Consider the following 72089-nt stretch of genomic DNA (forward strand, 5'->3'; position numbering starts at 1 on the left):
CGGACATGCAACTCATCTTTGCGCTATGTTTGGCGAAATTCGGCAACTCATGTGTCGACAGTGACGAAGACATCGTGATTTCTCCGAGGCACTGGATCAACTCCTCTTTCGCTTCTCCTTGGATCGGACGCAATAAAGGTTGTGGCCTCCGGTCGGGTTGGATGAATCTGCACTTCTTCTTTTCCTCATAAATTAAAGTGGGTGGCCTTTCGGTGATGGCGTTTACCTCGATTCGGTGCGAGCGTGGCCTTCGGACCATCTCGATGTAACATCGCCGAGCTGCTAGCTTGGTCTCCTCGTACTTCTCCCACATGATCCTCCACGGGAATTTGATCTTTTGATGAAAGGTTGAGACGACTGCCTGGTGGTAAGTGGGTCGTCCCAAAATGAGCGTTGTAAGGCGAGGGAGAGTCAACCACTGAAGTTTGTTGTTCTCGTCCCTCCACTCTTCTCCAGTAGCCATGTGATCCTGGCCGGTGAACTTAACCGTGAACCCGTAGGCGGAGTTAGTAGTAGTGCTCGGCTCGATCAATTTGCCGGTGATCGAGCGTCCTCTTGAATATGATGTTGGAGCTCCTGTGTCAACAAATCACGCGGTGAATAGTGTAGTTGGCTATTACCGCATTGATGAGCGGAGCGTCGTCGTGAGGCACTTCAACTCCTTCCAAGTCCCCGGCCCAAACTGATTTCAGGTCCGCTTCGCAGCCAACGACATGGATTTGGAGCTGCCGCACGCTCGCCTTCCTAGCTCGATTGGAGTCTCCTCCGGTCGGCCCGCCAGCGATGACATTGATCTCGCCTCGGGAAGTGTTGCTTTATTTTCTTCCGCGGATGGTGGGACCGTTCTCTGGATGCTCGGCGATTCTCTCGCCCAGGGAGAGAGCGTGCGGAGTCTTGTGTCGTGGCCTATCAATTCGGCGTCCGATCGGCTTCACGAATTCTCTGTCGCCGATCGGTGAGGGGATCGGTCCAGCATTCCAGCGGGATGAGCCACGAAGGGAAGACTTCGACAATCCCTTGTGTTGTGCGTATCCGTCCGGTGGAAGGAGCAGAACATCGGGGTCCACCTCTTCTTCGGTTTGGGCCGGGCGGCGGCTACCTCCTGCACATGGGACCGGTCATGGGAAGATCGGATTGCTTCAGCCCTTGGTCCCCTCGGCGGTTGATGAGCGGCGTGTTGTTTCCGTTCGGCCTGAATAGGTGCCCGCTCGGTTGGAGTTTCCTTTTTCCGGGCGGCTTGCGCTTTTTCCACGTTAATGTACTCGTTGGCCTGATGTAGCATGTGATCATAATCCCGGGGCGGCTTTCGGATGAGCGATCGGAAGAAATCTCCATCCAATAGGCCTTGTGTGAAGGCATTCATCATGGTTTCCGAAGTGGCTGTGGGAATATCCATCGCCACTTGGTTGAATCGCTGGATGTAAGCTCGAAGCGATTCTCTCGGCTCTTGCTTGATTGCGAACAAGCTGACACTTGTCTTCTGATAACGCCGACTGCTGGCGAAGTGGTGGAGGAAGGCCGTTCGGAAGTCCTTGAAACTAGTGATAGATCCGTCCGGCAGCCTCCGAAACCACCGTTGAGCCGATCCCGATAGAGTGGTAAGAAAGACTCGACACTTTACTCCATCTGTATATTGATGGAGCGTAGCTGTGTTATCGAACTTACCCAGATGATCATCCGGGTCTGTTGTTCCATTGTACTCGCCGATCGTCGGAGGCACGTAATGCTTGGGCAAAGGGTCTCGTAGAATAGCCTCCGAGAATTGGCGATTGATCCGCTCGGGAGATGAATCCGCTCGGGGAGCTTTCCCCTTTCTGTCTTCTCGCCTAGGCATTTCGTCGGAAGAAGATCCTCTATCTCTCCGAGCTGGTACGGTTTCAGGGGTGCGGAATAAGGCCCGATGGAATGCGACGGTGGCTTGAGGTGCTTCCGCTCGGCCACCCGACGCAGATGTTGCTTGCTGCTTCGGCCGCTCGGCTGATGCTTTTTGTTTTTACTCCACAAGTTTGGCGGCCCTCATCTCGACCAGAGCGTCCAACTCTTCTTGTGAGAGTGTCACGTTATGTATTCTTCCAGCCTCGTCCATGGCCTCTGTTCGGATGCAGGTGCGTTCCCACAGACGGCGCCAAATTGATCCTGTCCGAATCACCGAACCAAAGGACGCTGGGCACGTGGCGCACTCCTAGTCGAGGACGTAGGCCTCTGTCTGGTCGCACGAGTCTCCTGAAACCCGCAATCGTTCGGGAAGGGTTCTGGCGTCGACCCTCCGGCGCCAAGTCGAAACAAATGATGCAAAGGTGGCTCAGAGATGATTTTCCGCACTGGAGTAAGAGGCTCTATATAGGCGAGGAGAGAACTAATGCACGTTCACCGAGGTGACGTGTCAACCACCCATACCTCGGTATGTACTTGTCGAGAGCTTACGACACCATGCTCTTCTGCCAGAGCATGTCTTGATAGGACAACAGACACCCGTGCCAGACTAGGGGTATGGCATACATACGACTGACGACGCCGGAGGGTGTTCCTTCTCTTACCCCGCACCGACGTCCGTCCGGCGAAGAACGTCATCTGACGCCTTAATTCCTTCGTCGCGGGCCGTCCTACGTCTCTCGGTCATTATGTTGTTTCATTGAAGGCGTCGAACCTGTCCCTACAGTGCCTTTTACTACCAGATGTCCCTTCCTTTTAAATCCGGTCGGCTCTTCCTTCTCTGGCGGGCCACTGGGCCCTTTAACCTCCCCGGGGTGTTGATCCCTCGTTATGGGGTTCCGGATTCTTACCACCGGATCACTCTAAAAGTAAAATCCATATATACTGTAAGTTAAAAAAAAAAAAAACATGTGCATCGTGCAATCTTGTATGGTGCGGTGTGTGAAGTAACATTATATATATATATATATATAAAGAGAGAAAGTGTGTGTTTTGATATGCCGCTCACCATGGCGCACACCCTGTGAGTATCTCAAAATAATTTTGTACTTAATACTATAATTCAACTCCTAAATGGCTTAATCACAAACTTAAAAAAATAAAAACAAAAAAAAAAATACTGTGCACTGCACAATCGACCACAGTTGCCCATCATGCAATGTGCAACATAACTTCTTCGTGTGTATGTGTATGGGTGTTATGCTGCACATCCGTCTATGAACACATTTTTTTTTTAAAATTTTCACTTCCTTTAGCCTAAATACTATCCCATAAATTCTAAGAAGAAAAAATATTAGATGCGCATGACTGAATGTGCAACATATCATCCATATATATATATATATATATATATATATATATATATATATATATATATATATATATATATATATATATATATATATATATATACTTTTGTTATCTCACATATCCATCCATGCTCAATTCATGAGCACCTAGTATTTGTTTTTTAAAATGTTCACTTTTTTAACCTAAATACTAAATCCGAAATCTTAAAAAAAAACACTAGTATATATATATATATATATATATATATTCACCAATATATTGCCAACTCATAGACACCTAGTGTTATTTTTTAAAAAAATTCAACTTCCATTAGCCTAAACATTAAACCCTAAAAAAAGTTTTACAAAATAAATTTAACACTAGATGCTCATAGGTTACCCATAGATGAGAGAGCGAGTAACATTTATATATATACACACACAAATATAATAATAATAATAATAATAATAATAATAATAAAAATAAAGGTTTATACCAGGAGAGCTCTCCCTTTCCCCTCTTGCCATTTTGTTGGGACAAATGGTGGCTTTTGGATCGACTCGGCCCCTCTAATACCATCATAACTTGTATAGTTAAAATTTAATCACATACGTCGTACTACAAACTTTTCAAGATATCATAATTAGATTATAAACCCTAATAGGGACCTTTTGATATCCTAATTCACTTACCTTGACTAATTTATCCATGGTGATCACTTCATTTGGTCCGTTTAGCTCATTGAATGCTTTATTTAAGAATGGAAAATTAAAAAGTTAATTATTTTAAAGTAGATTGAGAAATAACTAATTTTTAATAAATTAAAAATATATAATTTCAATGGAATAATAATCTAATATTATTTTAAAATTTAAATATAAAAATATTTTTAATAGAAACTAAGAATAGAAGGAATAATAATTTTTTAACTAACCATTAGCTATTCTTCTTACCAGAATTAAAAATATTATTTCAATATTATTGATAGATTTTTTTTCTATCAAATACCATAAAATATAAACCAAATAATTATAAAATTTCTATTCTATAAACAAACAATTTATTCTCATTTCTCAATCTCATTGATCACTAAGGGTGGCAATTTGGTTCGGGTTCGAATTGACGAGTTCGGATTGGTAGATTGGCGGGTTGGAAAATGACAACCTGAACCCGACCTGATTATGAATTCGGGTCAAACTATTCAACCTGAACCTGATCTGTTTATTTGCACTTGACCCGAACCCGACCCGTTTGACCCATTTAACCCGTTTGACCCGTTGACCCATTTAACCCGTTTGATCCATTTGACCCGTTTGACCCGAACATGACCTGAATTCAATAAAGAATTTTTGTATATTAAATTAAAAATTAAAAATAACATTTATCTACATAAATTGAAAATCCATATCATAAATGATAAACCATAGCAACATTGAAATCAATAGCATATCTCTATGTTTAGGGTTTTTAACTTTTTTAAATTTGTAATTTTAGTTTAAATTTATAATTATAAACGGGTTCGCGGGTTATAATTGGGTCATTTCAGGTTGACCCGAACCCGATCTGTTTATTAATTGGGTTAATTGGGTCGACCCGATTTGGACCCGAATCCGAAACTACCCAACCCTAACATGATTTTTTTGTGTTCGATTCGGATCGTATTTTCGTGTCGAGTCAAAAATTATCACCCCTATTGATCACGTTCCTATTTCTACTCATGATATATATGTTATAAGACGACAAATCCTTTGCTAAATATTATTAATTAACTATAATCATTGTCTACCTCAATGATAGCAAACAATTTTGACAGATTAACAATACTAACTATATGTTTGATTATCTTTGATTCTGCAGTAATTTTTACGTAAGCAAAGGTTGTTAATGGCGGCCGCGTGCCGCCATGCGACGCTTGCTTTGTGCGGGCCGATGGAGCAGCACGTTTTTTTTCTTATCTGCGCCTCTCTCCATCTTGTCGGACTGCATGACACGTATAAATTATTGATTTTTATGTGGAAAGATGCAAAAGTCTGAGTCGCTGAGAAATCGCAATGAAAAAGATAGCATACCAGTTCTGGCCTCCAACAAGCTATCCTCCGGTAATTACTTCTTCAACTGGCGAGTATTAGAAGAAAAGAAGTCAATTTGTTTTGGTTGTTTGCATCTCCAATCCTTCTTTGTCCCCTTTAAGCTTTGCTTGCTCTGTATTGATTCGGTTGTGTTCAGATTCAAGCTTCTTGAGGTCACTGCATTGGTTTGGTCTAGTTTAGTTCAAGCAGGAAAAAAGGGCAAGTTCGGCTCAGCGCAGAGAGTAGGGAAAGTTCTTATTCCTTTCTTCGACATGGTAACTGAACTGGCCAGCTCACATTCAACAAGCTGAGCCTTTCAGAACAGAAAGGGATCTACAAATTGGGAGTCATGTACTTTTTTCTCCTCCCAGGCTTTCATTGTAATTGCCCTTCTTCCTTCTATATTTGCTTCTTCCCTTGAGGTATGCCTTTTCTGATGATCCGAGCAATGGTGTTGGTGTATTCGATGCATTGCTTCTTCTTTCTTTGTTGTACTGAATCATTCCATGGACGAACAAAGAAACGCATGCTTGTGATTTCACTTCAGAGACCACATGTTATACTGTCATCCATTAAAATTTTGGGATCTAGTGATTTTCTTATTTGATCGTTATGAATGTGAATGATCTTTTGAAGTTGTTCATTTTGGCTAATCAGTGAAATATTTATACACTTCTAGATATAGCTTTCTGCTTCTTGACCCATCTTTATCTTCCGTGGCCTGCAAATAGCCTTAGGTTTTTGCAGTTACAAAGTCAAATAGCCTTAAGATCAAAGTGACAGGATGAAAACCAAAGTGGAACAAAGAGGAGAACCATAAGATCAACATCATTACAACTCATGGTAACTTATAAATGATTTTCAGTATATAAAAATGTAAGAAGCATAAACAGTAGTTGGCATAATTGGTCGTAAAGATTTTGTGGAAGAAATTTTCTCTCTAATGAAGATGATGTATAACTTAAGCTTGGAAGGGACATATATAGTAGTTCACCTAACACTAACATAAAGTGAAACTGAACACCAAACTGACAACAACCGCATGATCTATCAGCTTCTAGCATAAATGGTTCCAAAGCAAAATTGCTAATTTAGAGGTACTGCATTAACCTTTTTTTCCTCATCTGCCTCTTTTTTTTATGTCAATCGATTCAATTATTTGCCTATTAACCGAACATGAGAATTTACTGCTAAAAAGATTCCTTAGGGCAATGTGCTTTATGTTACTTTACAGAATTCTTTTTTTTTTCTCTCCCTCTTTCGAAGATCCGACCAATTGCATTGTGTCTAGTTTTTCCTTCGGACCCTTCTCACTTCACTTCTTTCATCTCTGGGATCTAGACTGAGAAAATTTGGGTTACGTTATGGCAAAAAAATCAAAGAGACAACCAGTGCAGCCTCAAAGGGACAATGTTGGATGTATGTGGGGTTTGATGAGCTTGTTTGATTTCCGCCGAGGCCAACCAACTCAGAAATTGCTTTCAGACAAGAGGCATGGAAGCAATAGGCGTACTGGTAATTTTTTTTGTTGTTAGCACAATTTAAATTTTATACTGTAAAGACCATGTATTTTTAAGTTGATATAAATGTATCACATAACTCTCTTTGTGCATAAAACTTGTCCTCTCAAATATTTTATTTCAATTTCATTCGGGACAGTGTATTAGGCCTGAAATTTAACAAATTTTTAATAACTTTCATTCTTCACAGTAGTGACCTAAAGTTGGTCAGGGATACTCAATCTTTAAGTATTCATTCATATTTATCTATTTGTTGATGACATAGAATCATTTGTTCAATTTTCTTTGTGTGTGATGCTTCATACACGATTTAAATAGAAATTTATAGCTGTTGTATCTCATGCAGGTACTGGATATTCTAAAACTAAGCTTGTTTCACTCAGAAATTCAAGTGAAATTGGCACTGTGAGTTTCAAAGTTTTTTCGTTATCCTAAACTTAGGACATCACTTTTAAATTAATAATAAGCATGGTAAGCTCTAATGTCAGTTGTGTATTATTCAGATAATTTAATGCATTTGATAATTACTCAAATTTAATTGCCTCTTATATTAAATTTTTTAAACAGAAACACTCACAATCTTAATGAAACATGGAGGCTTATCGAATAGCTTGGCATAGTAGATTTGACATAAACATTTGGATAATATACTTCATCCTTTTCAATTTTGATGCTTACCTTTGCCACCGAGCCAATTCTTGTATGGGGATAAATTCAGAAACCTTTTGAAATTATACGAACAACTCTACAGGATGCTTTACTACCTACTAGAGGATATTGTCTTATATATTCACATCATGTAAAAGGAACTCACATAAACTTGACAAAAATCAAATCAGTTGTGTGCTAGATGCATTTTGGTGGATTTTGTTAAGAAAGAAGAGATATGAATGTTGTATATTATGCATTTTTCAACCATCGAAGACGACAAGAATAGGCAAAACAACCCAACAACATACTATGATTGACAAATTTAGGACAAAGTCTGCAAAATAAATACGTTCAATTGCCTAGGAGGTTTTTATACTCTTACCATGGTTGCAACAACTGTTGTAATGAAAGTACAACACTTTCTAGTAGCTAAAATACACTTCAGAATTTTAAATGTTTTAGGTGTGATATTTATATGTAAATCCATAGGATGGGAAATAACAATCAATAAATATTATTCTGAAGATAAATGACTTTGATGCAACCTCAGCCAAAATTTGATTTCGCAATGAGTATTAATTGAAAGAACCTCTACAATGTGATTATGTAATTATACCAATACTTGTATGGTTTTTTCCTCTCTCTCAAATGTTTCCTCTGCACAAACTTTCATTGATGTTTTATTTTCTTCAGCTTGTTGATGAAACTAGAGAAGATCAGGCAAGTTTGGGTTCGACTAGCGTAAAAACATTAATAGAAGAAGAGATGTCTCAACTTCTCAAAAAGAACATTTCGAGGGATGAAACTCAGAGAGTAACATCTAGCTTGCAAACTGATGCGCTTGCTAGGTGCACCAATAAGCTGAGATGCAAAAAATTAAAATTAGTTTCTGATAATGTGGGAAACAACTTGACTGCTTCTAGCAGCTTGGCTGGGATTCATTCGGGAAGTATAGATCTAACAGAAATATCTTCTAGTAACTTTGACATTCCTGCATTTCTGTTAGAGTTATACAGTTATACATGCCAACAAGCCAGTGCTGATTCTAACTGTAAGTTTGATTTTCTTCCTTCCTTGGAAAGTATCTGTCTAAGGGGTCATTACCATCTTGGTGAGCTTGACGATAGTCTTGATGAAAAGATCTCTTTATTTCCACACACCATAGCTGATTTTGTTCAGATTATTGTTGGTCAGAAGTCAATTGTTGAAGGACTAAACCATGGACAATTGGCTGTCCAGAGAAAAAAGTTAGTGGATCAATTAGATGCTACAAATTCAGATAACGAGCTATTCATGAAGCTCCTCCAAGGTCCAGATTCATCTTTGCTTAAATATATTCAAAGTCTTTATGATGTTCAGGTTAGGAAAACATCCAAACTAGGATCAGAAAGATCCTCAGAGAACGTCACACTGTTAATAGAGGAGAATGATAATTCAGGTAAGTGCAATGAATCTGACATTAATCAATTACTTCAAAAACAAAAGAGATACAATTTTTTCTTGAGAAAGGACAAGTTAAAGGGGACAAAGCAAACCAAAGAGAACCCAAGTTCCGAAGCTTTGAACAGAATTGTTGTTCTGAGACCAAACCGAAGAACATCAAATTCTTCTACCATTATTAGTCAAACTTCTTCACTGCAGTCCCATGATATACTTAAGCATAATGAAAATAGTGAAAGAATTGCATCCAATTTTTCCATGAAAGAAATTAAGAGGAGAATCCGGCAAATAATCAATGAGAATAGAAAAGCACGACATGTTATTTCCAGGGATGGTATTCTGCACAGAATTCCAGTTACATCCAGTGACTATGGTGATTCATCTGAACTGATAAATGGAGGAAGTGCAGAAACAAGCTCATTAAATCATTGCCGTGTTGTTAAAATTCTTCATGAATCATTTGACCTTGACAGCAAAAGTAAGAAAATTGTTTCAGAAGAAGAATTCAAATCTGATGGCAATAGTCATATTTCTCGCTTCACAGCAAGATCTGAATCTTTGATGTACGAGGAAGCCAAGAAACATCTTGCTGAGATGCTAGACACAAGAGTTGATAGTTTTCTGAGAATCCAAGCTTCAAAACCTTTGGATCCGGTACTTGCTGTTTTAGATTTCAGTGAGCTATCACCTGCACCCAGTCCACAAAGATATGAATTTTTCATGTCATCTAAAGAGACAGGAGATCCCTCATCACAACAGTCAGATCAAGGAGGTGAGACCAATAAATTTAGAAATAAAATTGCGTGAAGTTCCAATTTATGCATGCATTCCAGGTGATGAAAAATTAAATTCTGGTTTTGATTACAGAACTGGCTGAAAGCAGTTCACTGGCAGTAACATCTGTCAGTACAGACTTGAACATGGAAGGTAGCTTCTATAAGCAAAGATCCTCTTAACTTATTATAATCATACTATTAACTATATCCAAACTTTTATCAGGAAATACAGAGATCATTGAATTATTTGATACTAAAAGCATTGTGGAATTTAACGAGTTGGCCTTACCATTGAAGTCAAGTGGAAATGAACTAATCAATGAAACATGTGAAGAGGAATCTATTACATCACCATGCTGGGTAATTTAATGTCAAATTACCTTCTTTTTTAGGTTTATGGTTGTTTTTCTTGTTATTAAGAATACATCACTGGTTGTTCTGGTAGGATTCAGGTCAAGAAAAATCACCGACAGTGGTGCATGCCAAGCCTCGACCAAGTAACTTAATTCGGGAAAACTTAATGGCTCTTGAAAGCATCAATGAAAAGCAAGAGCAACCAAGCCCAGTATCTGTTCTAGGAACATTGACATCAGATGATATTAATAGTCTTGACTCTGCTGAAATTGAAAAATGTATTATCTGGAAAAATAGAATAGCAACAGTTTTTCTATCCATTACTATCTTTTTTGGTTTCTCATTCAGCTGAATCTGTATCCCTTTTGCAGATTATAATCAAGTGGAACATCAACAAGCTTCTCATGAAGAAGGAAACGTCGTGAGAATTCTAGAATCATCAGATTTAAATGACAGTATAAGAGATGATCTCGAAGATTATGAAGCTAGGTTTGACTATGTTAAGGCAGTCTTGGAAGCTTCTGACCTTACCAATGAATTCCCAAGGAAATGGGATATAGAGGACCAGTTAATCAAACCATCTTTGTTCAACGAAATAGGAATCTTTTTTTGCTCCCTGAAAGATGATCCTAAACTTCTCTTTGACTGCATCAATGAAGTCCTTTTAGAGATACATGAAAGGTTCTTGAAATGTTCCCCATGGCTGTTTTTCATCAAGAAAAACATCCTACCAATCCCTGTAGGTGAAAGCTTAATCCATGAAGTTAGTAAGGGTCTTGAGTGGCATCTTCAACTACATTTGCCCAACACATTAGATCAAATAGTGAAAAAGGACTTGGAGGGTCGATGTTGGATAGATCTCCGGTTTGAAGCTGAGAATATCACTGAGAAGATCTGTGATGCCATCTTAGGCGATGTAGTAAAACAAATTGTTTGTGACTCTTGGTGTTAACCCCAAAACTTTGGAAATCATCATTTCCAAGTTCACCCACTAATACAGGACTGAACACTGACAGGGAAAGGTTGAAGAATCCTAGGATCATCGAAGAGGACTCCTATGCTTTTATATTAAAGACTCACATTTATACAGCTAATCTTAATTTTTGGCAATTTTTTTTTTCCTATTGGAAAGTGTTATGAAGCTTGAATGGACTTGGTGCGTATAATGTTAGTTTGATATCTTGTATTGAAGACAATAATCTGAAAGAATGTGTACATGAAGTTGCTGCTGTGGATCTTCCTGGTTTGAAGTGTTTTCAGGATGCCTTTTTGAGTTAAAAGTTCATTTTTGCATATCATCAGTCATGTGCATTTGTTGTTAATTTATGCAAGTGGTTTCAACACATGGGAGGGTTGTTTAAAAGCAACCCTAAGTTACAATGACTCAGTCTGACTCTATTTGATTCAATGTTGATTTAGTTAAAAATCCATAAAATCAGGTCATATCTCAAGTCTAGTTCGAACAAGATGTGAATTCAATTCGATCTCCTCCAAGTCAGTCTAGCTACAAATTGAATCCAAATTAGGCTCAAACAACTCTAACAAAATTCCTAACTAAAGTTTAGCCTAAATTCAAAGCATTTATCTCTGATTTATCTTAATTTTTGCTAATTATCCTAAGAATCTTTCTAGAATAGCATAAAATTAAATTGCTAGCTTAGCTTGCATCTATGATGGTGGGATTCAAAGTTGGCGAGTGACGATAACTCGTTGATGTCATTAACAAGATAAAAAAAATGAATACGTTCGTTCTTAGCGTCCCCGTCAATCCGTCCCAGGGCCAACACTCTGACGGACGGAGAGAGAGAGAGAGAGAGGAAGCAACTTAGTTTTGGTCAGCCCACAACAACTAAATTTTTTTTAATCTTGTTTCTCATCCATCTTAGATTTTATCCTATTAGTTAGAGATTCATTCTTAACAAATTATTGAATTAGATCATTTAACTAGATAAAAATTAATTAGGTTTCTTTCCACTTAATTTTCAATTAAATTAATTTAGAAAATTATAAAAGGTTTTAAAGTTTTAAAATAATTTTACAATTTTTGTAAAGTTATTTCAAATTATATTTCACATTAAATTATTTATAAAATAATTATTTTCAGCCATAAACAATATAAATTGAAATTAATTGCAGTAGATTAATTTTTAATTTAATCATTGTAAATTTATCATTAATTTTATATTTTATATCTTTATTTAATTGACCGATAACTCTTAATTTATCTCAATTAAAGTCTTAATTAGTAAACAAAATTTAAGTTATCTGCAAGAAAAGATCTAATTTGAAAACCATTTTTAATTTGCATCTATTATTTATAAATTTTATACAGTGGTTAGTGGCAAAATCCATAAGATTTAACCTTTGACGTACCAAATAAGTTCCTTAATGATTATTCCCTTTATCTTCGTAAGTCTAATAATTTACCTAATGCATGTGTACTGTTAATGTTGGATACACAATAATTAATCCAGAGTTTTAATATATGATCAGGGACATAGTAGGATTTTAGATTATGAGAGGCGATTTTTAAAATTTTTAAATATGAGTGTAAATCAATTTTCACTATATAAAAATACTTAAATTTTAAATTTAAGAGCTAAAAATGAACTTAAATTTAAAATTTTTAATTTTAATCTTTGATTCTAGTTGAAACAACGATCCGTCAATCTTCAGAACTTATCTATGATTCAAAGTCAAAGCATCACTTATGATTTCATTTCTTCATAATATTTAGCATTCCTACATATGAGACTTTCATTCCGATATAAATAACTATTTTAACTAGCAACCTAATAAAATAAAATTTATAACAATCTCCCTTACATTTACATTATACTCGAGGATGTTCTTTTGTAGCCCAGGATCATGGAGGAGATAGAGGAGGAGGAGGTAGTGGATGGGGAGATACTCTGTTTGAAATAGGTTTATCTCGTATTTCCATAAAATATCTTAACAATGCTATTTTACCTAATTTATCATTAACATAATATTTTAGAAACATAATCTCCTAATTTAATAACTTTTTCCCAATAATTTAAAATAAATAATAAAAAAATTGATAGCTAATAAATAACATACTAGACTAGCAAAGAAAAATATGAATATATGAAAAATTAAAACTATATATTTTCCCAAATACTTAAACATGTAATCGAAATAGATTAAGTAAGAAAATTGCACCTCAATCAAAAGGTGTTTATTGTGAGCTTCAACGAAGCGACGATGACGGTGCTGGCAACAATAACATGTTGCGACAATGATGTGGGCGGTAGTGGCAACAACTTATGGTGGAGAATTTTGAGGGTAAAATTAGTGTCAAAGAAAAATAAGTAGGGGAATATGAGAGAAATAATTATGGATAAAAATAGGGAGAGCGAGGAAAACAGGTGAAAGAGGGGAAACAAAAAGGAAATATGGAGAAAGGAAAAGGAGGGACTTTTTAATTTGACTTTTGTGAAAGAGTCTACCAAGTTTTAAAATATATTATTAGGTTATTTTTTTTTTATATGTATGAATTTTTTTCCCCTCATATTTTAGGGGAAGTCGAATCTCTTGGCCTCAATTAACTATGATTAAGGTTAAAGTTAGGTTAATTATGATATGTGTTAAGTTTGCTGATACAAGATATTTGACAAGTGTTAAAGTTCTAGTGGTGAATCAGACATTGACTAAATCTTAGTGGATCTAGGCATCTAATGTGAAGACGGGTCAAATTCGAGGAGTTGTAACTCTCGAGAAAAGGTAGTAATGGGGTTAGTGGGATCATGGGGATGTGGAGATAATGGGGTTAGTGAGATCATGAAGATGTGGAGATAAGGGGGTTAGCGGGAGATCAAAACTTCACCTCTATAAATAATCATACATTCATCGAAGGGAAATCTTCATGGTAAGAGAAGATAGATTCTCGATAGAATTATTTTGGTAAGGAAGGAGAAGTCATCGCCGTATCCATTTCTAAGGAGTGTGGTAAGTGAGCTTATTATGCAAATTATAAGTTCTGAAAGTGATAGTTTTATTTTTTAAAAATTGTTTTGTTTCACTTCTGTTATTATTGATTGCTGGATTATTACTAATTACTATTATTACTAGATTTTGGGCGCTAAATTGATGATAACTAAATGGTAGAGATATATTTTCTAAATACTACTGATTACTGAATTACTGATTACCGACCTCTCCTTTAGGAGGGATAATTCTAGAGGGTTGATATCAGTTTAAGTTATGAGGAACATGATTTAATTTCAGTGCCCACGTTAACATTAGTGTTGAGATTATTGTTATTTTACGACTGAAAAACTACTACTTTTTAATAACTACAGTATTTGTGTTTTATCCACTGTTTGCTGAGTGATTTCCAAATTACTCATCCCTTAAAACCCATTTCAGTTAGAGATGAAATTGGAACCGAGAATGAGATCGAGGATCAAGAGCAAGTCGAGTTCTGGGGATGGTGAATCTACTCCAATTACTTAATGAACTCTTGATTTAAGTAAATGTAATTTAATTCATTCAAATGATGAAAATAGTCTACCGTTTATTTTGAGAATGAAAAGACCGGTTTTCTTTGAAAATTACTATACTATTGAGTCTGATTATTTTCAAATTTTGGATTTGAAAGTAACATCGATGTCAGTCGCGGGGTGTGACATTGAAACGATATCAAAGCCAAGTTTCTCATAATAAGGCTAGGTAGAGTTTCTACTAAGAAGAAAATAACTAGAAAGAAACTTCATCTTAAAACAACCCAATCCGACTATCTTAAAACGACTCAAGCTAGGTATCATAGCCAAGTTTCCATCGTTTAAGGGTGATGTACCCATCTTTCTAGAATTCCTATTTTAACTTTATGAAATTTTGACTTTCAACCGATATCCATTTTCCTATTTATACCTTAACATTATGAAATTTTTGGTTATATATATATATATAAAAGGTTTGAATTTCAACCATTATCCATTTTTTTCTCATATATATATATATATCTGTGTGTGTGTGGGGTTTGAATTTCAACCATTATTCATTTTTCTTTTTTTATTTGTATGTTGGCTATGTTTGAATTTCAACTGTTATGCATTGTTCCTATAGGTATATTGACGTTATGAAAATTTTTAAGTTTTATATATATATACGTATAAGATAAATTAAATATTTAAACCATTGTTCAACGTAGGTGGAGATATTACATCGACATTTTTGGTGTAGGATAATGCAGTCAATGTAATCGGATAGTTAGAGAGAGGTTGAGGATCTAAAAATTTTCTTAACGTATGAACAACAGGAGAAAGCCTAATTACTGGAATTAAGAGACCATCTTTGAGAGAAAGTAATACGATTTGTCTTCCATCACCGTACTACAGAGATATAACTCAAAGATGCACCAGAGGAATTATGAGAGGCCCTAGAAATAATTGGAGGATTTACTGCTCTCAAAAGTTTGCTATTAGAGCAAAAACAAAACTTGCAACAATAGATGGATTATATCCAACACGAGTACGGTGGTTACTATAATCAAATGAGAACTAGGTGTTAGAACATCAAGGCTCTATTGAAGTCCTTGGTGATCAAAATGTGGCCTTAATTGAAGTTATTGGGCAACAACAAGGAGAAGGTGATAATGAGGAAGAGGATCCTGAAGAGGACCTTATGGAAGAAGGGGATTTAGGAGAAGTGTTGGAATATATACTAAAAGCCTAGCTTTTTGTATAAACATTTACTTAGAAATAAGAATCATATTTGTTAAATATCTGCATTTATAAGTTAAGTGTAGTTGTTCGATTAATTTATATTGTAGATAACATGATGTGTGGTGTCACATACAGAAGATCATGTTATCAATTTCTTATAAATTATAAACAGTAGCTCACGATTGAGATGGAAAGGAACAAACCATTGGAGTAGTCGTAGTGTAATTAGGTATTAGTTTACCTTGACTGATAAATTACACTAGTACACTCTGAGTATATTGAGTAGGACTATTTAAGATAAGTTCTTTTTATACTGACTTAATAAAAGAACAAAACCTTAGTTATTATGGAAGTGTGTGCTCTTAATCCTAATATAATAACAAGCACATATATTTAGTATTTATTTCTTTGACTTATCAAAGGGTGAGATTTAGCTCGATAAATCCATAAGCCTGATAAGTTGGGAAATGATATTACTTATAGTGTGTGTTGTTGATTATAGAAAGAAACTGTGCCCTAGTAATCTAGGTTGATAATGTCCCTAAGAGGAGCTCATAAGGATTGTCATGTTAAACCCTGTAGGTGGACTTAGTCCGACACGACAATAAGGTTGAGTGGTACTACTCTTGGACTAAGATATTAATTAAAGTGAGTTATCAGTAACTCAATTAATTAGTGGACATCCGACATCTTAAACACAGGGAGATTAACACACTCATGATAAAAAGGAGCCCAAAATGTAATTTGGGATTGGTGCGGTAGTTCAATAATAGTTCTTTAGTGGAATGAATTATTATTGATGAAATTAAGTTGAGTGTTCAGGGCGAACACGGGAAGCTTAATTTCATTCAGAGACCAAAACCAATTCCTCCTCTCAGTCTCTATCGTAGCCTCTTATTAATAAAGTATTATACCCACCTATACCCACCTTTATACCCATCCTAAGGTTGCCGACCAAGCAAGCTTGGAACCCAACCTTGGGCCGGTCAAGCAAATAGGATGAGCCAAGTTGTGTGGCCGACCCTAGCTTGAATCCAAGCTTGGTGCGGCCGGCCACATTAAATAAAAAAAGGATTTTATTTTTTAAATCTTTCTTATGTGGATACCATGGTTTTAAAAGAGAGTTTAAAATTTAAATCTTTCCTTTTATAGATTTCTACAAAAGATTAAGTAAAAGGTTTGATATCTTTTCTTATTTGTAGTTAAAAGAAAGATTTTAATTTTTGATAAAACTTTTCTTTTATGAAACCATCCTCATGATTTTAAAAGAGAGTTTTAAAATTAAATTTTTTCTTTTATAGTTTCTACAAAAGATTAAGAAAAGATTTGATATCTTTCCTTATTTGTAGATTGAAAGGAAGATTTTAATTTTTGATAAAACTTTCCTTTTATGAAACCATGTTCATGATTTTAAAAGAGAGTTTTAAAATTAAATTTTTCTGTTATAGTTTCTACAAAAGATTAAGAAAAGATTTGATATCTTTCCTTATTTGTAGATTGAGAGGAAGATTTTAATTTTAAAGATAACTTTCCTTTTTGGAAATCATCCACATGTTTTAATAGAGAGATTTTAATTTATAAAATTTCCTTTTATAACCAACCTTGAAGGGAAAAATTAATAGAGAAATTTTTATTTTAAAATTTCCGGAAACAAATTAGGAAGTTTTAATTTTGTGTTAAAACTTTCCTTGCTTGGAGCAATGAGGTGGCCGACCATGATATTTAGGAAAAGGAAATTGGTTTTAATCAATTAAAATTTTCCTTTTCATGACAAAGAAAATAAGGAAGGTTTTATTTAATTTTTTCTTATTTGTCAAAACCAAGAAATATAAAAGAGGGGGTAGGGGTGAGAGAGAACTCTATTCTATTTTCCTCCCTCTCTTCCTTGGTGGTGGCTGGCCCTAGACCTTGCTCTTCTCCTTTTCTCTTCTTCTTTAGTGGTCGGTTTCATCCCTCTCTTGGAGCTTTTGTTGGTGGCCGGTTCTAGCTAGGAGAAGAAGGAGAGAAAGGAGGTTTTGTTTCTAGCTTCCCTTGGAGCTTGGTGGTGGTGGCCGAAACTCTTCATCCCAAAGAAAAGTGCTTTGCCGAAACTTGCAAGAAGGAAGAAGAAGGGTTGGGTGGTTCTCATCTCGGTAGATCGTTGCACACACAACGCCCGAGATAAGAAGAGGAATATGGTAGAAGATCAAGAGGTCGTTGCATACAAAGAAAGGTATAACTAGTAATTCTTTTCCGCATCATACTAGTTTTTGTTTGTATGAATTCCAAACACAAGAGGCTAGAGATTCTAGATTTTTGGATTAGATATTCAAAGTTGTGTTTCTTTTGTTTAGTTTTCAAAAATTTGTGATTCGATTGTTCTTTTTGGTTAAACCTAGAGTTATATAAGGAAATTAAATATTAGATTTCTTTAAAAGGCTTTGTCTAGGCGGTGGTGGATGATCCCATACCTAAGAAGGACTAGTGCCTCGCCATGCAGTCCTGGAAGCCAATTTTAGAAATTAATATTTAATTGAATTTATAACATAGGTGGATTTGGATCAATAATGTTAAGCATCGTTTGCGATCCAAGTCTAAACCATTAAGAACAGATAAGTTAAATTTGGAATCAATAATGTTAAGTTCCGTTTACGATTCTGAATTTAATTTCTAAAGAACACAATAGGTTGTTAGGAAAGGTCCAGGACTTGTACAAATTTTTGTATAGTGGAACCGGTACGATCTTCCTAGGACTAACCAACAATTGGTATCAGAGTTAGGGTTTGCCTCTGTGTGTTTGGTTTTCAGTTTAATTATGCACATATCATACATAATTTAGGCAGGATAATAGTAGGATGTGCTACCTTTGTGGTTGCAGGCTCCAATTATTATGGCTTAAAGATATTGTATGTGATTGGACCCTTGGACATGCCAAGGGTATTTTTGTGTGTGCATGATTGTATGTATTAAATATAGCAGGAGTTGTATTAGTTTTAGGATTTTACATTTTTGTTTCGATTTAGATTACATGTACATTCCTTTGTGGAATATATAATCGATATATGTAAAATTCTATTTTTTCTGTCGTGGATTGTATCCTTGCAAGGCGTGGTGCTATTGGAGGACCAGAAGCGCAGCGAAAAATGAAGCTCGATGGACCCGACGGCATGAACCCTAGGACTAGCAGCACGCAAAGGACAGTGATGGAAAATGCCATAATAATTGGAAAATTAATTTCCATATTTATTGCTTTTATTTACTATGATGTGTATGATGTGTGCTTGCTAGGTTAAAATTCCTCACCTTAAATAACTAAGTGGGAGAGGGATTTTTAAATAAATTCCATGGTCTCCATTACTGGTTTGTAAGTGATGCAACAAACTTGCATGTTGGCTCTGAGTGCCTCCCTCCACAACGGATGGATTTGTTGCGGATCACTAGATCAAACTTCCTTTATGGATGGTTATAGGAAATTATTTAGGAACGTGTGATCTTCTCCAACTGAATGGGCATAATCCTATTTAATGGACTAAGTATCAAGTAATGGTATACACTTAGACGCATTCAATAGTATCCTCCCCAACGGAGTCACTGCTATTGTTTTGCGTGACCAAAGGAATATCAACTATTAATTTATCATGAAGCTAGGTGAAATCCCCTCTTACAAATGTCTGAATTTGTATACGCCCACACTAACGTGGCATACATAATTCATGGTGTTTGAGGTAATTTTATTTGTCATAAAGTTAGGTTGACAAGATAATAAAATGGGTAAAACCTCCTCTTACAAATATTTGAATTTGTATACGTTCACACTAACCTGGCATACAAAATTCATGGTGTTTGAGGTAATTTAAGGTTGACAAGATAATTAATGGGTAAGACCCTCCTTTTACAAATGTTTGATTTTGTATACGTCCACATTAGCGTGGCATACAAAATTCGCGGTGTTAGAGGTGTTGGTGAATTTAAATGATATTGTTTGGAGGAATCAATATTATTTTAAAATTCAATATTTTGACCAAATATTTGATCAAAGACAGACCAACTATTAATTTTATTTGTCATAAAGTTAGGTTAACAAGATAACAAAATTAATGGATAAATCACAAGGATTTTGAGGTGTTGGTCTTGACCAAATATTTTTGTGATTCTTAGGTTTTCAAATGTTTGTCAATCCCCTAGCTGTTATACTATATAGAATAGACTTAGTTGTCCCAATAATGATTGGAAACAAAACTTGGACACTAAGGTGGACTGCCCTCTCAGAACTGAGAACAATAAAGGTGTTTTTCTAGTTGTTGAAACATGTTTGGTGGTGTTATCTACCAGTACCTGGTGTGTAGATACGGGATCCATTGATCATGTCTGCAATTCATTGCATGGGTTCCAGGAAACCCGACAACTATAAAGGAGAAATCATCGTCTACATGGGAACTACTGCAAATATAGCAGTTGTTGCAGTGGGAGATGTTTATTCTCTGATAGGAATAAAACATGGATTTTGAGAAATTGTCTTTACGTACCAAGTTTAGAAAGAACTAGATTTCAGTCTCTAAACTATTTAAAGAACTTGATATTCTGTCTCTTTGATAACAAAGTTGTTATCAAGAAAAAGAGGAAAGTTATCTGTTCTGGTACGTTGGTTGGCAATTTATATAAATCCAATAAATTCCATCATGCAACAAATGGAAATTAATAACATATCTTCTAACTCTAATAAGAGAAAGCAACCTTCGGAAATAAACTAATCATATCTTTGGCATCTAAGGCTAGGTCATATTAACTTGAGTAGGATTCAAAGGATAATATCCGATGAACTTTTGGGTTCATTGGTGGTGGAAAACTTTCCAACCTGCGAGTCTTGCTTGGAAGGAAAAATGACCGAGAGGCCTTTTAAGTCTAAGGGGTATAGAGCCAAAGACGTGTTGGAATTGGTTCATTCTGATTTGTGAGGACCTATGACTATCCAGGCAAGAGGTGGTTTCGAATATTTCGTCTCTTTTATAGACGACTATTCGAGATACAGGTACATTTACTTGATGCGCCGCAAGTCTAAGTACTTTGATAAGTTCAAAGAGTACAGGGCTGATGCGGAGAAATGTCTAGGTAAAAATATCAAGACACTGTGGTGAGATCGTAGTGGCGAGTACCTCTCAGGAGAGTTTAGGAGACACTTATCAGAAGTCGGTATTAAATCCCAACTGACTGCACCTGGTACACCCCAACAGAATGGTGTGACAGAAAGAAGGTATAGGACTCTTAAGGAAATAATTAGATCGATGATGAGTTATTCAGAATTACCAAATTCATTTTGAGGATATACTCTGGAAACGGAATTGAACATAGTACCTTCTAAATCAGAACCCTCTACTCCCATAGAATTGTAGAATGAGCGTAAGTCTAGTCTAAAGCATATTCAGATTTGGGGTAGTCCAACACATGTGCTGAAGGGAAACACTGATAAGTTGGAATTAAGAACAAGAGTTCACTTGTTTATGAGTTATCCTAGAGAAACGAAAGGAGATTTATAGTCCTAAAAATAAGAAGGTCATTATTAGCACCAATGCTCGATTTTTAGAAGAGCACTATGTAATGAACCACATGCCCATAAGTAAATTTATTCTTAAGGAAATAATAAAGGGCACGTCTAATCTAGTACCAACAGTACAAGATGAGATACCACAAGGAACTGCAACACGTGTCACAAATAATGCACAATTACAGACAGTGTCTTGTTGTAGTGGCAGGGTTGTTAGGCAACCTGAAAGATTCATGTTTTGGGAAAGTTTTTGGACTTGATCCCTGGTGAACATGAACCTGATCCCCGGACATATGACCAGCGCTCCAAGATAAATATGCAGCATCTTGGCAAAGAGCAATGAATACTAAAATAGAATCTACGGATTCTAATAAAGTCTGGAAGCTTATAGAACCACCAAATGGTGTAAAAGCCATTGGGTGTAAATAGGTCTACAATAGGAAAAGAAGGATAGATGGGAAGGTGTAAACTTTCAAAGTAAGGCTTGTTGAAAAAGGAAACTTTTTTACCAGTAGCCATGCTTAAGTCTATCCAGATTCTTTTATCTATTGCTACTCATATAAATTATGAGATTTGGCAAATGGATGTCAAGACAGCTTTCCTTAATGGAAGTCTTGAAGAAAGCATCCATATGAAGCAACCAGAGGGATTCATTGCGAAGGGTAAAGAACATCTAATATGTAAGCTTAATCGATCTATTTATGGACTGAAGCAAAGCTTCAAGGTCTTGGAACATCCGGTTTAATGAAGTAATCCATACCTATGGATTTATTCAGTGTCCGGATGAGTCTTGTGTATACAAGAAGTGTGATGGAAACGTGGTGATATTTCTTGTACTATACATAGATGACATATTTGGTAGTTGGAAACAATATCAAAGTGTTGTCGGAAGTAAGGGTATGGTTGTCCAAACAATTCGATATGAAGGACTTGAGAGAATGCACATATTCCTGGGATCAAAGTAATAAGGGATCGCAAGAAAAGAATATTATGATCATCCCAAGCTTCATATATCGATACGATCCTAGCTCGTTTTAGCATGCAAGACTCCAAGAAAGGTTTTCTACCTTTTAGACATGGAGTAACTTTATCTAAAGAGATGTCTCCGAAGACATCAAAGGAGATAGAGGACATGAAGACAGTTCCTTATGCTTCGGCTATCGGAAACCTAATGTATGCTATGCACGAGATCGAATATCTGCTTTGTTGTGGGCATGGTTAGCAGATATCAAAAGTAACCCTGGATAGGGACATTGGATTGCTGTTAAGCATATATTAAAGTACCAGAGAAGGACTAGAGATTATATGCTGGTTGATCAAGTAGATAATTTGCTCCCTGAAGATTACACGGATTTTGACTTCCAATCAGATAAGACAATAGTAAGTTGACCTCGGGGTTTTGTGTTTACTTTAGGAAGTGAAGCCATAACAATGGAAGAGTGTTAAGCATAGGTGCTTTTCGGATTCCACCATAGAAGCTGAATGACTCAAAAACTTCATGATGGACTTAGACATGATTTCTGGTTTGCCTAAAAATTATTACAATTTATTGTAATAATAGTGGTGCAGTAGCAAACTCAAAGAAACCATAAGACCATAAGGCAATTAAACACAATAGAGCGCAAGTACCACCCAATACAAGACATCGTATAACGAGGAGAAGTTGTTGCCGCCTAGATTGCATCAGGTGATAACCTGGGAGATCCTTTCACTAAGGCCCTTAAGGCAAGAGCTTTTGATGAGCATGTTGAAGGGATGTGAATCAGATGTATGGCAGGATATATGGCAACATAGTCTTTTAGTATAAGTGGGAGATTGTTGGAATGTATACTAAAAGCCTAACTTTTTGTATAAATATTTACTTAGAAATAAGAATCATATTGGTCAAATATCTATATTTATAAGTTAAGTGTAGTTGTTTGATTAATTTATATTGTAGATAACATGGTGTGTGGTGTCACACATAGAAGATCATGTTATCAATTCCTTATAAATTATAAACAGTAGCTCATGACTGAGATGGAAAGGAACAAACCATTGGAATAGTCGTAGTATAATTAGGTATTAGTTTATCTTGACTGATAAATTACACTAGTATACTCTGAGTGTATTGAGTAGGACCATTTAAGGTAAGTTCTTTTTATACTGACTTAATAAAAAAACAAGACCTTAGTTATTATGGAAGTGTGTGCTCTTAATCCTAATATAATAACAAGCACATATATTTAGTATTTATTTCTTTGAATTATCAAAGGGTGAGATTTAGCTCGATAAATCAATAGACCCGATAAGTTGGGAAATGATATTACTTATAGTGTGTGTTGTTGATTATAAAAGGAAACTGTGTCCTAGTAATCTAGGTTGATAATGCCCCCAAGAGGAGCTCATAAGGATTGTCATGTTAAATCCTGTAGGTGGACTTAGTCCGACACGACAATTAGGTTGAGTGATACTACTCTTGGACTAAGATATTAATTAAAGTGAGTTGTCAGTAACTCAATTAATTAGTGGACATCCGACATCTTAAACACAGGGAGATTAACACACTCATGATAAAAAGGAGCCCAAAATGTAATTTGGGATTGGTGCGGTAGTTCAATAATAATTCTTTAGTGGAATAAATTATTATTGATGAAATTAAGTTGGGTGTTCGGGGTGAACACGGGAAGCTTAATTTCATCGGGAGACCAAAACTAATTCCTCCTCTTGGTCCCTATCGTAGCCTCTTATTAATAAAGTATTATATCCACCTTTATACCCATCCTAAGGTGGCCAGCCAAGCAAGCTTGGAACCCAAGCTTGGGCCAACCAAGGAAATAGGATGAGCCAAGTTGTGTGGCCGACCCTAGCTTGAATCCAAGCTTGGTGTGGCCGGCCACATTAAATTAAAAAAGGATTTTATTTTTTAAATCTTTCTTATGTGAATACCATGGTTTTAAAAGAGAGTTTAAAATTTAAATCTTTCCTTTTATAGATTTCTACAAAAGATTAAGTGAAAGGTTTGATATCTTTCCTTATTTGTAGTTAAAAGGAATATTTTAATTTTTGATAAAACTTTCCTTTTATGAAACCATCCTCATGATTTTAAAAGAGGCTTTTAAAATTAAATTTTTCCTTTTATAGTTTCTACAAAAGATTAAGAAAAGATTTGATATCTTTCCTTATTTGTAGATTGAAAGGAAGATTTTAATTTTTGATAAAACTTTCCTTTTATGAAACCATGTTCATGATTTTAAAAGAGAGTTTTAAAATTAAAATTTTTCTGTTATAGTTTCTACAAAATTAAGAAAAGATTTGATATCTTTCCTTATTTGTAAATTGAGAGGAAGATTTTAATTTTAAAGATAACTTTCCTTTTTGGAAATCATCCATATGTTTTAATAGAGAGATTTTAATTTATAAAATTTCTTTTTATAACCAACCATGAAGGGAAAAATTAATAGAGAAATTTTTATTTTAAAATTTCCGAAAACAAATTAGGAAGTTTTAATTTTGTGATAAAACTTTCCTTGCTTGGAGCAATGAGGTGGCCGACCATGATATTTAGGAAAAGGAAATTGGTTTTAATCAATTAAAATTTTCCTTTTCATGGCAAAGAAAATAAGAAAGGTTTTATTTAATTTTTTTTTATTTGCCAAGACCAAGGAATATAAAAGAGGGGGTAGGGGTACCTTCATGAGAGAGAACTCTATTCTATTTTCCTCCCTCTCTTCCTTGGTGGTGGCCGACCCTAGACCTTGCTCTTCTCCTCTTCTCTTCTTCTTTAGTGTCCGATTTCATCCCTCTCTTGGAGCTTTTGTTAGTGGCCGGTTCTAGCTAGGAGAAGAAGGAGAGAAAGGAGGTTTTGTTTCTAGCGTATCAAGGCTCAATCGTATGCAACCAGAAGGGGCATATCAAGGCCAACTGCCCTAACCAAAAGGAAGAAAAGAAGCAGAAAAGGAAGAAGGCTTTGAAGGCGACATGGGATGAATCTTCTTCAGAAGACGACGACGATGAACTCGATCAGACGAGTTTACTTGCGCTGATGGCCCAGGACCAGATCAACCTGTCCGAGAGTGAGAGTGAGTCGGAGGCCGAGTCCAAGCAAAGCCACGGATCCGTATTCGTTTCCGAAGGGCCCGATACCTCTGTAAGTATCTCTCGACTCAATAATTTAGTTAATTATTTGTTATGAAAATTAGCTAAATCAAACCTTAGAGTCAAGTCACTTCTAAAGGAAGTAGAAGTCCTTAAAGAAGTGACTAACTCCGAATCTTTGACTGAACTAGTTCAGACTGGAAATTCAACTCAAGTCCAAAAACTTGAAGAAAAGAATTCCAGCCTGAAAATTCAAGTCAAGGATTTGGAGAAAACACTAGAACGGTTTTCTTTAGGTTCCAAGAATCTTGACCTAATTCTTGGGACACAAAGAGTCGTTTACAATAGAACTGGTCTAGGATTTAAACCAAAGAAAAAAATATAAATCTTATTTATCTCTTGTACTAAGAGTAAATAGAAAAACAGTCCAAGCATGAGTCCCCAAGTCCAAATTGATTAATCAAGTTGGACTTGATCAATATTGGATCCCGAAGGATCAAATACACTACCTCGATAGACCATATCGAGGTTATGATCCAGGGGGAGCAAAAAGAAAAACGATATTCAATTAAATTAAAAATTAAAAATTCTAAATTCAATTAAAAATTTGAAATTTCAAAATTTAATTAAAAACTCAAAATACATTTAAAAAACCCAAAATTCGAAATTCAATTCGAAATTTAAAATAAAAATTCAACTTAAATCAAATAAAAATAGAAGGAGGATCCAGAATAGCTAGCACCCCCAACTAAACTACCCGACAGGGTAACCGAACTTTACCTACCCGGTAGGGTAAATAGGGTTAGATTAAAATGGGCTAGGTTTAACTTGACCCATGGTACTGGTGAAGTATTAGATGATAGTACGTTGGGGAAACTTAGTCATCGCATGTCTAGGAAGATATGACTTCGACCTGGTGCATTTGGCTAAGTGGAACTGACCGAAGCTATCCTTTATGGATCCTAACCAGTTAGACCAAGGTTTGGTACTAAGTTCAATGGGTAGGACTATTTGGAAAACCTCAAAGGTATGGTTACTTTAATGATGTCCTTGTGACTCACCATAGCCTAGAAGTTTATCCAAAGAACGCCTACTTGTTGAACCCAAAGCTAAACCTGAATCTAACACAAAGTTAAACTAAACCCTTAAATTGAACCTCAATTCATCTCACAACAATTATAGGATTACCTGATTGAAAATTTAGATTGGGTGAGATGACTAAGTAAAATTAAAATTAATTAACTTAAAATTATTTTTCAAATTAATTAACTTAAAATTATTTTTCAAAATTAATTAACTTAAAATTACTTTTCAAATTAATCAACTTAAATTACTTTCCAAAATTAATTAACTTAAAATTATTTTTTCAAAATTAATTAACTTAAAATTATTTTTCAAACTTAATTAATTTAAAATTATTTTTCAAACTTAATGACTTTCAACTTAATTATTTTCAAAATTAATCAAACTTAATTATTTTCAAAATTAATCAAACTTAATTATCTTTCAAACTTAATTAACTTAAAATTACTTTTCAAAATTATTTAACTTAAAATTAATTTTCAAAATTAATTAACTTAAAATTATTTTTCAAATTAATTAACTTAAAATTATTTTTCAAAATTAATTAACTTAAAATTACTTTACAAAATTAATTAACTTAAAATTACTTTACAAAATTAATTAACTTAAAATTATTTTTCAAAATTAATTAACTTAAAATTATTTTTCAAACTTAATGACTTTCAACTTAATTATTTTCAAAATTAATCAAACTTAATTATTTTTAAAATTAATCAAACTTAATTATCTTCCAAACTTAATTAACTTAAAATTATTTTTCAAAATTAATTAACTTAAAATTATTTCTCAAATTAATCAACTTAAAAATTATTTTTCAAAATTAATCAACTTAAAAATTATTTCTCAAATTAATCAACTTAAAAATTATTTCTCAAATTAATCAACTTAAAAATTATTAACTTCAAATTAATCAACTTGAAAATTATTTTCTTAATCAAACTTAAAAATTATTTTTCAAAATTAATCAAATGGAATATATTTTTTTAATTAACCTTAAATATGTGTTACCCGAGTAGAGAGCTACCTTTCGGTGATCCCTATTCCCACATTACCCTAGATGACATCTACATGTATTTTTTTGGGGAGGAGAGACCCTTTGGCCTGACTGAGTTCAGGTCCACTCTTCTTCGAGTTCGGGACTATGTTATGTACAGAGTCCTGACAGCATGCATTCTACCCATCTCATCTCGAGACATCTCGAAGATGCGATCATCCCACTCGTTCTTTTTGTACGCACTCAGTCAGCGCCTAGATATAGACATAGCACTGCATATGTTTCATAACATCATTCTTGCATCTAGTACAGTTACATCTGGAGTGATTCATATGCCCTACTGCCATATCCTGACCCAGATATTCTCTGGCTCTAGGATAGACATTACCAGAGGGACACTCATCCCACTTACCATTTATGATGAGTTAGGTCAGCGTAGTCTTAGATTAGCGGGTGCAGAGGTCACTATCGAGGGGATTTTGGCCTGGAAGGGCCGACCACCGCCGGTTGCTGTTCCAGGTGCTCCAGAGGCCGAGGACGTACTAGGTGAGGGTGAGTATTGGCCCGACTTCCTGGCAGAGGACTTTTTCTCAAATCCTTCCACCTCTGCTGGACCCTCTACATCTACCGGTCCTTCGACCTCGGCATCACTCTCCGTCGAGGATAGACTCGTCCGTCTTGAGGTTCACTCCATTGAGACTCAACGCTTCCTCCGATCTCTCTGATCCGAGATAGTCGCAGGGTTCGCGTCTCTCCGAGGCGAGATACGGTGTCAGGGACAGCCTCAGCCGACACCCGAGTAGCCTCTAGCCGATCCTCAGCTGACGATCCGCCCGCTTGACTCTATCTTTTTAGATTGTCTGGATATGTCACTCACTTTTTTGGATCTAGATATCTTACTCACCTTTTGGTTGTATCTTGGAGTTGCTTATCTTATGTTTAGCTGACTTACGCTTTAATTCGACACTTATTTGTCACTTTTTCAAAATTGTGAGTATAATTTCTAAACCACTTTTAAATTGTTTTTGAAAATTATAGGAAAAATAATGATTTCAAAACCCCAATTTCTTAGAATTTTCAAAAGTTGGACTTAGTTTAGGCTCTACCCTAGAAATCATGTTCCCCTAGAATTCAGCCAGAGCATCTCACAAACACCTAGGCTTACTTTGCTTGTGTTTGAAAAACATAGAAAGGCGTGAGGTGCATAGGGTACAACCTGGACTCCAGTATGCTTATATCTGTGCATCATTATGAGTCTGGGAATTAAATACTTTATTAACAGAAATCAGTTTAAGTCATCCAGCTTTAGTCAAAGCTAACTGGACCAAAAGACTTAACTTGACTAACCGAGTAAAAGCTGCTGCCCTCTAGGCAATCAGCAAGTAGCTAAAGGTTAGACAGTTGGTGAAGGAAATGGAAATATTAAGATTAAGCATGCTTGTACTTTAGGGCTCTAATACTTGATCAAAACAATTTGGGTAAGTTAACAACTATTTAACTTGACTCATGCTTGGACTTAAAGACCAACTAAATTTGAATAAATAACCTAAATTAAATATTTAGTTACTCCCTCTTCGTCCTAAAATTTAATAAGTTCTTACTCCTATTTTTTTAAAATTAATTTTTTTTTAAGCTAAGTACCTTTTTTAAACTTAAACTACATTTTCAAATTCAATGTTTGCAAAAGGCTTAGCTAAGTGATTCATATAACAACTTTTAAACTTAGCCATCTTTATAAATTTTTTTTGCTAAAATACTTTTCTATACTTAGCTAAAAGTATTAAAAAGCATATTTCTTTACTTGGAAAATTTAACTCAGTGCTTTCAAAAGATTTCTGCTAAGTAAAAAAAAAGACTTCAAATTTTTTTTGGCTCCAAAAATTCTTTAAAATCTAGCCAAGTTTTTCAAAATTTAGTTTAGTAAGTTTTTTCTAAAAACACCTAAGTTTCAAAAGTGGCTATAGTCATCATTCGAAGTCATCCATATGTTAGTCTTTTAAACTTAGGTGAAAAATATTCCTTTTACCTAGTTTCACAAGCATTTTTTCCTTCTTTCAAAGCCTAAAATCTGTTTTTTCTAAACACTTAAAACTTGCTTTCAACTATTTTTTTTGATAAATGACAAAGGGGGAGAGTAGGGAAATTCAAAAGTAAAAGTCTGAAAGCCCTGTATTAAGAGGGAGCTTTACAAAAGTTTAAGTGTTAGCTTAAGTTATGCTTGTATTTGAATTTATATACTTAAGCTTGCTTACTTAAACCTTTTAAATATATTTATGCATTTGTTTTACTTAACTTTGAATTTGGGTTGTCATAATCAAAAAGGGGGAGATTGTTGGTGCGGGAAGCATCCGACGATCGAACCTAAGTTTTAATAATGGCAAAGGATTCAAAGTTAAGGTGTGTGGTGATCTAACAGTCTGAATGAGATTGTAGGAAAGTCCTAAGTGTACTTAGGCAAAAGCCCTAATTGTGGTTAGGAAAGATGAAAACCCTAGGGGGTGGTAACCCTATGCGGAAAGTATTGGTGGGTCGAGTGCTTCAGGCAAAAGTCCTAGGGGGGTAACCCTAGGTGGAAAGTCCTGGTGTCGCGAACCAGGTAAAAGACTGGACCAGCCGGGAAGCGAAAGTCCAGCAGAAAGTCCGGAAGCATCGAGTACCGAGAAAAAGTCCAGTCGATCTGGTGGATCGTACTGGCAACAGGTAAATCTCCTGAGTGGAGTAGGTGAGGACGCGTTCCCCGTGGAGGGAACAATAGGCATCGGGTCGACCTAGGGTTTCCGGTCGAAAATCTGAAGTCAGACCCGGACAGTCTGGAGACTGTCAAACTTTCATATTCATACTATTATTGTGTACTAACTTTGTGTTGTAGGTATTTTGGAACTAACATGTTTGCAGGTACCAAAAACACAAAGTACACATCGGATGAACAGTGTCCGAGGCTCCTCCATGGGGCTTGGAGGCGCCTCGGGTGCAAAGCTGGAGCTGGCTGCGAAGCAAGCTTGAAGGTGCCTTGGAGGCTCCTTAAGGTGCCTTGGAGGCTCCTTAAGGTGCCTTGGAGGCTCCTTAAGGTGCCTTGGACTGGCGGATGAAGGCGCCTTGAAGAAGCATAAAGGCGCCTTGAACCAGATAAAATTCGACCAGTTCAAGCTTGATCCACGCGGGCGACTTGGCTTGTTTAAGGCGCCTTGGATGGGCTTTAGGGCACCTTGAGCACTGTTTAAAAGGGGGTTTCGAGCAGCACCTTCAATAAAAAATGAATTCCAAGCGATCCCTTTGCAACTAGCTGCTAATAAGACGACCCGGAAGTGCTGTGACTTGACACCGACAACCCAACGCTCCGATTTCTGTAAATTTCGTTGTCGGTATTGCTTAGATTTTCTGTACTCATTTCATACTTGTACTATTGACGATATTATAGTTGCTTCCCAAGGAAAGCGATCAAGGATAGCGGGCCTTCGAGTAGGAGTCGTCATAGGCTCCGAACGAAGTAAATTTCTTTGTGTTTGTGTGCTTGTTCTTATTTTCCGCTGCTTATTACTCTGTTAGTTTTCCGTACGATTTACGAATTCGCAAAGTGAAAGCCACGAGCGCTATTCACCCCCCCTCTAGCGCGTCTCGATCCAACAGTGATGATGAACATGATTTAATTTTAGTACCTACATTAACATTTATGTTGAGATCATTGTTATTTTACTACTGAAAAACTACTACTTTTCAAGAACTACAATATTTGAATTTTATCCCCTACTTGCTGAGCCACTTCCAAATCACCCACCCCTTACAACCCATTTCATTTAAAGATAAAATTGGAACTGAGAATGAGATCGAGGATCGAGAGTAAGTCAAATTCTGAGGATGGTGAATCCGCTAGAATTACTGACAAAAAGACTAGAATTCTACTGTAATAATGAACTCTTAATTTAAGTGAATATAATTTAATTCATTCAAATGGTGAAAATAAACTGGAATTCTGAATTTTTAATTCGAATGGTGAGGGACACCTAGGGTGAGCATAATCATCTTTTGCTTCAATAAACTGCTAGCTGGAGGCTAGGTGAATCATGAAATTCAAGAGACTCCAATAGACACTAAAGAGATGCCTGGTCAAGAACCACAACCTATTACTCATAATGTGAAACATCCTATAACCAACCCTTTTTTTGTCATCACCCACAAAGCACAAACTAAGCATATACTCATAACGTGATACCAAATCAAAATTTCCTTTATCAAACATAAAGCCAACATCTCTCACCAAGGATAACAAAGAAAACCCGATTAAGAACCCTCGACATCACCAAAGCAAAAACCCTTCCCATGAAGAACATAAGCTCAGCACTCCTAATATCTGAACAACGCCATGCGTCCATCCCTCCTTCACGTCTACTCCGTCCGTAGACCCTCCATCGTGTCCAGAGACACATCCTCACCTGTAATGTAGGCATCATGAGTCTACAACCCAGCAAGTATTATCTCATGTGATAAAACATGACATCCACAAAATAGTAGAGATAGGAGACTAAACAATAGAAACAAATCTAAAATATTGTATATCAGAGAAGGAAGATGTGGTATATAAAGTTCCTACACAACTAAATAAGATGAATATGTCACATATCCGGTAACCACAATTGGATCCAGTCAACAGTCCCATGAACCTAGAGGTACCTCGTAGAGAACATGCATCCAGTCATATAGCCGAAGCTAACATAATTCCAGTATCAGTCAAGTTTGGATGGGCCCTCCTCGGAGCTCATCCCGGGTCACCCATCCCGTACTGCTATCACATATGCACATATTCAACCAACCAGCCACATAAAACTTATTTTACCCAGATCATAAACATAACATTATCTCAATTCATCAAATTCTGTAGACATGTCCATTTACCATATTTATCTGTATCCAATCTGAACGTTTCATAAGAAAGTTTAAAAGCAGATATAGAAATTAACTTGCAACAAGAACTGATAACTAGCAACTAAACTTGCAAATTCAAGACTAAATGTGAAATCAATACTTATGACAATTAACCCTTCTACTAGTAACCAACTACATATTCTATCACCAAGTGTGGATTACCAAATTAACAAATTCCTTCTACCAACCGTATCTGCACAAATAGTCCTAACAGTAATAAATCCAACAAAACTTACTAACAAGGCTATTAAATCTCATAATCCGCACAAAGAACACCACTACAACTAGTCAACTAAGATCTTTCTACAACATTATAAAGAATGAACCAACCATACAACAGAACCTTCACGAAGTTTTTGAGTCAAAAACCAGTAAACGAAATCACACAGCGGAGTAAGCGTGTCAAGTGGAACTACCCAAAATTTCAAGCAAAATTCTCAAGGAGTCACAATTTCGACTCTAATTCTTCACGAAATGTCCCAAACCGAAACCAAAACTTCATGGAGAGCTCAAATCACAATAGCATCTCGGTCTAACATTTAGACAAACACATAATGCGCAACACACTAAACCATGTTCATCACTGAAAACACGAACGCAAACTCAATCCCCAACTCATAGAACACTAGCCAAAACATTCAGGGCATATCGTAGAATTCGAACTCCATCGAACTGATATCACTACCAAAACTTCGGAATCATATGCGAATCCAAACAAAACATTCAATCGAAACTTCAAACAAGACACATCTCAACAGAGAAGAAACCAATCCAAAATGTCTACAAGGAAAAAGTCAATCGGATGCTTCCATAAGAGAAGAAAAACAGTCAAAAATGTCTACAAGAAAGCAAATTGGTACATCTCCAAGGAAAAACCATTCAAGTCATTTGCGAGAAGAAGCCAATCGAATCCATACCCCACCCCTCTATACCTCACAGATCTCAAGTTATCACAGGAGATACACTTGCCTGCTCTTGCGTTTCCTTGTCCTCCCCGAAACCCCCGCGACTTCCGCTGTGTGTCCTCATTTTCCCCTGTCCGATCTGCTCCACACGGTGGAAATCGGCACCCAGCTCCGCCGCCGCCGCACTCACTCCACCGCGAGGGTGAAGATCCGTCAAGGCTTGGCAACGCGTGAGGAGGCGGAACGATTGGGCTGTGTAGATGAGTGTGATACCGGGGAAATAGGGACTTTTATACCTAGGGTTATTAACTTGATATTAACTTAGGTAAGTATGGTTAATGAACCGTTATTTATTTTCCCTCCTAATTGGTGTTAGCTTGGGTAAATTAGGTTACTTAAATCCTTTATTTATTCCTTCTCAACCCTATCATTCTAATCTTTCACTATGTCGTAATAATTAATCTTTAAGCCCCTTCATCATTATTTTTCCTAGGTTTTCATAAAAATTCAGTAATTTAAACCTCTTGTTAACGCCCATGAAATCTTAATTTGTTGCTTTATTTGATAATCTCCTTAACTAAAGATTAGAGGACCTTACAATTCTCCCCTCCTTATAGAAATTTCGTCCTCAAAATTTGACTTACCAAATAATTCCGGATAGCGGTCCTGCATATCTTTCTCAACCTCCCATGTAGCTTCCTCTCTCGGATGGTTCCCCCATAAAACCTTTACCATTTTAATTTCCTTGTTTCTTAGTTTCCGGATTTGATGTTTCAGGATTTGTTTCGGCATCTCTTCATATGACAGGTCTGGTCTCCACTGCATCGACTCATGACCAATTATATGAGAAGAGTTAAGATACCTTCTAAGCATGGATACATGGAACACATTGTGGACCCCTGACAAATTGGGTGGCAAAGCAAGCCGGTACGCTCGGGTCCCAATTTGCTCCAACACCTCAAATGGTCCAATATACCTTGGACTGAGCTTCCCCTTCTTCCCGAACCTCAACACCCCCTTCAATGGTGACACCTTGAGAAATACATGATCTCCAATTGCAAATTCTAGATTTCTTCGTCGCAGATCGACGTAACTCTTTTGACGGCTTTGCGCTGCTTGCATTTTGTCCAGTATCTTAGCTACCAACTCCACAGCATGGGTTACTATGTCTGGGCCCAGCACTGCCCTTTCTCCGACCTCGTCCCAATGCAGTGGCGTTCGACATTTCCTTCCATACAACGCTTCATATGGAGCCATACCTATGGTTACTTGATAACTGTTATTATAAGTGAATTCTATCAGGGGAAGCTTTGACTCACAATTTCCCTTGAAATCCATCATACATGCTCGTAGTAGGTCCTCCAAAATTTGAATCACCCGTTCAGACTAACCATCCACTAGGGATGGAAGGCGGTACTAAAAGTGAGCCTGGTACCCATTCCCCGATGTAGACTTTCCCAGAATCTCGAGGTAAATTTTGGATCTCTGTCTGACACAATCTGAACTGGGATCCCATGTAGCCGCGCTACTTCTCTTATATATAGCTCTGTATACTGTATCATCGTGAAGGTGGTTTTTACTGGTAGGAAATGTGTCGACTTGGTCAATCGGTCCACAATAACCCATACAGCGTTTGATCCCCTAGAAGTGGTTGGTAGACCCACCACGAAATCCATGGCGACTTCCTTCCACTTCCAAACAGGGATGGGAAGTGGCTCCAACAGTCCTGCTGGTCTCTGATGCTCAATCTTTACTTGTTGACATGTGAGGCATTCGTGCACTACTTTGACTATGTCCTTTTTCATACCTGGCCACCAATACAGTAACTTCATATCCCTGTACATCTTTGTGCTCCCAGGATGTGTGGAATATGGGGTGTTATGCGCTTCATTCATGAGATCCTCTCGAAGAGTACCTGTCTTAGGTACCCAAATGTGATCCTTGTATCGCACTACTCCACCCACAATAGAGTAAATAGCCTGCCCTTTTTCTTCGTCTTTCCGCTTCCACTATGTTAACTGTTGGTCCACCATCTGTCCTTCCCGGATCTGATCTAATAAATTTGACTTTATGATCAATGCTGACAATTTAAGCTGCTCCCTCGGTGCTACTACCTCTAAATTCAACCGTTGAAATGAAGATATCAACTGTTGTTGGATGGTTAGTTGCGACAACATGGCAGATTTGCGGCTCAAAGCATCGACTACCACGTTAGCCTTATCCGGATTATAGTTGATGTTACAGTCATAATCCTTCACTAGCTCCAGCCACCGTCTCTATCTCATATTTAATTCCTTCTGTGTGAAGAAATATTTCAAACTCTTGTGGTCTGTATAGATCTCACATCGTTCCCCGTAAAGATAGTGCCTCCAAATTTTTAGAGCAAATATAACTGTCGCTAGCTCCAGATCGTGGGTGGGATAGTTTTGCTCGTGCACCTTCAACTGACGTGAGGCATACACAATGACCTTCCCGTTCTGCATCAGCACAACTCCTAGACTAGTTTTGGAGGCGTCAGTGTACACCACAAACCGTCCAGAACCATTCGGTATTGTAAGCACTGGTGACGTCGTCAATCTTTCTTTCAGCTCCTCAAAGCTTTTCTTGCACTGATCTGTCCATTCATATCTTACCCCCTTCTTAGTTAGCGAGGTCAGCGGCAAGGCAATCCGGAAAAAATTCTGGATGAACCTTCGATAGTAACCTGCCAACCCCAAGAAACTCCGTATCTCGGAAGCATTCTTTGGCGTATCCCAATTCCAAATTGCCTCAACCTTGGCCGGATCCACTTCTATCCCATTCCCTGAAACAATGTGCCCTAGAAATGAAATCTGATTCAGCCAAAAGTCACACTTACTAAATTTGGCATATAAATGATGATCCTTCAACGTCTGCAGCACCGTGGTTAAATACAGACGATGTTCTTGGCAATTTCGAGAGTAAATTAATATATCGTCAATGAAGACAATAACAAACTGGTCCAAGTAAGAGTGAAATACCCGATTCATCAAGTCCATAAATGCTGCTAGGGCATTAGTAAGTCCAAATGGCATAACCAGGAACTCGTAATGCCCGTATCGGGTTCTGAATGTTGTTTTGTGCACATCCTTCTCCTTTACCTTCATCTGATGATACCCTGATCGCAAGTCAATTTTTGAAAACACTGTTGCTCCCTGTAACTGGTCGAACATGTCATCAATCCTGGGCAATGAGTATTTGTTCTTGACTGTCACTCGATTCAGCTCCCGGTAATTGATGCACAGACGCATGGTCCCATCTTTCTTGCGTACGAATAACACCGATGCTCCCCATGGTGACACTCTTGGTCGAATAAAACCCTTGTCCAGCAATTCCTGCAACTGCCCCTTCAACTCTTTCATTTCGGTAGGCGCCAACAGGTATGGTGTTTTTGACACCGGCGTAGTCCCCGGTACTAGTTCTATTCCAAATTCCACCTCCCGAGTCGGAGGTAGACCTGTAACATCCTTTGGAAACACCTCTGGGAAGTCTCGGGCTATTTCCACTTCCTCCAAACTTGGTCGTTGTGTCTCCGATTTAACCGAGATGTGAACTAAAAGACCCTCAAATCCCTTGCTTAGCATTCGTTGAGCTTTGCACATGGAGATCATGTGGGGAACAGCTATCTGTGAAGCTGCTTGAAAAATGAGGTGTTTTTCATTTGGTATCTTCAACTTAATCGTCCGCTGTTTGCAATTAATGACTGCCTCGTGCTGAACCAGCCAGTCCATGCCAAGGATCACATCAAACTCTGTCATTTCCAACACGATGAACCTCGCGCCCACCATATGATTTTGCATCATCATTTGATAGTTCTTTACCATCCTGTTGCTATGCAATTCCTCCCCCGATGGTAATGAAACATTATATTCGGCAACCATTCGTTCAGGTATAATGCCCAGTTTTGTGAGGTAAGCCTCAGATATAAAGGAATGTGTAGCTCCGGAATCTATTAATGCATGGGCTGGAATATTGGCAACATAAATCATACCTGTGATAATAGCTGTGTCCAGGTCCACCTGCTCTTGAGTCATCGTAAATACTCTCCCTTTGGTTGGCTCCGTGAGCAGTGGACATTCTCTCGCGAAGTGTCCTGGCTTCTTACACATATAGCAAGCATCTGTACCCGTCAAACACTACCCAGTGTGAATCTTCTCACACTTGGAACAGCGAACCTTGTTTTCAGCCCTGAAATTAGTGCCTTTAGCTGCTTGTGTCTTCTGAATTTGCTGTCGTGGCTGTGGCTGCTTAAACGACTGCTTTCCTGGATTCTGACCAGGAACTGTCTTCTTCTTTCCCGGTTCCTGCTGATCCTGTCCCTGTTAACTCAATCTCTTATTCTGAGCTTCCTTGATCATGTCATTTCTGTCTCTTTTGGACATCAGTGCTTGGTCAACTACCTCTCTGAATGTGGTGACCCGACTCAGCCTGACATCATGGCGAATAGCCAGCCTCAACCATTCTGTGAAGTGCTTCAGTTCCTCGACTAGTTGGCTGGTAATCATAGGTACGAAATAGCGTCCTCTCTCGAACCTCTTGACATACTCCGCCACTGTCAAATCTCCCTGGTGAAGCTCCAAGAATTCCCGTGCCAGTCGTGTCCTGTTGTCAAATGTGAAATACTTTCCATAGAATACCTCCTTAAAATCAGTCCAAGTCAAAGTAGCCAGATCTACGGTCAGCCGCACACCCTCCCACCATACTCGAGCATCATCCCGGAGCATGAATATCGCACACTTGACCTTGTTCGCATCTGTGAGCTGCATGAAGTCAAATATCATTTCTAGAGACCGAATCCATCCCTCTGCACCAATTGGGTCTGTGGTGCCTTTAAACTCCGTCGGTCCAAGCTCCCGAAACTGCTTGTAGACCGGTTGCGTGCTAGGTGTAGAACGTCTGAGGGTGCTCCCCTGATCTCGGGCCTGCAATATTTGTTGAATCTGTTCCCCATGAATGCGGTTCTGCTCATGTAGAAGTGCAGTAAGTCCTTCTAGAAACTGGTTGTTCTATCCACCCATCTCTCCGTTATTGTTGTTCCTTCTACCAGCCATAACCAATACATTTCCGATTTAATCTCATTCATATCCCATAATTACATATCAGTATATCAATCATAGAATGACTAAGTTATCACATTAAATACAGAACTAAAATAACGTAGATCTTACAAACTTATTGGCTGAAGTAGTCGAGTTCCTGACGAGATGGTTGGCACATGATGTCCCTTAGGAGTGTTGCTCTGATACCAATTGAAACATCCTGTAACCAACCCTTTTTTTTTCTTTTCATCACCCACAAAGCACAAACTAAGCATATACTCATAACGTGATACCAAATCAAAATTTCCTTTATCAAACATAAAGCCAACATCTCTCACCAAGGATAACAAAGAAAACCCGATTAAGAATCCTCGACATCACCAAAGCAAAACCCCTTCCCATGAAGAACATAAGCTCAGCACTCCTAATATCTGGACAACGCCATGTGCCCATCCTGCCTCCTCGTCTACTCCGTTTGTAGGCCCTCCGTCGTGTCCAAGAACACATCCTCACCTGTAATGTAGGCATCATGAGTCTACAACCCAGCAAGTATTATCTCATGTGATAAAACATGACATCCACAAAATAGTAGAGATAGGAGACTAAACAATAGAAACATATCTAAAATATTGTATATCAGAGAAGGAAGATGTGGTATATAAAGTTCCTACACAGTTAAATAAGATGAATATGTCACATATCCGGTAACCACAATTGGATCCAGTCAACAGTTCCATGAACCTAGAGGTACCTCGTAGAGAACATGCATCCAGTCATATAGCCGAAGCTAACATAATTCCAGTATCAGTCAAGTTTGGATGGGCCCTCCTCGGAGCTCATCCCGGGTCACCCATCCCGTACTGCTATCACATATGCACATATTCAACCAACCAGCCACATAAAACTTATTTTACCCAGATCATAAACATAACATTATCTCAATTCATCAAATTCTGTAGACATGTCCATTTACCATATTTATCTGTATCCAATCTGAACGTTTCATAAGAAAGTTTAAAAGCAGATATAGAAATTAACTTGCAACAAGAACTAATAACTAGCAACTAAACTTGCAAATTCAAGACTAAATGTGAAATCAATACTTATGACAATTAACCCTTCTACCAGTAACCAACTACATATTCTATCACCAAGTGTGGATTACCAAATTAACAAATTCCTCTACCAACCGTATTTGCACAAATAGTCCTAACAATAATAAATCCAACAAAACTTACTAACAAGGCTATTAAATCTCATAATCCGCACAAAGAACACCACTACAACTAGTCAACTAAGATCTTTCTACAACATTATAAAGAATGAACCAACCATACAGCAGAACCTTCACGAAGTTTTCGAGTCAAAAACCAGTAAACGAAATCACACAGCGGAGTAAGCGTGTCAAGTGGAACTACCCAAAATTTCAAGCAAAATTCTCAAGGAGTCACAATTTCGACTCTAATTCTTCACGAAATGTCCCAAACCGAAACCAAAACTTCATGGAGAGCTCAAATCACAACAGCATCTTGGTCTAACATTCAGACAAACACATAATGCGCAACACACTAAACCATGTTCATCACTGAAAACACGAACGCAAACTCAATCCCCAACTCATAGAACACTAGCCAAAACATTCAGGGGATACCATAGAATTCGAACTCCATCGAACTGAAATCACTATCAAAACTTCGGAATCATATGCGAATCCAAACAAAACATTCAACCGAAACTTCCAACAAGACACATCTCAACAGAGTAGAAACCAATCCAAAATGTCTACAAGGAAAAAATCAATCGGATGCTTCCACAAGAGAAGAAAAACAGTCGAAAATGTCTACAAGAAAGCAAATCGATACAACTCCAAGGAAAACCCATTCAAATCATTTGCGAGAAGAAGCCAATCGAAATCCATACCCCACCCCTCTATACCTCACAGATCTCAAGTTATCACAGGAGATACACTTGCCTGCTCTTGCATTTCCTTGTCCTCCCCGAAACCCCCTTGCTTCCGCTGCGTGTCCTCGTTTTCCCCTATCCGATCTGCTCCACACGGTGGAAATTGACTGCCAGCTCCGACGCCACCGCACTCACTCCACCGCGAGGGTGAAGATCCGTCAAGGCTTGGCTGCGCGTGAGGAGGCGGAACGATTGGGCTGTGTAGATGAGTGTGATACCGGGGAAATAGGGACTTTTATACCTAGGGTTATTAACTTGATATTAACTTAGGTAAGTATGGTTAATGAACCCTTATTTATTTTCCCTCCTAATTGGTGTTAGCTTGGGTAAATTAGGTTACTTAAATCCTTTATTTATTCCCTCTCAACCCTATCATTCCAATCTTTCACTATGTCATAATAATTAATCTTTAAGCCCCTTTATCATTATTTTTCCTAGGTTTTCATAAAAATTCAGTAATTTAAACCTCCTGTTAACGCCCATGAAATCTTAATTTGTTGCTTTATTTGATAATCTCCTTAACTAAAGATTAGAGGACCTTACATAATGATAAACCATTTGTTGAACCTATGGTTACACAACTGCCTAGTAGATCTCATAGGATATGCAATATTCCTGAAAGATATGGATCTCTCATAAGTGAATCGAATGATGTATTACTCATTGAGAATGAAGAATCTACTAATTATGAAGACATTTTGAAAGTTTGAAAGGGACAAGTGACTTACATCCATGAAGTCGAAAATGGATTCCACGTATGAAAACTAAGTTTAGAACTTAGTGGACCCACCTGAAGGTATATTACGTCTATTGGGTGCAAGTGGATTTTCAAGAAGAAAACTAACATGGATGATAATGTAATTACCTACAAAGCAAGTTTTGTGGCGAAGGGATATCGTCAAAGGCAAGGAATTAACTATGACGAAGCATTCTCACCAGTAGCTATGCTTATATCCATTCGGATACTCCTGGCCATATTAGCTTATTATGATTATGAGATGTGACAAATAGATGTGAAAATATCTTTCTTGAATGGAAACCTACTTGAGGATGCATATACAACATGAGGATTTCACTTATGTTGATAAAAATAAAGTATATAAGCTTCAATGGTCTATTTATGAACTGAAGCAAGCATCTAGAAGTTGGAAGATCCATTTTGATGAGGTAATCAAAGAGTTTGAATTCTCACAAAATCCTAACAAACATTGTGTATACCAAAAGGTTAGTGGGAGTGTAGGCATATTCCTAATATTATATGTTGATGACATATTACTCATAGAAAATTACATGCCAGTTCTACGGTCAGTTAATGTTTGGTTGTCTAAGACGTTCTCCATGAAAGACATGGGAGAAGCCTTGGGATGAAGATCTATAGAGATAGATAAAAAAAAGTTGCTTAGTATTTATAGTTCATATATATATAGAAAGAGTGCTAAAACGGTTTAGCATGTTTGAATCCAAAAATGATTTTATACCATAGGGCATGAAATTCACCTTTCAAGTTATTTTTAGAATTATCTTGATTAATTAATTCTGAATTCTCTAAATTCATGGATTTAAATTGGACAAGTTATTTTTAGAATTATCTTGATTAATTAATTCATTATTTAATTCGAATTATCTAAATTTTTAGGATTAAAATTTAAGTTGTCAGAATTATCTTGATCATTAATTAATTTATTTAATTTAATTAGATATTCTAACTTTTGCTTATCTTGATTGAATACTAGATCAAGTTTCTTATTAATTTCTTCAAAACTTGGATTATTTTGATTATTAATTAAAATTTATCTTGGATGGTTGAATTATTAGTATTTATTAGATTAGATTTATCTTGATTTTTAATTAAAAATTTATCTTGCTTGGTTGAATTATTAGTATTTATTGGATTAGATTTATCTTGATTACTAATTAAAATTGATCTGGGTTGAATTATCAGTATTTTATTAGCTTAGATTTATTTTGATTAGTAATTAAATTACTTAAATTTTGGATGGTTGAATTATTAATTAATTTAAGATTAGTTAAGTTGGAATTGTTCAAATTAAAAATATTGTTAAGATTTTGATTAATTTGATTAATATCTATATTGACTTGTTGTGATTGTCTTGATTAATCAGATTTATTAAATTTGAATTATTTATAAAATTTGATTTAGTTAAATTTGAATTATCCATATTAAATGAATTAGGATTATTTTTATTATTATTTAATTTCATATTTGTTAAATTAGAATTTTTTAAAATAGATGAGTGATTAATTAATTTTGAATTTATTAAATTAATTAAATTTGAATTATTTATATTAACTTTATCTTGAGATTTAATTAAATTCGAATTATTAGGATTAATTAGAGTTGAATTATTCAATTTACATTTATCTTGATTGAATAAATTAAAAAATTGATTAAGATTAATATTGATTTATCTAGATCTGAGATTTACTTGGTAATTTTCTTGATTAAATTTAATATTTATAATTTCTAAGTTTTTAAAGTTTATCTTTAAATTTATCTTAATATTTGAACTAATCAACTTATTTCTAGAATTATCTTGATTAATTAGATTTGAAGTTTTAAAGTTAATATTTTTATTAATTAAATTTAATTTTGAATTATCTGAATTAATAAAATTTAAATTTTTCACATGAACATTTTTATTAATTAAATTAAATTTTAAATTATTAGAATTATTTAAATTTTTTAAATCTAATATATCAGGTAAAACATTATCTAATTTATAGCAAAAAATATTCTCTAATTTATTATCCATATGGCCTTCATAATTAAATATACTAACCGGAATCGCAACCCCTAATTCTGTGGCTTTGTTTTTCGTCTTCTTCTTTGAGAACTTATTTTTGTAATGTCCAAACTTCTGACACTTAAACATTTGATATGGTATTTGCTCCTCTGAGCTTCTGGCAATGGTTCCTTCTTTGCCATCGATGGTGTTGTCTAAATCTTACAAGTATGACAATTATTTTTATAGTGTCCTCTCTCCCTGCACTTAAAGCATATAATATATCATTTAAAATTTGACATTAAATAAAATTAACTTTTTACCTTTCTCCCCCTCAATCTGTGGCCTGCTTGCTCCGTCGACGGTTAGTCCAATCAGAATCTCCTACTTTGATATCAATTGTAGGATAGAGAGGGGGGAGGAGGGGGGGGGGGGTGAATATCGACCATTAATTTTTGTTGCATTTTTGTCATTTTTTCTCTCTACAAAGTGTTAGTATGCAGCGGAATAATAATAAATAAAAAGAAAATAACACTCGCGGGATTTACTTGGTTCCCAACCCCCTAAAGTTAGTATGTCCAAGTCCTAATCATGGGAGGTGCTCATCCAATAGTGGTCTCCTTTCTGGTGTTTTCCGGTGGCGGAGAAATCCGTCTTACAATTCAGATTATAAGCACAAATAAGTATAGAATTAAGCACAACTTGTAAACAGAAAATACAAACAAACTGTTGCGGTCGATCTGGAAGTCCTGAGTATAGCACACCCTTCCTAGAGCTTCTCCGATCGCAAAGATTCGCAACACGTTCATCTAAGCACAAAGATGAAGAGTAGGATACAAAAGGTTGTCTTGAATGTAGAGCTTTCATCTCCTTTTATAGAGTTGGATCAGATCCTTATTTGGATCAACTCTTATAGGGATGAAGCTATATCCAGATCAAGCTTTATCTCTATCTATATCATCTGACTTATCTTTATCCTCATCCAAGTCATACAGATGAACCAGATCTTTTCCCACATCATCTTTCATGTAAATATTTCTAACTCAATCTAGAACGAACCTAGTTGGTTTACCAAACCACTAGTTCAGTTCAGCCTACTTAATAGGTTTGGGTCCGGTTTGACCCGAGATAGGTTTGCTTCATCCATTTGTATTTGTCTGCTCTCTATTTTTCTTCTAACTCAAGGTTTCTACAAAACAACTATACAACACACAAATATTCAACCTAGCCTATATCTGTAAGTCTACTTGACCTACTAGACTTACCTTTTGTTTGAAGGTCCCTCCTCCAAGTCTACCACCCAAGGATAAATCCCTTAGGATCAAGCTGCACTCCTGTATATCTACCTTGTTGGGACTGTTGGTGGTCGACTAGTAGGGGGGTTGAATGACCCTGCACAATATAAAAATAAAATCCTTCTCAGACTTTAAAATAACACTTGCGCAAATTAAATAAAGAAAGAAACTAAAAAGACAAGGCTCACGGATTTGACTTGGTTACAACCGGGGAGGTTGTTAATCCAAGGAAGTTGAAGCGCAATAAAGATCTCCTTCAGGCGAAGAAGCTTGTTACAACATTCAAGCACAAAAAATGAGAAGCTAAACTAAACAATAGAGGCATACAAGTGTTGAATATCAAATTGCTTGTTGTGTTGAAAAGCTTCTGGACCAAGGTTGTATTTATAGCCTTGGTCAGGGCGCTTGGAGGGTTCCAGGCGCCTGGAAGGGGATAAAATTTTATCCCCTTTGCAGCGGATCACGATCAAACATGATATGGTCAAAAGTCACATTTTGGGCACTCGGAAGGGTTTCGGGCGCTCGAACCCTTAAAGTCAACTTTGTTGTCCTTTTGTGGTCCGAGCTCTCTGCTCCGGTTCTGCTCGCCTCAGTTCAGATCTTCTGCTCTGCTCGCTTGGGTGATTTCGATCAACCGAAATAAGGCTCACTCGAATCCAATTTTGGTCTTCTCGAACAGGCTTCCGCTCCGGCTTCTCGTCCCTCGGAATCATCGCGTGCTTCCTTCTCGTCCGCCAGCATACTCATCCGTAGCTCTTCGTCCTTCGAACGCACCGAGCTCGTTGGCTTCCTCCCGTGCCGACCTTCTCGCTGGCTGCGTCTCTTGCTCCTCGAGCAATCTTCGGCTTCGACTTCTCGTCCCTCGGGAACACCTCACACTTCCTTCTCGTCCGCCGGTGTACTCTTCCGCAATACCTCGTCCCTCAGACACACCGAGCCCGTTGGCTCTCTCTCCCGTTCCATCCTTCTCACTAGCTGCGTCTTTCGCTTAACTTCCTGTGCTCCTAAGTTCCTGCACACTTAGACATAGGATTAAAACACCACAGGACCTAACTTAACTTGTTTGATCACATCAAAACAACCGGGGTTCCAACAATCTCCCCTTTTTTGATGTGAGCAACCCAAGTTAAGCTAGGGTAAACCAATAGAAATCAAGAGTAATAAATTTTGCATGAAAGTGCAAAAATTTGATCTACCTCCCCTTAGACTTAATATTATTCTTCTCCCCCTTTGATCACATAAAAAATGGGGTTCCAAAAAAAAAATCTAAGTTGGATAACTTTGAAAAAATTTGAGAAATTTTCAAAAATTGTTTGAATAATTTATTTAAAGCAAAAATATTTTTGTGAAAATTTTCTAATTAAAAGAAATTTGCAAGCAAAAATATTTTTGAGAATTTTTCAAAAAAAAAATTAAGTAACCCTTTAAAGCATTATCTAATTTCAATTTAATGCTTTATCAGTTAGTCAATTAAATATTTTATTTCAATATTTGGCTTCCAGGCTGTGGTGAGGCACTAGGACGTCTTGGTTATTGGATCATCAACTACTTCTAGACAAAGCCTCATAAGGAAATAAAATGTTTAATTTTCTCGCTGAAAGCGCTAAGTCTAAATTAAGGTTCAAGTAAGACAAGACTTAGGAACCCAATATAGGTTCCAGCCAACTAGATTAATTACAAATTTCTTGGGGATATATTTCTTTGGAATATTTCTAATTTGTCCCCTATGGTATCTAAGGTACCAATTTAATCCATAAAATTTTCTAATATGTTGATTATTTGAACATGCGTGATTTTTCAAAATATCTACTTGTATTTTCAAATTATCATTTTTAAATTTTAATTTATCATTTTTTATTTCCAATCTTTTAAGATCTTTCGACAGACAAGATTTATCTAAAGTTAATTTCAGCTTTTTATTTTATTTTTCTAACATGCAATAGTCTTTAGTTAATAACTTTACAAATTTGAACATTTGGTCAACTGGTAGAGACCGTACCTGACTTATCTTGTCGCCTTCTGATGCTCTCCCTGTTGAGTTGCTTTCTTCCGAAGACTCTCCCCCTTCATCGATGCTCATTTGGGATGAGCTTTCAGTGTCCTCGGGAAGGAATTCGGCTATAAAGGTTGTCCCGATAATTTATTCAGTCTAAGATTCTTTTGACGACGACTCGATGTCCATCGAGGAGTCATATTTGGCTTCAATCAGTTCTTCATGGAGCTTCAAGAGCTTTTCTCAGAGTTCTTTTATACTTTGGTAGTTGCCGATTCTGTCGAGATCCTCCATTTTTCAATTTCTCCTCCGTTCGCATTCTTTGGTGCTTCATAGCCATATTTTATTATTAGTAAAATACTGAAATCTATTTTAAGCAATACCTCCATTCGTCGCTTCTAAAATGCGAACTCCCCCTCTAACGTTGGTGGATAGATGTTAGCTCTAGACATCTCGTTGTTTCAGTCGGCGGTTATTCATTCTAAGGCGTCCTGACTCTGATACCACTTGTTGGGACCGTTGGTGGCCGGCTAGAAGGGGGGTTGAATAGCCCTGCACAATATAAAAACAAAACCCTTCTCGTACTTTAAAAGAACACTTGCGTAAATTAAATAAAGAAAGAAACTAAAAATACAAGGTTCACAGATTTGACTTGGTTACAATCGGGAAGGTTGTTAATCTAAGGAAGTTGAAGCGCAATAAAGATCTCCTTCAGGCGGAGAAGCCTTTTACAGCATTCAAGCACAGAAAATGAGAAGCTAAACTAAACAATAGAAGCGTACAAGTGTTGAATATCAAATTGCTTATTGTGTTGAAAGACTTCTGGACCAAGGTTGTATTTATAGCCTTGGTCGGGGCCCCTGGAGGGTTCCAGGTGCCTGGAAGGGGATAAAACTTTATCCCCTTCGTAGCGGATCATGATCAAATGTGATTTGGTCAAAAGTCGCATTCCGGGAGCCCGGACTGGTCTGGGTGCCCGAACCCTTAAAGTCAACTTTGTTGACTTTTTGCGGTCTGGACTCTCTACTCCGGTTCTGCTCACTTGGGAGATTTCGGCCAATCGAAATAAGGCTCACCCAAACCCAATTTTAGCCTTCTCCAGCAGGCTTCCGCTCCGGCTACTTGTCCCTCGGAATTGTCGTGTGCTTCCTTCTCGTCCGCCAATGTACTCATCTGCAGCTCTTCGTCCCTCGGACGCACCGAGCCCGTCGGCTTCCTCCCGTGCTGACCTTCTCGCTGGCTGCCTCTCTTGCTCCTCGAGCAATCTTCTACTTTGGCTTCTCTCCCCTTGGAAACAACAAATGCTCCCTTCTCATCCGCCGGTGTACTGTTCCACAACACCTCATGTTAGAGTGTATACTAAAAGCCTAGCTTTTGTATAAATATTTATTTAGAAATAAAGAATCACAGTGGTCAATATCTACATTTATTTGTTAAATGTAATTTGTTCAATTAATTTATATAGTAGACAACATGGTGTGTGGTGTCACACACAAAAGATCATGTTGTCGGTTCTTTATAAATTATAAACAATTGCTCGCAACTAAAATGGAAAGGAACAAACCGTTGAAGTAGTCGTAGTGTAATTAAGTATTAGTTTATCTTAACTAATAAATTACACTGATACACTCCAAGTGTATTGAGTATGACCATTTTAGGTAAGTTCTTTTTGTACTGACTTTATAAAAGAACTAGACCTTAGTTATTATAGAAGTGTGTGCTCTTAATCCAAATATAATAACAAACACATATATTTAGTATTTATTTTTTTGACTTATCAATGGGTGAGATTTAGCTCGATAAATCAATAAGCCCGATAAGTTGGGAAATGATATTACTTATAGTGTGTGTTGTTGATTATAAAAGGAAATTGTGCTCTAGTAATCTAGGTTGAGAATGACCCCAAGAGGAGCTCATAAGGATTGTCATGTTAAACCCTGCAGGTGGACTTAGTCCGACATGATGATGAGGTTGAGTGGTACTACTCTTGGACTAAGATATTAATTAAGTGAGTTGTCAGTAACTCATTTAATTAGTGAACATTCGACATCTTAAACACAGGGAGACTAATACACTCATAATAAGAAGGAACCCAAAATATAATTTGGGATTGGTACGGTAGTTCAATAATAATTCTTTAGTGGTATCAATTATTATTGATGAAATTAAGTTGTGTGTTCGGGGCGAACACAGGAAGCTTAATTTCATCGGGAGACCAAAATCAATTCCTCCTCTCGGTCCCTATCGTAGCCTCTTGTATATAGAGATTTATACCCACCACATACCCACTTCTTACCCACCTTTATACCCATCCTATTGGAGCTGGCCAAGCAAGCTTGGAACCTAAGCTTGGGTTGGCCAAGTAAATAGGATGAGTTGAGTTGGTGTGGCCGACCCTAGCTTGAACCCAAGCTTGGTGTGGCCGACCACATCATATTAAAAAGGGATTTTTATTAAAATTATTTCTTATGTGGATATCATGGTTTTAAAAGAGAGTTTGAAATTTAAATCTTTCTTTTATAGCTTTCTACAAAATATTAAGAAAAGATTTGAAATATTTCCTTATTTGTAGATTGAAAGGTAGATTTTAATTTTGAGAAAACTTTCCCTTTTTAACCATGTTCATGATTTAAAAGAGAGTTTAAAAATTAAATATTTAGTGTGTGTTGTTGATTATAGAAGGAAACTGTGTCCTTGTAATCTAGGTTGAGAATGACCCCAAGAGGAGCTCATATGGATTGTCATGTTAAACCCTGCAGGTGGACTTAGTCCGACATGATGATGAGGTTGAGTAGTACTACTCTTGGACTAAGATATTAATTAAGCGAGTTGTCAGTAACTCATTTAATTAGTGGACATTCGACATCTTAAACACAGGGAGACTAATACACTCATAATAAGAAGGAGCCCAAAATATAATTTGGGATTGGTGCGGTAGTTCAATAATAATTCTTTAGTGGTATCAATTATTATTGATGAAATTAAGTTGTGTGTTCGGGGCGAACATGAGAAGCTTAATTTCATCGGGAGACCAAAACCAATTCCTTCTCTCGGTCCCTATCGTAGCCTCTTGTATATAGAGATTTATACCCACCACATACCCACTTCTTACCCACCTTTATACCCATCCTATTGGAGCTGGCCAAGCAAGCTTGGAACCTAAGCTTGGGTTGGCCAAGTAAATAGGATGAGTTGAGTTGGTGTGGCCGACCACATCATATTAAAAAGGGATTTTTATTAAAATTATTTCTTATGTGGATATCATGGTTTTAAAAGAGAGTTTGAAATTTAAATCTTTCCTTTTATAACTTTCTACAAAATATTAAGAAAAGATTTGAAATCTTTCCTTATTTGTAGATTGAAAGGTAGATTTTAATTTTGAGAAAACTTTCCCTTTTTAACCATGTTCATGATTTAAAAGAGAGTTTAAAAATTAAATATTTAGTGTGTGTTGTTGATTATAGAAGGAAACTGTGTCCTTGTAATCTAGGTTGAGAATGACCCCAAGAGGAGCTCATATGGATTGTCATGTTAAACCCTGCAGATGGACTTAGTCCGACATAATGATGAGGTTGAGTAGTACTACTCTTGGACTAAGATATTAATTAAGCGAGTTGTCAGTAACTCATTTAATTAGTGGACATTCGACATCTTAAACACAGGGAGACTAATACACTCATAATAAGAAGGAGCCCAAAATATAATTTGGGATTGGTGCGGTAGTTCAATAATAATTCTTTAGTGGTATCAATTATTATTGATGAAATTAAGTTGTGTGTTCAGGGCGAACACGGGAAGCTTAATTTCATCGGGAGACCAAAACCAATTCCTCCTCTCGGTCCCTATCGTAGCCTCTTGTATATAGAGATTTATACCCACCATATACCCACTTCTTACCCACCTTTATACCCATCCTATTGGAGCTGGCCAAGCAAGCTTGGAACCTAAGCTTGGGTTGGCCAAGTAAATAGGATGAGTTGAGTTGGTGTGGCCGGCCCTAGCTTGAACCCAAGCTTGGTGTGGCCGGCCATATCATATTAAAAAGGGATTTTTATTAAAATTATTTCTTATGTGGATATCATGGTTTTAAAAGAGAGTTTGAAATTTAAATCTTTCCTTTTTTAGCTTTCTACAAAATATTAAGAAAAGATTTGAAATCTTTCCTTATTTGTAGATTGAAAGATAGATTTTAATTTTGAGAAAACTTTCCTTTTTTAACCATGTTCATGATTTAAAAGAGAGTTTAAAAATTAAATATTTAGTGTGTGTTGTTGATTATAGAAGGAAACTGTGTTCTTGTAATCTAGGTTGAGAATGACCCCAAGAGGAGCTCATATGGATTGTCATGTTAAACCCTGCAGGTGGACTTAGTCCGACATGATGATGAGGTTGAGTGGTACTACTCTTGGACTAAGATATTAATTAACCGAGTTGTCAGTAACTCATTTAGTTAGTGGACATTCGACATCTTAAACACAGGGAGACTAATATACTCATAATAAGAAGGAGCCCAAAATATAATTTGGGATTGGTGCGGTAGTTCAATAATAATTCTTTAGTGGTATCAATTATTATTGATGAAATTAAGTTGTGTGTTCGGGGCGAACACGGGAAGCTTAATTTCATCGGGAGACCAAAACCAATTCCTCCTCTTTGTCTCTATCGTAGCCTCTTGTATATAGAGATTTATACCCACCACATACTCACTTCTTACCCACCTTTATACCCATCCTATTGGGGCCGGCCAAGCAAGCTTGGAACCTAAGCTTGGGCTGGCCAAGTAAATAGGATGAGTTGAGTTGGTGTGGTCGGCCCTAGCTTGAACCCTAGCTTGGTGTGGCCAGCCACATCATATTAAAAAGGGATTTTTATTAAAATTATTTCTTATGTGGATATCATGGTTTTAAAAGAGAGTTTGAAATTTAAATCTTTCCTTTTTTAGCTTTCTACAAAAGATTAAGAAAAGATTTGAAATCTTTCCTTATTTGTAGATTGAAAGGTATATTTTAATTTTGAGAAAACTTTCCTTTTTTAACTATGTTCATGATTTAAAAGAGAGTTTAAAAATTAAATATTTCTTTTATAAAGCTTTTACAAAATATTAAGAAAAGATTTGATATCTTAATTTTGAGAGATAACTTTCTTTTTATCCATATGTTTAAAAGAAAGATTTAATTTATAAAAATTCCTTTTTATAAACCATCATGAAGGGAAAATTATTGGAGAAATTGTTTAAAATTTCCGGAGATAAATTAGGAAGTTTTAATTAATTAAAACTCTCCTTGTTTATAGCTTTAAAGTGGCCGACCATGATGTTTAAGATAAGAAAATTGTTTTTTAATTAATTAATTTTTATTAAATCATGACAAAAGAATTAAGGAAGTTTTTATTTAAATTTCCTTATTTGTCAAGACCAAGGATTATAAAAGAGGGGGTAGAGGTGTCTTCATGGCTAACGACTCTATTCTTTTTCTCTCCCTCTCTTCCTTGGTGTGGCCGGCCATAGAAGTTTTCTCTTCTTCCTTTTCTTTCTTCTTCATTGGCCGAACCTCATCATCTCATGGAGCTTGAAGGTGGCCGGATTCTAGCTTGGAGAAGAAGGAGAGAAAGTAAGCATCCCTTGGAGCTTGGTGGTGGCCGAACCTCATCCTTTCATGGAGCTATTGTGGTGGTCGAATATTGCTTGGAGAAGAAGGTGGCTTAGATGGATTCTCATCTCGGTAGATCGTTGCCCACACAACGAACGGGATAAGAAGAGGAATACGGTAGAAGATCAAGAGGTTATTTGCTTACAAAGAAAGGTATAACTAGTAATTGTTTTCCGCATCATACTAGTTTTCTTTGTATAAGTTATTTTTGGAAATACCAAACACAAGAGGCATATGATTCTAGATTTTTCGGATTTGTTTCGAATTTGTGTTTTCTTTGTTTTCGAATTTGTGATTTGATTGTTCTTTTTGGTTAACCTAGAGTTATTTAAGGAAATTAAATATTAACTTTCCTTAAAAGGTTTTGTCTGAGCGGTGGTGGTTGCTCCCATATCCAAGAAGGTCATGTGCCTCGCCATGCAGTCTTAGAAGCCAATTTTAGAAATTAATATTTAATGAAATTAATAACATAGGTGGATTTGAATCAATAGTGTTAAGTTCCGCTTGCGATTCAAATCTAAACCATTAAAAACAAATAAGTTAAATTTGGAATCAATGATGTTAAGTTCCGTCTGCGATTCTTAATTTAACTTCTAAAGAACACAATAGGTTATTTAAGGAAAGATTCGACACTTGTACAAAATTTTTATACAGTGGAGTCGGTACAATTTTCCTAGGACTAACCTGGAGTCGGTACAATTTTCCTAGGACTAACCAACACCTCGTCCCTCAGACGTACCAAGCCCGTCGGCTCTCTCTCCCGTGCCATCCTTCTCGCTAGCTGCGTCTTCCGCTCGACTTCCTATGTTCCTAAGTGTTGGAACCCCAAGGTGTTTTGGTGTGATCAACAAGTTAAGTTAGGTCCTGTGTGTTTCTAACCTTGTGTCTAAGTGTGCAGTGCGTCCGAGGGATGAGGCGCTGTGGAAGAGTACATCGGCGGACGAGAAGGAAGTGTGCGGTGGTTCCGAGGGACGAGAAGTCGGAGCGGAAGACTGCTCGAGGAGCAAGAGATGCAGCTAGAGAGAAGGTCGGCATGGGGTGCGATTGAGGGACAAAGACTGCGGATGAGTACGCTGGCAGACGAGAAGGAACCACGTGGTGATTCCGAGGGACGAGAAGCCGGAGCGGAAGCCTGCTCGAGAAGACCGGAAGTTGGGTTCGGGTGAGCCCTCCCGCCCGGCGCGCTCGGACCGTACCGAGGCGCCCGAAACGTACTGGGGCGCCCGGAAGTCGATATTTGACCAGATCAAGATTTGACTAGATCTGAACGTTGGGGATAAAGTTTTATCCCTCCCAGGGCACTCGGAACCCTTCGGGGGCGCCCCGATCAAAGCTATAAATATAGCTTTGGTCCAGAAGCTTTTGAACGAACTCAAGAATTATAATTCCAATGCTTGTGTGCTTTAGTTTAGAGTTGAGCTTCTGTTTCTGTGCTTAAACACTGTAAAAGGCTTCTCCGCCTGAACGAGATACTAGTGCTTCATCTTCCTTAGATTAACAACCTCTCCGGTTGTAACCAAGTAAATCCCGGTGTGCCTTTTACTTCCTTTTTGTTTTATTGTTTACTTTATTTATGCAAGTGTTAGTTTAAGAGTTCGAGAAGAGTTGGTTTTTGTTTTTCTGTTTACAGGCTATCCAACTCCCCCTTCTAGCCGGCCGCAACGGTCCTACAAGTGGTATCAGAGCCGAGATGCCTCAGAAGGACTAACCGCCGTCTGAAGCAACAAAACGATGGCCGGAGATAGCATCTATCCACCAGTATGCGAGGGGGAGTTTTCTTTATGGAAGAAACAAATGGAGGTATATCTTGTTGGGTTTTTCGGGCCGCGAAAATCGCGTTTTCGCGTCACGGAAACCCCGAATCACCCTAGCCATTGGATCTCGTGCGAAGAAAAATTTCGAAAACATGAATACGAGTTTCAAACTATGATCTACAGTAGATCTACATAAGGATAAACCTTTTATACCTTTGTAGCGAAGCCCTTCGCAATCCCGCTCGTCCTCGGTTCGCCGGATCTCGAAAGTGTCAAAGTAGACACTTCTCTATGTGTATCCACACAAGCAAGAGATGGAGAAAAGCCTCTAAGGATGTGCTAGCAACCTTAGAGATCAGTAGTGGAGGAGGAGAGGGAGAGAAGAGAACCAAGGAAGAAGAAGATAGCGTTACACATGAAAAATGAAACTTCTTTTCATGAATAAAAGTGGTCGGCCACACTTTTGGCTTGTAACTCCCATGGAATATCAAGAGTCACCACTCTTGGTAACTCCCATGAGGTGGCATTTGGTCAAGTCAAACTTTACCAAATGAAGAAGCCTTGATGATGTGGCATTGGTCAAGTCAAAGTCAAGTCAAAACTTGACTCTTCATCTTCCTACTTATGTCAAGTCAAACTTGACCACTTCTCTCCCTTGGTTGATCTAATCTAACCATTGGTTCAAGTCAATTTTAATTTAATGAATCTCTATTCATTGAATTAAATTAATTAAATGAGTCTAAGTCCAAATTAGACTCACTTAACACATGAACCAAATTGAGTCCAACTCAATTAGCCTACCTTGGATTACTCTTAATCCAATTTGGTTCATCAAATGAACCTAATCTCCATCTAATTGCCCTTTGTGTGTGACCCTATAGGTTCTTGTAACGTTGGCAATACTCCTAAACCCATTTAGAAGCATAAGAAATGAGCGGTATCTAGCAACACATCATCACTACCCAAGTTACAAGAATGTTGAGATCCAACATCACTTTGTGACTACTAATTGTGACTCCTCACAATATATGACAAGTGTCATTCTATCCTAGACATCTAGATTGATCAATATGAGGCATAGACCGTGTCATCCTCTAATCAATCTAAATCTTGAACTCTAAGTAGACACACTAAATCAAATGAGCTCAATATCCTATATTGACTCATTTGGGCATGGTCATGCACTTCGTGGTCTCACTCTATCAAGAATACCGATGTCACTCCCGTCATATAGAAGGGATAGATCCCATCTACATCACTCACATCCCTCTGCATAATTCGTTACATACCCAGTCATCGCCCAGTTACGGGTGACGTTTGACGAAACTAAAGTACATAACTCCTTATGTAGGGATCCATGGTGACTTCAGGTCTAAGGACCAATAGTCATACTAATAGTCACATGAGAAAGTATATGACACTCATATAACGATCCATGATACTTTCTCATGGCGGGTCATTCAGTATACATTCTCTAATGCATACCCATGTGTCAACTTGATATCTCTATATTCATGACTTGTGAGATCAAGTCATCGAGTTGACCTACATGCTAGTCTTATTGCATTAACATTGTCCCTGAATGTTAATACTCGACTAGGAATGATTAAAAATAGTGTTCCCTATATCATCTCACTATCGATTCAACCAATCGATTGATATAGGTAAGAATCTTCTACGCAAGGACGTTATTATACTTAGTTTATTTGGCACCAATACAAGTAAGTATAATAACCAAAAACCAAATGTCTTTATTTATATAGAATATGATACAACAAGTCCAAAATACAATCATCAAATGATTGGCTCTAGGGCTCTAGCTAACATATCTAAGCAATGTTTTTGGTATTTGTTTAATAATGAAATCTGGTTTTGAAGCACCAAAGACAACGAATGGAGAAGAACTCGATAAACGCCTCTGGAACAAAAAGCAACGTAACGAGTATATGGCACACGCCCGGGCAGAATTTCACATTCTAAATGTAATACCAAATGAAGATCTCGATAGAGTTTGCGAATATAAAAGCGCAAAAGAACTTTGGGAAAAGTTCTTAAAGCTCTACGAAGAACAAGTCAAAGTTGAATCCAACACCGATCCATCGTCAGAAGAGTCCGAAACCGAGGTAAGTGCCGCGACAACCCCAACAGCCGAATTTCATCCCAAGGACACAGAAAGCTCTTCTTCAATGAGCATCAATGAAGGGGGAGAATCTTCGGAAGAAAGTAATTCAAGAGGGGGAGAATCAACGGAAAAGAAGGTAAGTCAGGTATTAACTTCAACTTCTGATCAATTGAGTGATTCAATCAAAATATCATCGAAAGAGTTTTTCGAATTAGAAAATCTACTATCAACAGATTTTTGCAAATTAAAATTTATGACAAAATATTTCTGCGAATTACAAAATATTTTTTTGAACGAATTTTGCAAAGTAGAAACATTGCCGAAAGATGTTTTACAAATTATATTGTCGAAAGTTTTTATCAAGTTAGAATTTATATTATCAAAATATTTTTATGAATTAGAAATTCAAAATATAACAAAAAATATTAAGTTAAAAGAAATTGCTTGTCATTAAAGAATCTCAACAAACTAATAATAGAAATTAACATGATACAATTTTTTGCATGTTTAATATTGGTCGCTTTAAATATGAAAAAGTGTGATTTGAGAAGTTATAATAAATTAAAATAGAAATTTAAAATTTTCTGATAATAGCATTAGAATTAAAAATATATATATAAATGCATAGAAATTGTTTTTTCTAAATGTTCTCAATTTTTTTTTAAATTGTCTTGCATAAAGTTTTCGGATTAGAAAGTTCTTAATTCTTGATAACGAAAACTTAAGAATTTTTTCAGAAGTTATTTTTGACTTAGAAATTTTCCTTGGCTTAGAAATATTTTCCAAAAAATCATTGAAATAGATTTTTATAATTTTTCTAAGTGTCAACCCTTAGATTTTTCTTACAACCCCAACTTTTATGTGATTAAAGGGGGAGAAGAAAAAGTATAAGTCTAGGGGGAGGTAGAAATTAAAAATTAATTTAATTTTTCTATCTTGTTGCACGTTATTTCAATATAAATTATTTATTTTTATGTCTATTTTAACCCTAGCTTAACTTGGTTTGATCACATTAAAAATGGGGTGATTATTGGAACCCCAAGGTTGTTTTTGTGTGATCAACAAGTTAAGTTAGATCCTGTGTGTTTCTAACCTTTGTCTAAGTGTGCAGGAGCTTAGGAGCACAGGTAGTTGAGTGGAAGACGCAGCTAGCGAGAAGGACGACACGCGGTGCGTCCGAGGGACGAGGCGCTGTGGAAGAGTACACCGGCGGATGAGAAGGAAGCATGCGGATGAGTACGCTGGCGGACGAGAAGGAACCACGCGGCGATTCTGAGGGACGAGAAGCCGGAGTGGAAGCCTGTTCGAGAAAATCGGAAGTTGGGTTCGGGTGAGCCCTATTCCGGATGGTAGAGATCACCCAAGCAAGCGGAAAACTCGGTTTGAGGCGAACGGAGCCGGAGTAGAAGATCCGAGCTGGAAAAAGTCAACGAGGTTGACTTTCCCGCCCGGGGCGCTCGGAACGTACCGGGGCGCCCAGAACGTACCGGGGCGCCCAGAAGTCGATATTTGACCAGATCGAGATTTGACTCGATCTGAATGTTGGGGATAAAGTTTTATCCCCCCAAGGCGCCCGGAACCCTTCGGGGCGCCCCGACCAAAGCTATAAATATAGCTTTGGTCCAGAAGCTTTTGAACGAACTCAAGAATTATAATTCCAACGCTTGTGTGTTTTAGTTTAGAGTTTAGCTTCTGTTTATGTGCTTAAACACTGTAAAAGGCTTCTCCGCCTGAAGTAAATACTAGTGCTTCATCTTTCTTGGATTAACAACCTCCCCGGTTGTAACCAAGTAAATCCCGGTGTGCCATTTACTTCCTTTATGTTTTATTATTTACTTTATTTATGCAAGTGTTAGTTTAAGAGTTCGAGAAGAGTTGGTTTTTGTTTTTGTGTTTATAGGCTATCCAACCCCCGCTTCTAGCCGGTCGCAACGGTCCTACACTAAGTTCCTACACACTTAAACACAGGGTTAAAACACCACAGGACCTAACTTAATTTGTTTGATCACATCAAAACAACTTGAGGTTCCAACATACCCGAGCTACTAGGTTTCATGGTTAGATTGCATCTAAGACTTTACCACATAAGGCTTACTCCTTAGTCTCTTTACTACCTAGCTTCACTCATTAGGACTTCTACAGTCTGCCTTTACTCACCAGCACTTTTACCGCCTAGCTTCACTTACCAGAGACTAGCTTCACTTACCAGAGACTAGCTTCACTCACTAGGACTTTCACCTTTTGGCTTCACTCATCAGAGCCTAACTTTACTCACTAGGACTTTCTACTCCAAGCTTTATTCACCAGGGACAAGCTTCACTCACTGAGACTTTTCCTTGTATAACCTTTAGTTGGACTTCCTCTGGTAGTTATCTGGTCCTGACTATACTTCTCCTTACTAGTATCTTATCAATTTTGACCTGACTAGATTTCACTGATTTCCAAACATCAAGTTCTGTTTAAATCAATCTTGGTCAATTTGACCATACCTTGTTATATTATCAAATATCAAAATCCTAGAGATTGATTACTATTATTTGGTGCTTACTACACCAACAAAAATCATATTATAGCAGTTTAGATCCAAACTACTTCACGTTGTAGTAGTTTTGATCAAAATCATTATAATGTGGATACCAATCAAAGGGTTAGGGATATCATATTGTTGTGTTATATGGATTATAGGTAATTATCCGAGTCATTATTATTCCTATTCTAATGATATATACTAAGTAGTTAAATCTCTAAGTTTCTAAGTTGTAGTATTTTTATCAAAACTACTACAACAATGTTTAAGATATCATATCATTGTATTATCTAGACTCTAGATAGTTATTTTACATAATATTGATTATACCCTAATGAAATTTTGACTGTGCAATTGCTTGAAAATTACATGTTCAATTAAAATTGTTACAACGTAATATTAGTTAGAACCTTAGGGATATTACATTGTTGTGCCCTCTAGATTGTAGATAATTACTTTCGTTCATATAAATTTAGAGACGGATAAGAATATCTGAGATCAATATAATAACTTTTTACAATAATAAATAGTACGTATTCAAACCACAGATCCTACTCTGATAAGATACGCACCGTGTAGTCAATTCAAATTACTTGGTCAATTAAAAATTTTATGACGTAAACACTAATGTGATTGTGTAATTCTGTTGACCTTAAAGCATATATTACAATGCATAAGAAAAAAGAAAACTTGCTTTCGTCTTGGCCAACTTCTCCCCTCGATTGATTCGCATGGCCGACGAATTTATGTACCACCTGCTTTCGTTGTTCCATATATATGAAAAAAGAGTTAGGTCGTGTGAGTCACACGGTCGTATAGTCCATCTAAAACTAAAATAGAATATGGTCGTGTGAATCACACGGTCGTGTAGCCCATCCAAAACTAAAGCAGAACATGGTCGTGTGAGCCACACGACCGTGTCATTCTGGCCGAGAGCAAGAAGAAGGAGGTCGTGTGGAGGCCACACGACCATGTCACAGGTCGTGTGGTGCTCGTGCCCTGCTTTATAAAAAGGATTTTTCTCCCTTTTTCACTCATCTTTGGCTTGGGGCTCTTTCCCATTACTTGGGGAAGGGTACTCCCCTTTAGGGAGGCCCTAGATCTTCTATCTTCGCCGATCCATCCTCCTCCTTAGCAAGGGAGCGCTTCCAAGGACGTTACACCTCAAAGATAAGTATTCTCTTCTCTTTATCACCATGTATTGAGTTATAAATTACTTTACTTATCGTCTTTGGTTGTAATTCCCTTGTAATAGAGTAGATCTCCAGATCTAAGATGTAGGAAGTAGTTGTGATGTGTTGTGATGTATGAACTGTGTATTTGGATATTTTACTATGCTATGAAGTGTTTATATAATATTCTATTGTGTATTGTGCCTTGTATGTGTTTGACGAAATATGTGTGAGGACAATTCATGCAGATATAAGAGATTTATCTTTATGTTAAGGTCGCTACTAGATTGGATAACCGGGGGATCTTAGTGACAGAAGGATACTCATTCAACCGGACATATTATGCTCTTAGTGACAAGGGATATCGATACTTACCCAATTTCTAGAGTCAAAGGATCTTAACTTAGGGACTAATCCTTGTTAGGAAGATTAATTAGAGTTTAGAGGATTCTCCGAAATTAATGTTAGGAAGTGATCTATGTAATCTAGAAATATGGACCGAGGGCCTTAGTTACAGAAGGATAGACCTATAATCAGACTTCATAAATTACCTCTTCTACTTAATTGCAGTAATCTACCGTTAGGAAGTGACTTGTGTAATCTAGGAACGTGGACCGAGGGCCCTTGTGACAGAAAGATAGCCCTATAATCGGACTTCCTAAATTACCTCTTCACTTAATGGCGTTAGAACTGGGGTAGACTCTTCGGTGCAATCTTCGCGGGGTTGAATCAAACTCTAGTTAGAACTCCTACACGAGTGTAACCATGGATCGGAGTTAGGGAGATGAACAATGCATAGGGACATTAACTAGCATCGCAACGAAACCTAAATCCTAGAGTCTATTCCCCTTCATTCACTTACGCTTTTTACTCTCTCTCCTCTCTTTTCTTTCTTTCTAGCGTTTTTGAATCATTTTATATTGCCCAGATAATTCGCTGTGCAAAGTTAACTAGCGTTTAATCAACAACCCCTGTGGGATTGATAATCTTTTGTATTACTGACGACGTAACCGTGCACTTGCGATGACGTAATAATCAACAATCTAAACACGACAGTTAAAATGAACTTTGACCCGTGCCCAAGCAATCATGTGGTACATGGACAATAGGGAAGCTTCTTTAACATTATTTTATGGATAGAAGTTACAGCCATATCAACACTTATACAGGTGATTGGGAGGGCTACATGCGACTGGGAGAGTACAATATAAGGAGCTTCAAAATAGAGCTTTCAAATCATTCCTTGCTCAATCATCTAATTCTGTCTAGTGCTCTGAGTGCTCTTTTTTACTTTCTATATTGTGACACATTGCCATACACGCTTCATTTCTTATCGGCAATACCTAGAGTAACATTTTCATATTGTTTTAGTATTCCTTAATTTTTTTTTATCGTGCTTAATTTTTTAGATTCTTTTTCTATAAGATTTTTTTAACCTAAGAAAAATTAGAAATAAGAATTATATTTTTTAAATTGTTGCGTCTCTATACTTCTGACTTGGTAGATCAAATTACATGCTTATACTGTTAGATTGAAGTCTTTATTTTCTTGGATAGAATTAGTCTAAGTTAATTTATTTTCCTTGCTAACATTTGTGACGGAGATTACTATCGCTATATACGGTGACAAACTTTTAATGTCGTCATTAATTTTAACAATGAAATTAAATTCCGTCGTAAAATGAAGTTGATGATCAAATTTAATGCGATCGAAAATTCAACCTCTAATCGTTGTTTTCCTTGTGGTGCTTGAGCTCGGCGATTAGTCTGCTGGGACTCGAGTTTGCCGTGCGTTAGGCCAATTATCTGAACTCCATCTTATATAGGACTGATCGGGATTCGCGCGCCCCATCAAGCCAGCTATACATCCATCTTTCAGTGAGTGGGGGGACCTTACGCCCAACACATCCTAATTGTAACTTCGTCCAAATTAAAACCAGCTTGAAACCTTGTGAGTGAAGAAGTCCGGCAACTTCTCTCCTCGATTGATTCGCACGCCCGTGAAAGCATGCACCGCTTGCTTTTTGTTCCATATCGAAATCTCACAAAGCTTACAGCTCGACCCATCCTAAGTAACATCGCCAAACTTAAAAACTAACTAACTAACTGGTGCCGGCCCTGCTCAATTTAATATATGTAAATATTGTCCTGTTTAATTAATTCATTTCATCTCACCTTCTTCTAGCTACAAATATATATACCGGTAGCTAGTCTCCATGCAGATTCACCACCAATCAATTAATTGAACGTACGCATCAACAATGGAACGCCTCAAAAGTATTCACTTCCCACTCTGCATCCTCCTCTGCTTCGCTCTATCTCAGGCTTCCTATGCTCCCATCGCCACCCCGCAACGCCAGACTTACATAGTCCACGTGCGGCTGCCGGAGGGCATCGCGGCGGACCAGCTGCAGGAGACCTTTTACAGATCTTTCCTCTCTGCGGTGAATCCTGAGCTGAAATTCATCCACGCGTACACCAAAGTCATACATGGCTTCTCCGTTGGGTTGTCGGAGCTTGAGCTGGCGGCCATGTCGGCACTTCCTGGTTTTGTGCGTGCTTACCCCGACCGCACCTATCAGTTGCAGACCACCCACACGCCGGAATTCTTGGGGTTGCACCTCCCACAGGGACTGTGGAATCAATCCAACTTAGGCCGAGGCATTATCGTCGGACTCTTGGACACCGGCATCTTCCCCGACCATCCTTCTTTCGACGGTACTGGGATGCCACCGCCGCCCGCTAAGTGGAAGGGACGGTGCGACTTCAACGCGTCTAGCTGCAGCAACAAGCTCATCGGAGCCAGAGCATTTATTGGCGAATCGCCGACTGAGTCCCCGGTGGACGACGTGGGACACGGCACCCACACGGCTAGCACAGCCGCCGGAGCACCGGTGCCCGGCGCTGAAGTCCTAGGAAATGCCTACGGCGTCGCCACTGGCATGGCGCCCCTCGCGCACATCGCCATGTACAAAGTCTGCAGCGGCATCGGTTGCGCCAGCAGTGATATATTGGCCGGAATGGACGCGGCGGTGTCCGACGGAGTCGACGTGCTCTCTCTTTCTCTCGGTGGTCCCTCGGTGAGATTTGACGAGGACGCCATCGCGGTGGGCGCCTTCGGAGCGATCGACAATGGGGTGTTCGTGAGCTGCGCGGCAGGCAATTCAGGACCAGACCCGAGCTCACTCTCCAACGAGGCGCCGTGGATCCTCACAGTCGCCGCCGGAACAATGGACAGGGAGATCAGGTCGACGGTGAAGCTCGGCAATGGCCAAACATTGAACGGAGAGTCCCTGTACCAGCCCAAGTCCTTCGCCCCCGATCTCTACCCTCTGGTTGACGCCAGAGCAAGCGTTTTCCCACTCTCCCGCTACTGCGCCAGTAGCTTCTTCTTCGGCATCGACGTCAAGGGAAAGATCGTGCTGTGCGAATCGGGAATAGTCCCAAATGTGCAAAAGGGGGTCTTCGTGAAGGACGCCGGCGGCATCGGCATGATCGTCATGAACCAATTGTATGAGGGCTACACTACATTCCCTAATGCTCACGTGCTCCCGGCATCCCATGTCAGTTTCGCCGCCGGAGATCAAATCAGAGCCTACATCAACTCCACCACCAACGCCACAGCGGCATTCCTGTTCCAAGGCACCGTTCTCGGCACATCCCCTGCTCCGGTCGTCTCATTCTTCTCTTCAAGAGGGCCAAGCTCGGCTAGTCCCGGCATTTTGAAACCGGACGTCATCGGCCCCGGCGTCAACGTCTTGGCGGCCTGGCCATCCAACTTATCGCCGGCGCCGGCACAGGGCCCAGGATTCAATATAATATCAGGGACTTCCATGTCCACCCCTCATCTCAGCGGCATTGCCGCTCTCATCAAAAGCGCCCACCCAGACTGGTCTCCTGCCGCCATCAGATCCGCAATCATGACGACCGCCAATGTGTTGGACAAGGCCGGAAACCCGATCCTGAACGAGCAACACCTCCCGGCCGATCTTTTCTCAATCGGCGCCGGCTATGTCAACCCCATCAAGGCCGGAAACCCTGGCCTAGTCTACGACATTTCTCCCGACGACTACATTTCCTACCTATGCGGCTTGGGCTACACCGACGCCCAACTCAATGTGATAACGAGGAGAAACACTACCTGCCAAAGCGCCGGCAGCATCCAAGAAAAGGACTTGAACTATCCTTCCATCTCAGTGGCGCTCAGCGCCAACGCAACCACGGTGGCGCTGGAGCGAAGGCTCAAGAACGTGGGGGCGCCGTCGGCGACCTACATGGCCGTGGTCGGCGCGCCGTCCGGAGTGAACGTGCGCGTGTACCCGTCGATTCTGCGCTTCAACAGCCTGAACCAAGAGATGAAGTTCAGTGTGACGTTGACGATGGCTGGTGGTGGAAGCGGCGGTGCGAGTGCAACGCAGGGCTACTTGAAGTGGATTTCGAGTCAGCGGGAAGTGAGGAGTCCGATCTCAGTGACCTACAAAATGTAGGTGATCAAGTACGTACTGTTCGTGGGCACAACATTTTTCATATTGTTTCCAATAATTTGCATCGAAAGAATGCAAAGCGCTGTGTTCTTTGCATACTTCCTGTTGGTCATCTAGTTAATCTTAATATGATTTCTCCAAATCCTTTCACTCAAAATGCTCGATCTAATTCTAATGGGAATTAATTAAAGTTGCTTGCTTGTTTGTTTCTTCGGATTGTACCATATAATTATATGACTTTGCTAAATAAAATTGATGTACTACAAAGCTAATATCTCACGGGATAGTCATTATCTATGAGTTATTAAATCGGTTGATTGTATACTAATATCGAAAATAATCTTCTATAATATATTAATTTGGAAATAAATATCAGAAAATAGAAAAATAACAAAACTACTCTAAAATATTATTGATCAAGAAATATCTTTTATATCAATCCAAGTAATTATTTATATATACTTTCAAACTCTAAAACATACACAAATGTAAGAATCTCAACATATGTAATCCATAGTGTTTAATTTTTAAATAAAGGAAAAAATTCAAACAAAAAGATAAAATTCTTAACAACTAGACTCACAATCCTAAAATCACTAAATAAATTTAAAATTTAAAAATATAAAAAATAGAAATTATCAAAATATCTAATATATATATATATATATATATATATATATATATATATATAAAATTAAAAAAATATTAAAAATAATTAAAAAATCTAACAAAGTCCAATTGTCTGCCAGCTACCACGCTACTACACTAAACCAACGGAGCCAAATAGAGCAGAACCGTTTGCCGGCTACCACGCTGAGTCACCAGACCAGCGGAGCCTAACAACAGAACTGTCACACACCTGTCTGATATACCACTAACCCATAAGTGGTGGTGTGTACAGATATATGTAATTGGCGATGTGCTCGACAATAATGGAGCAAACTATCGCACAGCATGCAATCATGCGAGATGATGCATGATACTAAACATGACAATATCCTGAATAGCATAGCAATATGCATACATAAATATAAAAGGTGTACCATAGGACAATGAATCAAATCAAGTTACACAGACCAGATAAGGTATCAAAAACCCTAGGTCTTGAACGTGATAAATAATATGGTTGTGTCATTACCTCTATAAATATGCATAATCAGGTAAATACTAACATGAGGTACATGACAAATAAACAAACAAGCATGTAACAGATCAGGTAGTGAACAATCGAAGCAAATAAGAAAACACAATCATTGCTATTTGTTAAAGACATTATTATGCATATCAAATGACATAAAGTTAAAGTACCCGCCTCCAATAAAGGGATCATATCCGGTCCAAATCTGACGTCGAGAGGCTCGTCTCGCGTCAAAGTCCTGTAGTAAATTGTACAGTTTAGCTAAGTTAATTATAAACAAATAGCTAAACAAATTTCTAATCCACCGACCATCTAGGGTTAGTTTCATTAACCCTAATTACACCATTATATAAATTCTAAACCTAAGTTAATAATTATTACTAACACAACTAGCAATCATCTACCACGAAGATCAAACCCTAAACCTTACCTCAAGTTCCACAGCCGTTCTTGCTGCTGAAAGTAGGGTAGTTTGCAGCTGGAATCTACCTGCTGTCAGAGATCAAGTAGTGCTACGGGAAAACATTCACTACGACAGTGATCAGCTAAATACGTTCAGCACAAAACCCTGAATCATAAATCCAAATACCTAACATGCCTTTGTTGGGTTTTTCGGGACGCAAAAACCGTTTTTTGCGTTGCGGAAACCCCGAAACCCCAGCCACCGGATCCGTGCGAAGAATAAAATTTCGAAAAACATTCACGTACGAGTTTCTAAGCCTATATCTACAAGATAAGATCTTTACCCTTGATGCGAAGCCCTTCGCTTAATCCCGCTCGTCCAAAGTTCGTCGGATCTCAAGAGTATCAAGGTAGATACTCCTCTATGTGTATCCACACAAGCAAGAGATGGAGAGAAACCACTAGGATGTGCTAGCACCCTTGATGGTCTCGGCAAAGATGAGGAGAGGGAGAGAAGAAACCTTGAGAGCTTGAGAGGAAGAAGATGTTGGAGTGTATACTGAAAGCCTAAGCTTTGTAAACATTCATTATGAATAAAGAATCACATTTGGTCAAATTGTCTACATTTAGTTGTAGTTGTTCAATTAATTTATACTGTAGATAACATAGTATGTGGTGCCACATGCAGAAGATGATGTTATCAGTACCTTATAAATTATAAACAGTAGCTCACGACCAAAATGGAAAGGAACAAACCATTGGAAGGTCGTAGTGTAATTAGAAATTAGTTTATCTTGACTATATAATTACACTAGTACACTTAGAGTGTATTGAGTAGGACTATTTGAGGTTGTTTCTTTTATACTGACTTTATAAAGGAACAAAGATCTCGGTTATTATGGAAGTGTGTGCTCTTAATCCTAATATAATAACAATCACATATATTTGATATTTATTTCTTTAATTTATCAATGGGTGAGATTTAGTTCGATGAATCAATAAACCCGATAAGTTGGGAAATTGTATCACTTATAGTGTGTGTTGTTGATTATAGAAGGAAACTGTGTCCTAGAGATACTAGGTTGATAATGTCCTCAAGAGGAGCTCATAAGGATTGTCATGTTAAACCCTGCAGGTGGACTTAATCCGACATGATGATAAGGTTGAGTGGTACTACTCTTGGACTAAGATATTAATTAAATGAGTTGTCAGTAACTCACTTAATTAGTGGATATTCGATATCTTAAACACAGGGAGACTAACGCACTCATAATAAGAAGGAGCCCAAAAATGTAATTTGGGATTGGTGCGGTAGTTCAATAATAGTTCTCTAGTGAAATGAATTATTATTGATAAAATTGAGTTGTGTGTTCGGGGCGAACACGGGATGCTTAATTTTATCGGGAGACCAAAACCAATTCCTCCTCTCGGTCCCTATCGTAGCCTCTTATTTATAGAGTTCTATACCCACCTATACCCACTTTCTATACCCACCTAATAGGGGCCGGCCAAGCTAGCTTGTACCCAAGCTAGAGGGGCCGACCATATTAAATTAAAAAGTATTTTAATTTTAATTTTTATTATGTGGAAGATATAATTTATTAAAGAGAATTAAAATTAAAATATCTCTCTTGTAAAAGATCTACAAAAGATTAAAGAAAGAGATTAGATCTCTTTCCTTATTTGTAGATTGGTGAGATATTTTATTTTCTCTTTAAAAATTATTCACATGTTGTTAAATTAAAATTATAGAAATTTATTTTTATCAACCATGAAGATATTTTTGAAGAGAAATTTTATTTTTAAAATTTCCGGAAACAAATTAGGAAGTTTTTATTTGTTGATTAAAACTTGTCTAATTTATTTCTTTTGATGTGGCCGGCCAATATTGTTTTAATTGGAAATTTTATTTTATTTTTCTCAATTAAATCATGTCAAGGAAATAAGAAAATTTTATTGTAATTAAATTTCCTAATTTGCCTAGGCCAAGGAATATAAAAGAAGGGGTGGGGGTGCCTTCATGAGATACAACCTCTATTATTTCTCTCCCTCTTTTGTTCCTTGGTGTGGCCGGCCATCCTCTCCCTCTCTTCCTCTTGTGGTGGCCGAACCTCTCTCTCCCCTTGGAGCTCTTGTGGTGGCCGGATACTACTTGGAGAAGAAGAAGAAGAAGGAGAGAAAGCTAGCATCTCTTGGAGCTTGGTTGGTGTTTTGATCTTCTTCCTTGGTGAAGCTTCCTTATTGTGGCCGAACCTAGCTTGGAGGAGAAGAAGGTGGTTGGTGGTTTCTCATCTCGGAAGATCGTTGCCCACACAACGTCCGAGGTTAGAAGAGGAATATGGTAGAAGATCAAGAGGTCTTTCTAGAAGGTATAACTAGTAGTTTTTCATTTTCCGCATTATACTAGTTATTTATGGAAATAATACCAAATACAAGAGACTTACGTTCTAGTATTTCAAATATGTTTTTCGGAGTTGTGTTCTTTTGTTTTATTTTTCCTTGTGATTTGATTGTTCTTTTCGGTTAACCTAAAGTTATTTTAGGAAATTAAATATTAGATTTCTATAAAAGGTTTTGTCTAGTCGGTGGTGGTTGCTCCCATATCCAAGAAGGCCATGTGCCTCGCCACGTCAGTACTGGGAACCAATTATGGAAATTAATATTTAATGGAATTAATAACTTAAGGTGATTTGGGTCGAACGTGTTAAGTTCCGCAGGAGATCCAAGTCAAAACCTAAAAGAACAAATAGATTAAGTTTTGGATCAAACGTATTAAGTTCCGCAGGCAATCCAAAATTTAATTTAAAAGAACACATGGTAGCTAGGAAAAGGTTCAGACCTTTGTACAAAATTTTTGTACAGTGGAACCTCTAGGCTTTCCGAGTAGCAACCAACAAATGGTATCAGAGCTAGGGTTTTGCCTCTGTGTATTTGGTATTAGTTTAATTATGCACATGTCATACATAATTTAGGCAGGTTAATAGTAGGATGTACTAACTTTGTGGATGCAGGATCCAACTATTATGGGTTTTAGTTATTATGTGTGATTGGACCCTTGAACATGTCAAGGGCATTTATATGTGTGTGCATGATTGTATTAAAAATACAGCGGTGTTTAGTTTTATTAGGATTTTATTTTGATCTAGATAGATGTACATTCCCTTTATGGAATATAGGATCAAAATGTAAAATTCTATTTATGTCATGGATCAAATCTTGCAAAGCGTGGAACCTTCTAAGGACCGGAGCTGAACTAGGAGCAAGATGGATGCGACGGTGGCCAAATATGGCAGGATGATAACACACGAGGACAACTATAGATAAAAGTCATAATAGTTGAAAATTAGATTTTCTATTTATTGCTTTTATATTGTAGTGTGCATGTTAGTATACATGACTAGTAGGCTAGCATAGTTAAAATTCCTCGTTTATAAATAACTAAGTGGGAGAGGGATTTTTAAATAAATCCCATGGTCTCCATTACTGGTTTGTAAGTGATGCAAACAAGCTTGCGCGTTGGCTCTGAGTGCCTTCCTCCATAACGGATGAGCTTATTTGTGGATCAATAGAACAGACTTCCATTTTTGGATGACTATAGGAAGTTAATTAAGAGCGTGTGATCTTCCCCAACGGAAGGGGCATAATCTTATTAATGGACTTAGTGTCAAGTAATGGTATACACTTAGACACATCTAATAGTATCCTCCCCATCGGAGTCACTGCTATTATTTGTGTGACCAAAAGACACCAACTATTAATTTTATTTGTCAAAAAGTTAGGTTGACAAGATAATAAAATTAATGGTTAAAACCCTCCTTTTACAAATGTTGAATTTGTATACATCCACACTAACGTGGCATACAAAATTCACGGTGTTTTGAAGTGTTGGTTAATTTAAAATAGTATTGTTTGAGGAATCAATATTATTCTAAATTTAGAGTTCTGACCAAAAGTTATTTGTGATTCTTAGGATGACTTTTAACCTACTGTCCATCATACTTCAACAGAATAGATTGGAAAAGGAACCTGGACATTGTTCTTACTGCTGAAAGCTATAAATTTGTACTGACTGAGCCTTGCCCTGAAGCACCTACTGGTGAATCTACCCAAGAGGAGATTGAATATCATAAGAAATGGGTAAAAGCAGATGAGATGGCACGGTGTTACATTTTGGCTTCAATGTCAAATGTATTGCAACATCAGCATCAAGATTTACCAACAGCTTATGATATTATGAACAATCTCAAGGAACTCTTTGGTCATCAGGATAGGGCTTCTAGACAAGAAGTCATAAGAAAGATAATGACAGCCACCATGCAAGAGGGTACTCCTGTGAGGGATCATATCCTAAAGATGATGGCTTATCTGAACGAGATACAGATCCTTGGAGGAGAAATTGATGGGGAAACTCAGATCGATATGATCCTCCAAACACTACCTAGAAGTTTTGAGTAATTCCGCCTGAATTACAATATGAATAAAAGGGTATATTCATTGGCGGAACTACTGACAAAACTTCAGGCAGCAGAAGGATTATTTCGTCACAACTCTCATATTCACTATGTTGAAAATGGTTCTACTTCTAAGCCGAAAGGAAAGAAGAAGAAACAAGTTGGTTCAGCAAAGAAAGTGAATAAAACTCAGAGTACAGGGCATTGGAAGGCGGACTTCCTCGTAGGAATCAGAACAACAAAGGTATATCTCATGCTCTAGTTGTTGAAACATGTTTAGCGGTGTTATCTACCAGCACCTGGTGTGTAGATACGGAGCCACTGATCATGTCTGCAATTCCTTGCAGGGGGGGCAATGCTACTAAGGTGGCAGCTGTTGTAGTGGGAGACGTCTACTTATCTTTTAGTAGAAATAAAAATTTGGTTTTAAGAAATTATCTTTATGTACCCAGTTTTAGAAAGAATTTAATTTCAGTTTCTAAACTATTTTTAGATGGATATTCAGTTTCCTTTAGTAACGATGTAGTTATTAAGAGAAATAAAGTGATTATCTGTTCTGGTACATTAGTTGGCAATTTGTATACTTTAAATCCGATTTCTTCCACAAAGCAAAACATGGAAATTTATAACTCATCTTCTAACTCAAATAAAAGAAAAGAACCTTCAGAAATGAACTAAGCATATCTTTGGCATCTAAGGCTTGGTCATATTAACTTAAGTAGGATTCAGAGGCTAATAGCCGATGGACTTTTGGGTTCATTAGAGTTGGAAAATTTTCCAACTTGTGAATCTTGCTTGGAAGGTAAAATGACCAAGAGCTGAACCCTGTGGGCCTACAAAAAAATGCGAAAGAACTGTGGGACAAGCTCATCGAATTGCACGAAGGAACCAGCGATGTGAAGGTAACCAAAAGAGACCTCTACTTGAATAAATTATTTAATATAAAAATGCAGGGAGGAGAATCAGCGAGTTAACTCCACACGAGGATAAAGGGCATCCTCAACGGGCTCCACACCATCAGCCACCAAATGGAGAACCGCGACTTGATAAGGTACACTCTAAACACATTTCCTTGAAATGCACCGTGGGCATCCATCGTGGATGCTTACAAGATTTCAAAGAATCTCTCTAAATTAAAACTTGATGAATTATTTTGTGAACTCGAACTCCATGAGCAAACTAACTCAAAACACACCGAGAAAGGTATTGCCCTTTTTGCATGTTCCTTAAAGGAAAAGTCAAGAAACAAACCTGAACCTGAAGGTGAGTCTGACCAAGACTCAGAAGATGAAGAATACCTGGTGAACTTGGTAAGAAAAATGTTCACCAGATGAAAGAAGAACTTCAGCAGAAATGACCTGTAGAAGATCAACTCCACCACCGACCCTAATAACAAAAATATGACATGCTTTAGATGTAACAAAAAAGGTCACTACAAGAAAGAGTGCCCAAAGCTGAAGAACGACAAATCCAAGACAACCAAGAAGAAAGCACTAAAGGCAACGTGGGATGAATCATCTTCATATGAATCAGATGCTGAAGATCAGAAGCATTAAAGCTACCTCGCGCTAATGGCCGGTGAATCAGGATCAGAGGACGGGTGTGAACTCGAATTGAGCCATGAGTTCGTACTCATTTATGAAGGTTCCGATGAGGTATACTTGAATTTAAGCAAAAAGTTTTTAAAGTCATTACATACTTAAATAAAAAATTAACTGAACAAGAAAATCAAAACAAGATACTCCTTGAGAAAAATCAACACCTCAAGGAACAAATTGAAAATTCTAATCCAAATCAAGTTGTAAAACTTGAGGAGGAAAACTCAACATTAAAAATTGAAATTAACAAACTTAAAGGGCTGTTAGAAACTTTTACAACTAGATCCAAAAACTTGGATCTAATCCTTAAAAATCAAAAGGCTGTATACAACAAATCTAGGCTTGGATATAAGCTGTAACACCCCACCCTTCTCACTACTGGTCTGTGAGGGCGGAGGGCTACTGGACTACTAACTTTACTTAACTATCCTTGTTCACATGTAGATAGAAATTCCTAAAACTCTTGGAGAACTCAAAACATACAATTAACTAGAAGCGGAAGACTAAATGACTCATCTAATACA

General features: G+C 37.5%; 4 protein-coding genes across 7 annotated transcripts; 2 read left to right on the forward strand and 2 right to left on the reverse strand.

The window, feature by feature from the left end:
• Window positions 1-5204: 5204 nt before the first annotated feature.
• On the forward strand, window positions 5205-11330 carry LOC121970034. 4 transcript variants are annotated; one of them, XM_042520430.1, is made up of 9 exons: window positions 5205-5321; window positions 5449-5713; window positions 6633-6806; window positions 7158-7216; window positions 8156-9674; window positions 9770-9829; window positions 9902-10038; window positions 10124-10310; window positions 10404-11330. In XM_042520430.1, exons 3-9 carry the CDS (start codon window positions 6656-6658, stop codon window positions 10982-10984), a joined length of 2694 nt encoding a protein of 897 aa, XP_042376364.1. In that variant the 5' UTR covers window positions 5205-5321; window positions 5449-5713; window positions 6633-6655; the 3' UTR covers window positions 10985-11330. The 4 variants fall into 4 exon arrangements, with proteins under 4 accessions (XP_042376364.1, XP_042376363.1, XP_042376365.1 ...); XM_042520429.1 differs by lacking the exon at window positions 5205-5321 and having other exon boundaries at window positions 5328-5713; XM_042520431.1 differs by lacking the exon at window positions 5205-5321 and having other exon boundaries at window positions 5328-5671.
• Window positions 11331-31777: 20447 nt separating this feature from the next.
• On the reverse strand, window positions 31778-34476 carry LOC121972465. The gene is made up of 3 exons (XM_042524131.1): window positions 33864-34476; window positions 33284-33471; window positions 31778-31846 (listed from the first exon to the last, which is right to left on the reverse strand). Exons 1-3 carry the CDS (start codon window positions 34474-34476, stop codon window positions 31778-31780), a joined length of 870 nt encoding a protein of 289 aa, XP_042380065.1.
• A 2897-nt stretch (window positions 34477-37373) lies between these two features.
• On the reverse strand, window positions 37374-38299 carry LOC121972467. Its single transcript, XM_042524132.1, has 3 exons — window positions 38282-38299; window positions 37638-38198; window positions 37374-37556 (listed from the first exon to the last, which is right to left on the reverse strand). Exons 1-3 carry the CDS (start codon window positions 38297-38299, stop codon window positions 37374-37376), a joined length of 762 nt encoding a protein of 253 aa, XP_042380066.1.
• Window positions 38300-61734: 23435 nt separating this feature from the next.
• Window positions 61735-64131, forward strand: LOC121973394 (subtilisin-like protease 3). The gene has a single exon (XM_042524847.1). It carries the CDS (start codon window positions 61754-61756, stop codon window positions 63977-63979), a length of 2226 nt encoding a protein of 741 aa, XP_042380781.1. The 5' UTR covers window positions 61735-61753; the 3' UTR covers window positions 63980-64131.
• The last annotated feature ends 7958 nt before the right edge of the window (window positions 64132-72089 follow it).

This window comes from Zingiber officinale, chromosome 4A, assembly GCF_018446385.1.
Source record: "Zingiber officinale cultivar Zhangliang chromosome 4A, Zo_v1.1, whole genome shotgun sequence".
NCBI lineage: Eukaryota > Viridiplantae > Streptophyta > Magnoliopsida > Zingiberales > Zingiberaceae > Zingiber > Zingiber officinale.

Bases quoted from the DNA above. Each gene is read 5' to 3' on its own strand.
- LOC121972467 (XM_042524132.1), bottom strand. The intron at 37,557-37,637 runs GTAGTTGACCAA...TTGAGTTAACAG, and splicing joins GGGTCACCACATTCAGAGAG to GGACAGGATCAGCAGGAACC.
- LOC121973394 (XM_042524847.1), top strand. From the start codon at position 61,754: ATGGAACGCCTCAAAAGTATTCACTTCCCACTCTGCATCCTCCTCTGC.
- LOC121970034 (XM_042520430.1), top strand. From the start codon at position 6,656: ATGGCAAAAAAATCAAAGAGACAACCAGTGCAGCCTCAAAGGGACAAT. The intron at 9,675-9,769 runs GTGAGACCAATA...TTTTGATTACAG, and splicing joins ACAACAGTCAGATCAAGGAG to AACTGGCTGAAAGCAGTTCA. The intron at 10,039-10,123 runs GTAATTTAATGT...TTGTTCTGGTAG, and splicing joins CTATTACATCACCATGCTGG to GATTCAGGTCAAGAAAAATC.
- LOC121972465 (XM_042524131.1), bottom strand. From the start codon at position 34,476: ATGGCTCCATATGAAGCGTTGTATGGAAGGAAATGTCGAACGCCACTG. The intron at 33,472-33,863 runs GTAAGTCAAATT...TCATCTACACAG, and splicing joins CCGCTATCCGGAATTATTTG to CCCAATCGTTCCGCCTCCTC. The intron at 31,847-33,283 runs GCAAGTGTATCT...GCTGGGTTGTAG, and splicing joins ACAAGGAAACGCAAGAGCAG to ACTCATGATGCCTACATTAC.